We start from the raw sequence: 72089 nt of genomic DNA, 5'->3' as shown, positions 1-72089 counted from the left end.
TCAAAACGACCGGTCGGATCATTACACTGATCCCCCTTCCCCTGGTCCTTAACCTTATGCGTTCGCGAAAGGCTGTCCGCGTTCGCGAAGGGCAACCCCCCAAGGCTTCGCGTTCACGTACATGCCATCGCGTTCGCGATGAAGGAAAACTCCCCCAGGCTATATTACTCTTCGCGATCACGGGAGTACCTTCGCGATCGTGAAGAAGAAAACACCAGATGACAGCAAAAGCCAAAACCAAAATTTTCTTAAGTTCAACAATATCTGTAGCCTATCCGAAACTCACCCGAGCCCCTCGGGCCCAAAACCAAACATGCACACAAGTCTAAAAATATCATACGAACTCGCTCGCGTGATCAAAATACCGAAATAATACCTAGAACTACGAATCGGATACCAACACAATGAATTTTTCGAAGAAGCTTAAGAACTTTTATTTTAACACCCGGACGTCCGAATCACGTCAAATCAATTTTGTTTTGCACCAAAATTTGCATACAAGTCATAAATATAATAATGAACTTATACAAAATTTCGGAATCTGAATTCGGACCCGGTAGCAATAAAGTCAAACTTGGAATTTCTTTAAACCTTTAAACTTCTAGTTTTCAACAAATGGCGATAATTCGAGTTAGGGACTTTCGAATTCGATTTTGGGCATACGCCCAAGTTCCAAATCACGATACGGATCCACAGGGACCGTCAAAATATCGATCCGGGTCTGTTTGCTCAAAACGTTGACCGAAGTCAACTTAAATAAATTTTAAGGCACGATTTCATATTTTCATCAAATTTTCACATAAAAACCTTTCGAAAAAAGACACGGATTGTGCACGCAAATTGAGAAAGGTTAAACGGAGCTAGTCGAGGCTTCAGAACATAAAAATGAAGGTTAAAACTATAAATGACCTATCGGGTCATCACAATTCAACTATTAGAACAAATAATTAAGTACTTTCTCTTCATCAATTTTACGTGTAATATTTTAAAAATTACACTCAATAGTTACAAATAAATAAATAAATAAATAAATATGTAAAAATTTTAAAAATAAAAAATAAATTTTATATTAGACACAATTGAAGGAAAACAACCTAAGATATAATGTGAGATTATTCAATTACATGTTTGGTTGAATATTTTTCGGTATAAGAAATTGCAAGAATAGTTATACCACAATCTTATTTAGCTACTATTTTTATTCTACATTTATGTGGGATAATAATTTAAAAATTAGCTATCTCAGGATAAAATAATTAAATAACCAAAATATCCTTCTCCAAAGCGCTTATTCCAACATCCTTTAAGAAAACCAATATTAAAGTTAAAAATAAAATTTTATCCAAGTTTTATATATGGAAAAATCAAATGTAATTTTTATGTTATACTCCATATTTTTTATTTTTAATCCAATGGACCAAATATTTATAAATCGAAAGTATATCTAATAAATATTTGTTTCTTATTTAAGTTTCGTATTATAATTTTCGCATTATAATACAAGTTTTTTTTTTTTTTGTGAACCAAAAGAACCCGTAGGGTACATAAATTTATTTTTATAAGGGAGAGGATTGGCGCTAAAAATATGTAGACAATTAGAAAAAAATTAACTATATTATAATATTGAGAGTCAAATCGGTAAAATTACGAACTTGAAACAATAATAAGATATATAGGAGAGGACAATATTATGTATTCTAAATGAATGTATTAATTATTTTTCTATTTTTAAATTTATTTTAACAAACGACAACTTCGGATGTCTCTTTAATACATTTCTAAGTTATTTTTTGTAAAATATTAACTCAATATCAGTCCTTTTTTATATTTTACACTATAGTTACCAATTTTTCCTTGAGCTATAGGGACAACCTCTTCATTCTCAAATCTCTAAAGAGAAAAAAAGATTTAATTTTTAAATTGATTTTACTTGATAAATGTTTAAAGAATCTTGATAATAATATTTATGCGTTAATTTCTTGTTTTTAATATTAGGTCACGAAAATAACTATAAATATCATAAGATATTCCCGCATAAGTCTTTAGAAATAAGAATAAAATACTTAAGGATCTTTATAAAGAAGGATTTCTTTGTGATCAACATTCATCATATTCATCATTTTCAAGAATACTTTTTGTTTTATAACCCAAAGATATTTTTTAAATTTTCCTTTTGTGATTTTTTAAAATAATATATTCATTAATATGAGGTACACGCGTACCCTATGACTGGTAGTAGAAAAATAATATGAAGTCATTTTTTAAGAGCTGAGCGCTCCCATACTTTTAAAGCAGATTCAATTGGTCAGAAGCATAGCTGATCTATTTTGGGTAACGAAAAATGCAGGGATCACAATAACCAATTGATATTACGTCAGTTATGATGACTTAAACCGCAAAGAAAAATCTGTGTATGTCTGTTACGTACGCCCTAAATCGGATTGAATTCTACAGCGAAAAATGCGATCAACATGGATTTAAGAAATAGAATCAAGCAAGCTACCTTATATATTGTTGTTGCACATTATTAAGAAAAGTGAAATAATTAACAATAAGATAAGGCTCACACTACTAGGAAGCTTTGCAAAATAATTAATTTAGAGGTAGGTAAACTATAACATCTGAGCACTTCTAGGATTCGTTTTAGATGTTATCACTTCAAGAAAATTATAGCTTCATGCTTAGGTACCTTATGCACGGAGCCAATTGTTAATAAAAGGTTGAGGTACTTCCGACAGCCACTACAAGAAAAGGCTCATTTTGTGGGGGTATTTTTAAGTTTTGTGGCATTTTTTGACCCCTACAAAATGAATTGTGGTGGTTTCAAAAAACGCCACAGTTACCTTCGCCGCGAGCATTTCTATGGCAATTTTGTAAAATCTCCACGACGACCGTCACAATATAAATTTTTAATTTGTGACGGTTTTTAAAGGCAATTAGCGACGGTTTGTAACACCTAAAATATGATCTCAATATTTTTAAAAAAATAATGTGAGGGGGTTATAAATCCCCACAATTTGATCTCAGTCTTTTTAAAAAAATAATCAGTGGCAGCTTATAACTGCCACAATAGTGGAAAATTTTAATTCAAGGATTCAACAAATAAACTCAATAACTCATACAACATAAATCCATTCCATTAAGAATATCTATAGTAACAAACATCAACACATTCAAATTCATATCACACTAAAGTTATAAAAACATATTTGATAATTTAAACATTATACATTCTACAGATGTCCATAATAAATAAATATGCAGATGTGCTAAGTATTTGCTTGGTGATTTGTATTGTTGTCACCTGATCATATTCTCACATCCACCGAATGAAGCAGGCTCACTCTACATATCACATGTTGAAACAGAGAATTTTGATCAAAAACTTATAAAGGAATAAAATTTTGCCAATAAGCTAAAAGGAAGATCTTGGTATATAAATAAACGAAAGGTCTGATTCTTCTTACAAGTAAATCTGTTACTTGATCTAACAATAGCATTGAACTGAAATTGTTAGATACTCACATGAATAAGAGCTAAAGTACAAAGCTATTTCCTTGGATATCATCACAACACTTACATCCACAAACTATTTTACTTGATAGCATAAATTCTTGCCATATATTCACGAAAATCATAATGTAACTAATAAAATATAAATTAACCAATATAGGCTTTCTAACATTAGAATCAAACAAATAAATTATAAGTTGTAATCTATCCCAATGATTAACAAACTTGCATCGAAACTGAAGGCTAATAACACTATAAAATTGAAGTAGAAGAAATGAACTGAATAAAATAGGAGTGGTCTAATAGGAGTAGTTAGTTAAACAAATCAAGCATGTTAAAATCTGTTGGATCCAACTTCAAACAAAAGAAGAAACAAATTAAAACGCGCAAAACTTTTTTTAAGGCATGAATTCCACTAGTAGCTGTATTATCCGCGAAAACTACAAGAAAATATATAACAAATTACTCTTAGTTACTTAATGTGACCTGGGGAAAAGATGTGAAAAGATTTAGGAGATGAGTTAACAAGCATAACTTACCACTAAATACCATCATAACAGCATATCAATCTGTTAAACTAAAATATGCATAGATTAGCATTCAATCAAGTTGGCTTCATCAAAGTTTGTCCATAGAATTACTCCACAGTAAGAGATCCTCTTATGGGGAACACATACGAATACAAGATATAAAAAATAAGGTGAATCAAATGTGAATACCATTTCTGAACATACCTTTAAACCAAATATGAATGTCATCTCTAAACATACCTATAAACGAAATAAATAAGCACTACTTAAAGATGCAATATTGTTACCTTTAGATAAAATACCATAATAAATAAAATATTTATTCGGATTTGTATGTATTTGTTGCTAAATAAGTAGGAGTATTTGCCTCGACTACATCATCAATTAGATGGTCTGTAACTAGTTATATCCTAACTCTTAGTAAGGCTCATTTTCATAACCTTCATCTTTCACAACTTCTTATGTATCATACAAATCTCTTGGCTTTAGGTTTACATAAAGCACTCTATCCTTAATTGAAAACATCATCTACGTAGTACACCATATTTATGCTTGAGATACTTCGATGTAAGGCTCATGTCCTTCATCCTCAATCTCGAGTAATTATATAGAAAGTTGGAGTTTATTTTCTTTTTCCAAATAAATAAAATATCAGTAACATGCAAATAATTTACCTGCCTAATGATCTTTGTCTGCTAGAAATATTCAAATTTGAAGGCATATATAAAATAAGTTCAAAAACTTATGCGAGCCGTAGATAAGCTAGTTTTTACAATAAAATGAGTCAACTTACTTGATAGCGGGTTTGAAATTACACCATGTCCAGTACTCTTAGAAACGTGCACATCTGCAATAATGATATGATGCAAGACATATTACTAGAGGAAGTTTTCATCTGCAGTAATTTATTTTTTAAGGGAAGTGAAAAACTAAACTACTAAAGTATGAGCTAGAGAAGAATAAATTTGTCACCATAGCAAGTAAAAGAGATGCATTCATTGAAGACCATGTACTGTTTTGATATTCCTCAATGTAGAAGTGAGAAAAATATTAGCAAGTTCCCTGACTGAATAATCCGCAGAATAAAATGCATTTATGCTCTCCCAATTCCCATATTATATTAATTTATGGGTCAATCAATTTCAACATCACACAACAGAACTAAATTCTAATTGGAATCTGGAAAAAACTTTGCGTTAAATAAAGGAGCTTCTTACTACAACACTGAGTAATTTGTAGCCAGAAGCAAAATATCTAATGGTCTTCCCTCGAATGACAACACTCTTTAAAAAAGAGAATAAATTTCAAGCTAGATTGTTCATAAGGGTTTTATTACTGGTTCAAGCAATAACTACAACTGAAAAACCCAAATTCTACTACTATTGAGATAAAGAAAATAAATGAAATTAAGAGGAAAAGAAAAAAAGAAAAAAAATCACCTTTAGACGAGCAGCGACATTCTGAAGTTGATTCGCCCAAATGGATACTTCACTTCAGAAATTCCCAAGACACAATGCAATACCAATAAATCGTATTCCTAGCCTGAAAATACCTTAATAAAAAATTACTTAAATTGAAACAATGGAGCAACACAAAAGACATAATCCGTGATTTAAAAATTAGAGCAGGAGCCATAAATTGAGATGAAGAATAATACTTACAAAATGTAACTAATATGGATAGAAAATTGAGATAGAGAGCATATGAAGGGAAGCAATGCACTAGAGAAGAAGCACTTCAGCCGAGGTGTTGAAAAGGGAAAACCTAGGGCTAGAGGCATAATGGAATTAAAAGAGGGAAAGTGTAATGATCCGGCCGGTCGTTTCGAGAGTTGTAACCCTGTTTTCCCCTTTCCTACTTCTTTTGGTGTTATTCAATAATATTATATTATATCGGGTTAGATGGTTCGAGTCCGGAAGGAACTCGGAGTGAAATGAGACACTTAGTCTCATAATTGAAAATTTTAAGTTAGAAATGTGAACCTGATATGGACCTATATATAAACGGCCTCAGATTTGAATTTTGATGATTCCAATAGCTCCGTATGGTGATTTTAGACTTAGGAGCGTGTATGGAATATTATTTGGAAGTCCGTAGAGGAATTAGGCTTGAAATGCTGAAAGTTTAATTTTTGAGAAGTTTGACCACGGGGTTGACTTTTTGATATCGGGGTCGGAATCAGATTCTAGAAATTGAAATAGCTCCGTTATGTCATTTATGACTTGTGTGCCAAATTTGAAGTCATTCCGGATTCATTTAACATGTTTTGGCACAAGATTTGTAAATTGAAAAGTTTGGAAACTCAAAAGATCGAACCGAGGTGTGAATTATAATTTTAGCATCGTTTGACATGATATGAGACCCCGAGTAAGTCCATATAATATTTTAGGACTTGTTGGTATATTTGGTTGAGATCCCGAGGGTCTCGGGTGAATTTCGGGTGGTCAACGAAATTTAATTTTGGCATTTCAAGAACGTTCGACGTCGTTTCTTCGAGAATAAGTGATATCACATTAAGCAAATGAGTTCCAAATTAATATTTGATTGAAGAATTAGATCCGTATTGAAATTTCTGAGCCATACCAAAAAGAATCGTCGAATTCGGACATTGTATGAGAGAGTTATGCCCATTTTCGTATCGGAAAAGATTTTCCATCGCCGCGAGCGCCCAAGGTAGCGTGGGGCGCTAGCCCTGGCGCTGGGATATTTAAGGGTACTGGAAAGTGCGCCACAGGCAGCGCCCCACGCTACCTGTGACGCTCAAAAACATCAGAGGCTCTATAAACGGGTCTTTTGGCCATTTTTGACATAAAAATAGTTTGGGAGCTCGGTTTGGGCGATTTTCATAGGCAAACTTCACAAATTGGACTGGGGTAAGTGATCTTAACTTGATTTGGTCCGTTATTCATGAATCTAACATTATTTCTAGCACTTATTTCATGATTTGGGGGATTAGAATAGAAATGTTTCAAAAATTGATTTGAGGGTTTGAAGGCCGAATCGGAGTCGGAATTTAGAAAATTTTGTATGGTTGGACTCGTAGTTGAATGGCGTTAATATTTTGTAACTTTTGTTGGGTTTCGAGACATGGACCCCACTGTTGATTTTTGAGTGAATTTCGGATTTATTTGTGAAATTTGGCATTTTCATATGGAATTGATTCCTACACCTCGTGTTGATTGTATCGAATTATTTTGACTAAGATTCAAGGCGTTTGGAGGCCGAATCGTGAGGAAAAGGCTTATTGGAATAAAGAATTGCTCGGATTGAGGTAAGTAACGATTGTAAATCTAGTCCTGAGGGTATGAAACCCCGGATTTTGTATCATTCTACTATTTTTAGTGACGCACATGCTAGGTGACGGGCGTGTGGGCGTGCACTGTTGGGGATTTGTGACTTGGTCCGCCCCGTAGCAACTGTAAAGTTTCATACTTTGTTGAAACCATTGATACCTATATGATTTAGAAAGATTTATGTAAATTGGGCTGAATGTCATGTTTGGGCCTTGCGCCAATGCTGTTTGAACCCTTAGGGGCTGTTTCTTACCATCCTCTCATTATTTTCGATTGAAAATCTATACTCAGTCATGTTTATGCTTGTTTACCGCATAACTCAGTTTATGACTCTATTTTGATGCATATAAATATTTTGGGCCGAATGCCCTATTTTTACTGAAATGCCCGAGTGGCTTGAGATACTTATGACTGAGTGAGGTCGAGGGCCTGACTTGTGAGGATGAGTGTGGATCAGGGCTGCCCGCCTGCAGCATACCTGAGTGAGGCCGAGGGCCTGATTTGTGAGGATGAGTGTGGATCGGGGCTTCCCGCCTGCAGCATACTTTATTATTATCGCACGTGAGTTTTCCGTGCAGATTATAGCGCTTGGGATGAAGGATCCCCTCCGGAGTCTGTACACACCCCCAGTGAGCGCAGGTACCTACTGAGTGCGAGTGCCGAGTGCCGAGTGCTGAGTGACTGGGAGGCATGAGTGACTGTGAGGTATGCCCGAGTGGCAAGAGTGATTGTGAGGTATGCCCGAGTGGCAAGAGTGATTGTGAGGTATGCCCGAGTGGCAAGAGTGACTGTGAGGTTTGCCCGAGGGGCTGTTTATGATTTCATCATTTTTGCTCACCTTTGCATTGAGCCTTTGTTTGAAAAACTGTTGGAAAGATGTCTTTAAATGATTTTCTTTTTACTGGAACTGGGTTTAAACGAGATGTTTGATTCAAATCGTGATTTTTAAAAGCATGTGGTATTTTACTGAGATTTCCTGATATGAACGTTATATGTTTTATTGCTCGTCACTACTGCTCAGTCTTTATTTATTGTTGTTACTTACTGAGTTGGCGTACTCACGTTACTCCCTGCACCTTGTGTGCAGACTCAGGTGTGGCTGGACACGGTAGCGGTTATTGAGTGTTCTGGTTGCATATTTTCTTGAAGATTGCAAGGTAGTTGTTTGGCGATCGCAGCCCCTGCTCTTCTCCCTCTTGTCTTCCTCTAGTTGTATTTAGGTATTTTCCAGGCTGAGTTAGCCTTGACGCTGTTAGACATATCGTAGTAGATGCTCATGACTAGTGACACCCCGATGTCGGGCTTTTCTTTTCCGTACTTCTGTTTTTCTTTGATTTAAACTCTTTAATTTGGAGGTTTTATGTTAAATAACCTTGAAATTATCTTTAAAATGAAATTATCGTTTTACTTTGGAAATGAGTTGGCTTGCCTAGTTCCACGATAGGCGCCATCACGACAAGTTAGGTTTTTGGGTCGTGACAGAAAGATTCGCGAAATTTTTTGAAAAAGGAGGGAGAACTTACCGCGTTTACTTTTCGAGCAAAAAAAAAAAGGAAAATTAAGGCAACAAATAAGTTTTTGAGAAATTTAAGTATTTTTCCAACAATAAAAATAATATATTTGAACATAATAAAATTGCTAAAATCCCTAGATAAAATAAATGTAACAACTAGTTACGGATGTATTAATATCGTACTAATTATTTAAAATTTTAATTAATGAAATATGAATATCTTTTTAGATGTTAAATCTAAATATATTTTTATCTTTTAAATATAAAAAAATTGAAAAAACTATTTTTGGGTAATTTTGTTTATAACAACCAAATAAGATCTAAATTTTAAATGTTAATATAGGTGTATAACAACTAATCGTTATAATAGGGCAAAATATATGGACATATGAGGCTATTATAAAGAGGTTTAACATTCTACTATTTAGCTACTGGTGTCATATTCTTCATAATTGTGAAAAAAATTCATCCACAATAAAATCAATATCTTAATATTGATAAGTGACAAATAAAGAGAGGAAAAAAATGCCTTTGAGTTTTTAGAAGTTGAAAATTAAAATAAGATTAATTATTATTCCTAAATTGTCTATGATATTTGTTAGTTTATTTAATTTTGTCTAATTAGTATTCACGATCGGAATCATGTAGGAATAGATTTTCTAAATTCCAGTCAAATTTAGTTTGTAGTATTATAAATAGGGATGTAGCTACAGAATTTCTAAGGTGGAGAGGTATCATCGGTGTAGAGAGATTCAAAAATTTATAAATAAATAAAAAAAGCCTCCTACCATATTTTTTCTCTAGTTTGATAAATTTCTTCCATATAGCCGTTGTTGAATTTTTTACTTGTACTTAAACAAAGAATATGAACGGCTATTTGTGTAAAAAGGGGTGTAACTACATAATTTCTAAGGTGGAGATGTAGCTTCTGTAATGACCCAACCGGTCATTTTAACTTTTAGAACCCCGTTCTCTAAAATAAAACTCTGCGTATGTATTTTTATTGATTTATGACTTGCGGGGGAATTTGGAAGTATTCGGGTTGAAATCGGAACACTTGGTTCTTTAAGTTGGCCTTAAAAGGCCAAGTTTGATTTCGATCAACATTTTGAGCAAACGACCCCGGAATCAGGATTTGAGGGTTCCAATAGGTTCGTATGATGATTCTGGACTTGGGCGTATGTTCGGATCGGGTTTTGGATAATCCGGGAGCGTTTTGGCACGTAATAGTAAAAATCAATTATTTGAAGGTTTAAAGTTCTTTAAATTTGGGTTGGAGTAGGTTTTTGAGTAATTGAAGTCCGTTTGGAATTTCGAGTTTGGAAATAGTTCCGTATGGTGATTTAAGACTTGCACACAAAATTTGGTGTCATTCCAAGTTGTCTAAGTATGATTTGGCGCATTCGGAGAATTTGGAAAACTTGAAGTTCAAAATTTGATCCCATTTGATTTTGGGGTGTGATTCGTGGATTTGTTGTCGTTTTACTCATTTTGAGAGTTCTAGTAGGTTCGTATTATAATTACAGACTTTTTGGTGCCTTTGGACGGGGTCCCGAGTGGCTCGGGTGTGTTTCGGACCGCCCGGAGCTAAATTTGAGAAACCAAATTTTCCAGTTCTGGTTTCCTTCTTCGCGTTCGCGAGAGAGGTCTCGCGTTTGCGAAGGGAAAACTAAAGCAGGCAATATTTTTTCTCCGCGTTCGCGAATAATGGATTGCGTTCACGGGCCCCACAGACGATTTTTGAGTTAATTTCGGATTTCATTGAAAAATATAGTATTTTCTTATGAAATTGATTATTATATTTTTTAGTGATTGTATCGAATTTATTTTGCCTAGATTCGAGCCAGACATAGTTGGATGATCGTGGAAAGGGCCTTCTAGTGGATTAAATTGAAGCAAATTGAAGTAAGTCTCTTGTCTAATCTTGTGAGAGAGAAATTACCCCATAGGTGATTAAAAATAATAAATGTTGTTAATTTTGGAGGCTACGTACGCACGAGGTGACGAGAGTCCGTGTGTAGCTACTATAAATATTAAAGTCCGGGTAGTTTATGACTCAAAGCATGAATTACTTGGGTAAAGCACACACACACACACACACACACACACACACACACACACACACACACACACACACACACACACACACACACACACACACACACACACACACATATATATATATATATATATATATATATATATATATATATATATATATATATATATATGAATTGTTAGGGAAGATATTGAAAGATGAAAATCTCATATGTTTAATTTTCTGTTTAAAGTAATTAATTGTTAAACCTCTCGAATTGATCTTATAATAAATATACTTTCCTTTATATACTTTCCTTCCGGAGGCACATAAGAAAATATCCTCCTTTCTTGTGGAGCGCGCCGAATGCCTCGGCAGGATAGATGCATCTATGGATCGTGTCGCACGTCCCTCGGCAGTGTACACGACACTCTGGATCGGGATGTACGACCTCGGCAGAAATCGTGCTTAGTAATAATAATAAATACACGATTTTACGATGTTTTTAATTTGCAGCTTGTGGATTTATTAAATGGTTTGGAAGTTGTTGAAATTGGAAGAATTTAATTATTCCTGCTGATTTAGTAAAATTATTGTTAACTCTGTGAATCATGATGAATTAAATAAATTTTATTTTATTCTATTTATTATCGTTGACCCTTAGTGCGTGTCAAAGTTGACCATCTCGTCTCTGCCACTTCGAGATTAGACTTGATATTTATTAGGTACACGTTGTTTACGTACTCATACTACATTTGCTACACTTTTTGTTCAGGATCAGAGACATGTACTAGTGGAGGACCTATCATCGCACATCCTCGTTATCCATAGGCATAGTGGTGAGCTGCCTTTCTGAGCCGTCCTGCAGCTACTAGTGCATCTCCTTGTATTTTTTTGCATTCTGTCTATTTTTATTTCAGACAGTATTTGGAGTTTTGTATAATCTGCTAGATGTCATACACTTGTGACACCAGGTCTTGGCACACACATTGGTAGAATTTGGTGTCTTATTATTATTTTTGAATTTAAATTTATCGGTAACTTTTCATTTTCTTTAAGACTGCTAATAAAATAATAAAACTTCTTGGAAAAAATATTCTGAAAATAATCGATATATGTTTAATTTATTAGTTGGTTTGCCTAGCTGTAGTGTTGGGCGCCATCACGACCTATAGGTGGAATTGGGTCGTGACAGCTTCGATATAGAGATATTCAAAAATTTATAAGTGAATAAAAATCCTCGTTCTCTATCTAGTTTGATAAAAAAATTTCTATATAGCCTTTATTGATTTTTTTACTTGTGGCTAAATTATTTATCGGGGTATTTCAATCCTTCATTAGCTAAAGATGAATATACAAAATAAAAAAATGTCAGAAGACAATAAAGAAAAACTAATAACTAATATATGGAGATAATGGAAAACCTCCGTTTTTGTATCTACTTTTTGTAGGGGTAGAATGTTGGGGAAAAGACAAAAAATGGCAAGGGTTAAAAATTGGCATAAATTGCATCAACTTGTAGAAATTTAACTAAAATGTGCAATTTGATTATATTTTCAAAAGATGGTAGAAAAAATGACTAAATATTGCATGAGTTAGTGGCCTCCAATTTGTACCGAATGGCAAAGATTTTGCAGACAATTAAATTTGCATTTCTGGAGGTATCAGAAACTTCCACAATAAAACTGTCACAATACGAATAATTTTGTGAAAGTTAGAACAAACGCCATAAATTGAAAATATAGTGGAGGTCTTTTACACCCCCACAAATAAACTATCACAAAAAAATTTATTTTGTAGGGGTTGACGCAAACGCCACAAAACAAATGTATAGTGGGAGTTTTTATAACTCCCATAAATTAATCGCCACAATTTAGCAATTTTTTTGTAGTGAGCTCTCAACTTGTTTCAGGCAGAAAGTTTTCTCATTCAAAAACACTTTTTTTTTTTATCTGAGCATCTCAAGGAACTATCAGAAAGATTTATAACTTTGCACTGATTCAACCAGATATAATACCTAGCAAATTGATCACCAGCCATATTCAAATCCAAGGACCAATATGTGATCCTAGAAATTTTTTGAGAAACAAGGGTTCAGTAAAATTATCTTTCTTCTCTTTCTTTTTGGAAATTTGATTAGTCTGACATGATAAGTACAAATACTAAGATTCTATCAAGATATACAACCACTACAACAATAAGAAACTTGGTTCTAGATTTTTTTTCCCTTCAAATAATATAATTTCTTTAAATACAAGATTATCAACCTACTTTCCTTTTATCAAAGAGATCTTTACATATACTGCAAGCCATTTTGTACAGATTTGATCTCACATAGATTTGAGATATTTTTCTTTACAATTCCAAAAATCAAGGCCATATTATTTAATGCCTTTTTATAAAAGATTCTTTCCAGGTAAGTCATCAAGTCTTCATACGTAGATATATGCACGTGACTTCTATAAGGCATATTACAATTGCCTTTATATTCTTGGTACTTCCAACAGGTTGGATTTTTTTATTTCATTTATATTCATTCCTTTTTCATTGTAGTACCAATCTCCCTTTAGATTTGAATCTTTCCTTCTTTGGCGAAGTACCAATCAAGATTTATTCTTGTTGGATGCATCTTCATTGTTTGTCCAAACTCTCACATTTCCTGATCTATCATTGAACCTAGACATCATTTGCTCGATAGAGTTCCTCGAAAATAACTCCAAAATCTTCTTCTTATGACAGGTTTCTGGTTGTACAAACTTTAGCTTTTATTTAGATGACCAATAGAAGTTCAAGACCTCTTCCTTCTACTGGATCTTCATTTGTATTATTTAGAATCTGGTAACATGTATCTTTCTTGAACTTGGATCTTTTACTGGCTTGATTTGTGGATCCCTTTTTGGACTTGAGGTTTATGTGCTTGATACTCTACAAAATCATGGTCCTTCCTGTAGTAAAGAATCAACCTTGGATATCTTCAATATTATTCATGATTGTTGTATATAAAAATCTTTTTTGTATTGAATTTTCTTCATCCAGCATGTAAACTTCCTTCTTTGGTGTGATCAATATTACTTCAAGTCTTCTTGCAAAATATTCTGGCCAAGATTTTAGCAAGCTAGAAATCCTTAATAAAAGCACTTCCTTGTAGTCTCGTTCCAGATTCCTTTGTGATTTCTTCTTCCTTGATTTTCAACAGACTTGTCCTCTTTCCATCCTTGCTTATTTCTTTAATTGCAAGACTTCTATTCTTGTCCATAGATTTTCATGCAACTCCATGATTTCATTATTTCTTCTATAACCAAAGTCCGACCAAATCTTTTTCTACTGAATAAACCCGTGCAAAAATAAATTTACCACAAGTAAATGTTCTTTGATTAAAACTTAGTTGGTTTGTTATCATCAAAATCAATATGTGAAACCTTGGGGCTAACCATAAGTAACAATTCCTCTTCTATTGCCATTCTTTTAACTCTTTTATGATTTACAGTATGCATTTATTTCCTTACGGTGAATTTGTTACCTTCCCAAGCGTGTTGCTTCGAATACTGATTTGAAAAACCTTAAAGCTCGGGCTTTTTTTGGAGCGGAATTGGAAAATATATTCTGCTAAAGGCGTCGAGGAATGGAAGATATGCATACGTGCAGGTCTAGCACTAGCTTTAGTATACGCATCAGTTCTTCTATTTTTATTTTTTGGACAAGTAATTGTGAAGATTTTATTGATGTGCATGAGCTCTTCTATTAATGAGGGCGATGACTTTGCCATCGGTTTACCTCAATTCTCAGCTATTGGGCACATATGTGCCATAGCTGAATGAATTTGTTTCTTGCATTTCCTGCGTTACATTCTTGCTGCATTCAAGTTATAGGCAGTCATTACCTTTGTTTGGCAGCCTCAAAGATCTTACCATTTCTATATATGTTCTTTTTTAATTATCAGTTGAGCTTTTAGGAGGCTTGGCTATTCGTGCTTTTCTCTTGTCCAAAAAATTGGGTTTGCAGTTGAGGGGTTCGTCAGTGCTCAATTGTTTGTTTTAATTGTCATCTGGGTCTTTATGATATTTTTGAACTGAGACTTGTCCAAAGCTATATGACATTATAGTAGACACTCATTAAAGTAGGATAAATGCCTATCAGATCGTTAAGTTTTAGTTCAAAAGGAAAAAAGGCATTCAGCGTGTAAATGGAAAAATTACGCTGACACATCAAACATATATACTGTATACATGAAACAAGAGATTAATGAACTGAAACAAGAGCTCAATTGGTTAGAGCTTATGCTTAATTAGCGGAGATGAAACAAGAGATTAATGAACTGAAACAAGAGCTCAATTGGTTAGAGCTTATGCTTAATTAGCGGAGGCCTTGGTTGTATTTGTTGCACGAACGAATACGATCGATCCGGGTTGTATCCTTTGTATACACCCTTGTATTTCGCCTTGGTTACAGTTGATATATGATATATTCGTTGCGCGAATGAATACAATGTGTGCGAACGAATATAGTTGACACAGATTGTATTCGGTGCTCGTTTGAATACAAGTGATACAGGCTGATAACAATTGAACAGTAGCTACAAAAGATAACTAGGCAAACTATAGTTACTAGGCTCTAAAATATAGCGTATTAAGAAAATTCCTCTAATTTAAACTCAAGCTTAATAGTTTTGACTGCCGAAATCAACTTAGAACAATTAATGTGAGATAGAGGAATTATTTTGAAAACAGACTATATGAAGGATGAATAGTCTTTAAGGTCATGGTGCAGCAGTAGTAGAGACTCTGAAGGCAATTTGATATTGGCTTTTGCATATAACATGGGAAGGGGCAGTAGCAATTTGGCGGAGGCAAAGGCAGCATGGATGGGGTGAAGTGGTGTATTTCACGGGGTTTCCAAAACATCATCCTTGAATGTGACTCTATGGTAGTAATCAATATGATTAAAGGGAACGCAAGCTTAGCATGACAAATGCATAATATAATTTTGGATACTAAACAACTACTTCAACATGTGAATTTTGAGATCCAACATTGTTTCCGTGAAGCTAATCAAGTAGCAGATGCTCTTGCTAAATAGGGCATTGAGGAGAATGAATCCATTTTCCTCAATCCTAAAGATCTTCCCAGGTGTGCCGCTAGACCCTATTTGATGGACAAGGCTCAAATGGCTTCAATAAGACATAAGCAAAGGAGGAACATGTTGTCATAAGTTTTTGTTTTTGTTACTGGTTTGTCTTGGATAAATTGGATGTACAAGGGTACTAATCTTGTATAGGATCATAGGAGTGTTTATAACTTAGATTGTGGATCTTTGTACTTGTATACGACCCTGGTTGTCTTTTCTTTATTTTATTTTATTTTAGTTTTTTTGAACAGAGACTAGGTTGATGCCCTCCTCTGTTATGCTATAATTTTGGTTAGCAATACAAGGACCTAATGGCGTAAATTGTATTTTTAAAAAAAAGTCTACTTTTTTATTTACTTATTAATACTGACCATATAAGAATAATACGGAGAGAGCAGAAATGCATCAAACATGAGACCTATTTATAAAATGGAATACTTCTTGTTCGCCAGGACAATAAGAAAATGCGGATGTAAGATTTCAGTTCTATAGGTTCAATATCATTTAAGGTTATTATTTTTGGATTCATTATATTTTTAAATTTTGATTTCGTATTCACTATTTGTTTCAACTTTAGTAAAATTTCAACCATATAGTTATGCTTTGCTCGAAATTACTCGGTTTAAAAAAAAAAAAAAACTTAAGTTCAAATGAACCGGTACCATTGCATCTGACTCCGCCTCAGAACAATGATAGGGGAAAAAATGAAAGATAATTTAGTATGACAAAAACTATATGGGCTGTGTTGCCAAGATAAGCGGTCAGCCGCAGCCCCAGAAAAATCACGTGTTGCAACCTTTACTACTCTCATTTACCATGAACAGCATTCTTAGTGTTGAACATGTGTTGCTGTTGTTCCTTAATCCCCTTACCAACACTAATCTCCTTACGGTTAATGGTCCTTTTGCGAAGGATTAAACAGAGGAGAACATGGTTTGCTTTTGACTGATAAGAACTTGAGTAGAAAACATGTTAGCATGTAGCAAGCTTACGATGACTTCAGACACCGGCGACCTGAGAGACTTGAATGAATTGATATCACTAAAGATGATGGTATTTTTGAGATTGATATTTTGCACAAAGAAATGAGCATCAAATAGGCAGCTTACACTTGAACCATGGAAGGATGGAATTTCATACACTTTTTAGATATGATGATGTCCGAACCAGCTTGTGCGCACCTAGACTAGTCCACCACCCAGTTGAAAGCTTGCGACAAGCCAACAACCCACAAGTACAGTTTTCCGGATGGCTAAACTTACCCACCAAGGATGGAGCAAATGGGCTCACATAGAGTATTGTAGCTAGATGGATTTTCATTATATTTTCCTCACCAAGCCATAAATGTAGTTAACTTACTCAGGTACAAAGGAGTTGGATTCACGACAGAGATTTCTGATGTTGCTGAACCCAGTTGTCATAATCTTGAAGCAGTTGTTGCAAAAGCAACGGCACTAGCCTGTCCACTAAAGCCTGCATCATTCTGTGTGAAACATAGTTCGTTTGAGATGAAATACAAAAGTTACAGAAATAGGTATTTCAGAATTCTTAAAGATGACTAATGAGTATAAAAATAGTGAGGGTCATTTCTATTTTTTACGATAGAAATATCATTTCATTTTGAAACTATTTGATTGTCTGCAGAACTATGTTTTCACAATGATAAAGATTTTTCAATCCGTAGCGACAAGTCCCATAAAAAGAATCATCAAGACATTTAATATCAAATTTAAGTTATGCTGTATAAAGCACTTTTACAAGGAATCTATCTAATGGAAATGGCTGTTCCACGAGGTCGATACCATGAAAAGTTTATTGCGGGAATTTGTCACCCTTACAGCAAGTAACAGCTCTATGAAGACGTCTATGTTCATTTATATGCTGAAATGATCAAGAAAAAGTGTCACTGCTAACTAGTCATGATCACCTTAACTTCTGGAGTGAAGGAATTATCGATAGAACTTGGCAAATGGAAACATGCAGATGTATTTAGGTTCAAATGAGATGGACCAAGCTTGGTGCAAAAGGTTTCATGTCTAAATCAGAGCAAAGACCTTGTATGACACTCCGATTGTTTACTTTGATATGGTCCTTACTCTAAGAAAAATCCGGGTACAGTAAAACACACATGTCAATGAACAGAGTTTGGTTAATATCTAATTTACATTGCAATTTATGTTTCTAAAACTATTTGTGATCACAGAGAGTAAAGAAAATTTAGCAATAGACTCACAAGTTACCGGGACTCTCAACAGCAGAAGTAGGCAGCATGGTAAATGGCATGGTATATATCTGCAAATACAATCTAAGGTGACAAATTCCATTGAGAGGATCATAATATACAAGAAATTTTTCTTGTCAATATGATAATTGTACTGGAATGTTGTAGAGATTCAAAGGAAATATATCTCTGATTAACAATAAGTTTCACTAAAAGAATCTACTCATTCAAATACATTTAGACCTCAGTTCTGTGGAGTGGAACAACAGTCTGAAGATTATTGATAGATCATTCATGACCCATCAAATCTGGTTATATCCCGCATATCACATGCTGGTGTTACTATAACTAACTACAAGTCTACAATCAGATGGATCTGTGATATGAAAATTGTAAATTGGAAGTTTACAAGGAGCACGGTTAAAAAGTCCATGCCTACTCCAGTTTAGACTTAACAAGTCAAAAATGAGAACATATGTCAGAGGCGGAGCCATGATTTCAACCTTATGAGTTCTGAAATTTAGTACACGACTCCAAGTGTTAGTGACTGGGTTCTAAATTTAATATTTGTACATATTCGATGAATTTTAAACACTAAATACATTGTTTGAGAAAAAGCTACTGAGTTCAGCCGAACTACATGCCGAACCCGTAGTTCGGCTTGTCCCTCCACCCCTGTATAATGTGCTATCAATCTAACATTCTTGATAATAAGGCTTCAATTTTCTGACTGTTTTATGGATGACATGCTAAAAGTACTTTTTTCCAACTGTTCCAAAGGTGTAAATAAGCAATGAGAACTGAAAGGCAGCTATGATTCTAGTGTAGGAAAAGGTTTTATACCGTACGTCAGATATTAGGACAAGGAAGTGGCTCTCTTTATCCCTTGCTGCATGTATGTAAACATGCACGAGCATATTCATGCTGTCTACCTTCAACCTTGTACTCCTTTAACCCCTCATCTCTTCCCAATGGTGGATGTAGCACTCGAACACCGGGTTCATCTGAACCCAATACTTTCAACGCAGAGGATAAATTTATGTATAAAAATTCACTAAAATTGCAAAAAATAGTAGGTCTGAACCCATAATATTAAGGTTAAACCCATAGAACTTAAATCCTAAATTCGCCTCTGCCCGTTCCCCATATCAACTCCATGACTGTAATCATATTATTTGCAAGCGATGCTGTCAAAACTCGGAATGAAGAATAAAAAAAGGGCAGCCCGGTGCACTAAGCTCCCGCTATGCGTGAGGTCCGGGGAAGGGCCGGACCACAAGGGTCTATTGTACGCAGCCTTCAGAATGAAGAATAACACTTGCAAAATTCATATTGAGACTGTCCTGGAGAAATTCTAAGAAGAAAAATCAGTACTGCTAAAGTGATAATGTTAAATAGGGTAGCCTTTTCTTTCTGAGAAATTTTCCTACATGTCATAGGAAATTTGGCATGAGAATAAGCATAAAACATTCTAAGGAAAGAGAGGGAGAATAACCTCAAGAGAGATATTTAATTTCACATCAACATTTAGGAAAGGCTGAGATCCAACTGTTTCCCACGTTATACAGTTAACCATTGATGCTGCAAGTTAACAAAATTGCATGTGTAAACATGTAATTATAAATTCTAAGTATGTTTCAAAAGCAAGTTAACAATGTCATGCTCTGATCTTGTTTTGATATACCTGAAAAGTGGTCATTCTGCTGCTCTACCAAATCTGAACCCTCAAACTGCAATGAACATTAGGCACTTATATATCAACTTCTTGAACGATAACTAATTTAGGAAACATAGAATCTCAGCAGATGATGGTTGTACATATTAGCGATAAATCTTAAGCTATCAGGTTTATTTTTTTCCTTCAGTGAATTACGTGTATTCGAAAGGAAGGTCGATGAATATGCAAGACTCATTTACAAAGAAGAATTGTTAAGTTAAACGTGGGAGAAGCTAATGTCCAGAAGAAAACTGTTTTCTTGCTTGTACAAAGATTGGGAAATTATACCTTAACTACACTCTTTTATCTCCTCCTCTCTATATCACTCCAGATAAAATTCTTCTCCGATGGTACTAACTAGATTAAAAGCAGTAGCTGCAACTGCGAATATTTTACTCCTCATAGCAACTATATTAACTGGCGATCACACAGCATAATTTCATTTTCAGACAACTAAACATCTCCAGGCGTTTAGCTAGCTCATGAAACAATTCAACTAGATTGAAACTTTGGAAGATTCTTGGTCTAGAAGAAAGACGCATTGAACAGCAGTCACAGATACTGCTTCCTTAGGTTGGCGATGCTTCCAGAATCAGGGATACTATACTTGAAGCAGACAATCTATGCTTATTACCTTCGCAATCTTTAGGAGCCTTACCTTGCAAGACAACATCTTCACAGTGCAGTCTTCGCTGGTTGGGTTCACTTGTAAAATCAAAACAGGGGCAACTTCAAAATTCAGAAGTTGAACTTGTGGCAGAGTACACCTGCAAGTAACATAATCAGCAAAATCTTATAACTCTTATTTAGTGTGTATAGGCTGGCAAGTGTTTACCCGTAAAACGGTACAGTTGAATTTGTTACGTGGTCTATAGACAAGCGAACAAATTTGATCCAAAAATGGTAAATAAATAAGATTAAAAGTAAGACTTAGCGATTAAAGTTGAAGAAGATGACAAGTTTGGCTCCGAAAGCAGTGTTTCCGAAGACAGAAATGATAGCAATGTAAAAGAGTCAATAAAATTGATTAATGGAGCGTGAAAGTGAAATACAACATAAGTTTTGTCAAAGATTTCGTGTCGTACAATAGTTGCTGAGCCTGCTATTTATAGCTATACCTAGGGAAACAAGATCCTAGGATCAAGTCCCACTTAAAAATGACAATAAATGAGCCATTAATGAAGACGTAACGGCAGACCATGAATGCAAATATTCTGTGCAACGGTTGCCCATTTAATGTCAGAGAATATTCTTCATTGAATGCTATCCGATGATAAATATTCGATCTGCTCCCGTTGACCATGTTCCCTTCGGGGTCTATCCGATATCAATTGTAGCCGTTGTCCCCGATACTGTCTATTACTTGGTTCGCCTTTTGCCTGTCTTCAGTTCCATGTGCCACGCTTTTATTCGATCATTTATTATAAACTAATTTTACCCTATACAGTAAGCACAAGATGAACTATTTTCTCTGCCAAAGAGTATCTGGTATCAATACATGAACATTTCTGATTATCCGTCACAAACTGAAAAGGCGCCAAAGTAGTTGAAACTCTCAGTGGCTATAAACCATTTTTCATAATGCGATTATTTGATAGTTCTACTGTTCTATCCAAATCCCCTTATCTATGTTGAATTTCCCTCTTCCTTTTGCCTTGCCATATCTTTTATGGATACCTCAAGAAACACAGGAAATATGCTAAACGTTAACCTTATGTGAGGTACATGAAAGTTTCTCATGCAGGATAGTTCTCGAGGATTTCATATCTTCTCAATTACACACTTCTATTTCAGGTATAGGCTGATAATTACCTAGTGGAATTGAAATCCACTCCCCCAAATAGTTAGAGAACCTAATTAAGCATATCATCTCCTCCATTTAGTTAAATATGTTAAATAATGGGAAGTAATATCCGCAGACTAAAAGGAGAGAAGAGAATTATTAAATTTACCCCAAGTTGTTTGATATCTCCATTCGGGAAGGCAAGAAAGGGTTACTCAAGTGATAAAACCCTTCGCTTCCAACCAAGAGCTTGGGAGTTTGAGTCACAAGGGAAAAATAAGAAAAAACATGATCGGGCCTTGGGGAGGTGGGTTTAAAGGCTGGAGTTTACCAAATTTTTAAGAAGTATCTCTATTAAGAATACTAATCATCACATAACATCTATCTTATGTTGATAAACTCTAGTCATCTATCCAACAACAACACCAGGTCTCTATGTTCTGCTCACTATCTGAGGAAGAAGTTAGGCCACTTAGAATGTCCATTGTTGATTAGTCATTATTGGAATTGAATGGTCATCATCTAGGGTAGAATGCTCGTTTAGATGCAGTTATACTTTAGCCGTCTGAAGAATTCATCAGAAGATCTTGCTTGGTTGTCACTGGAGTTTTGGTTGCGTAAGCTGCTGGTTTTGCACATTTCACTGCCTGTTGCTCAATTCACATTCAGTTGGCTCTTGAAAACATCCGTTGCAACTTGGTTAGTGTTATTGGACGATCATAAGAATTGGCTTTCAATTCATTTAGCCGCAGTTTTTAGTTATATCATCTTTCCTAGTGGGATAACAGCCCAACTGGCAGTTCTTTCTTAAGTTACAAACAGTAAAGGTAAGTCTAGGTTTAAGGTGGTGGCATTGCGGTGAGGACCAGTTAGCTAATTATCTTTTAATTACCAAAAATGATTAGGTTATAAGCTTATTGTGATATCACAAGCACAGGGGGCTAAATTACTTTCTTCTTTTGATGGACCGCATGTTAACAGGGAGAGGGCAGATATACCAAACGATTATTTGTTTGCAAAACTAGCATAGACCAAAAGAATCTATAGCTAGCATATATGAAGATTTCCGAAACAGAAAAGCAAAATAAACCAAGTCTCACGCATTTGAACAAATGATAAGGACAATAGTATATGAAAGCAAGAATCAGGTTAAGTCAACAAATACCAGGTGGCTCTTAGGCAACACCTATTAACAACGCTTAGAAATCTTTAAGCCTTTCCTAGCTACTGTGGAATCTCAGAAGTTAACCAAAAACTACAAGTACTAATTGGTTAAACTGACAGTAATCATACAACTCATATTTCAGGACCTGTCCGTGCAAAAAGTGGATCCTTAAGTCATCTAGAATGCAGCATAGAGCCTAATGCCATCTCTTTTGCGGTTCATAGACCAATAGAAGTATACGAGTATTCATAAAACTGTATGAAATGGTTAACTTTTTCAGTACTCTAATACCTGCTTAGAGGCGTAATAGTTCGATCAAATTCGTCTCTTTGCACAGTGGCGTTTGTTCTGCAAAACTTCTTTTCTATGTAACGATGACATGTATGACCGAATGGTATTCAATCTTTTTGTCAATACATAAACAGATAACTCGAAAACTACTTGACATCTAGCCACAATATTAAAAGAATGTTCAAGGTGGTTAAAATGCAATAGTTTCACACAGCAAGAAGAAAAGATAGAAGAGCAAGATAGAATGTCCTTGGACCATGACACTTGACAAGACGAAACAAATCCTTACCTGTACATGTTAGAATCAATAGATTCAAAGCTTTGCAAAGCTCTTTTGTTCAACATTGCTTCAACACCAGATTTATGGCTCAGAAATTCACTTATATGAAATGATTTATTATCTCCACCAATACCGTCATGTTTGGGAAGCTTAATTCTTTCTTTCTTCCTGGCAGAAAGGTTTGCTCTCTTGGAATCTGAGTCTGACAAATTAGACTTGATCACTTCAACGACTCCAATTCTCTTCCTGAAACAAATACCAGCTTTATATTTGCCATAGCATGAAGAGAACAGAAAAAAAAAAATCAAACGCTTACTATTCCGTAACATGAATTTGAACATTAGGAGTGTGGTTGGAAGGAAACAGAGTTGAAGGGAAGTAGAAAGACACCAGTGATAGTTACATACTATTTTAATAGAAGAATTAACCTAAATAGCCGCTTAAACTAACAATAGCTGGTGGATGTATAATATATGTATAATTCATATATAACCATGTATAATCAATGTATAGGAAAAGTAAAGAGTGAATCAGCGGGCTATTTGTGTAAAGATATCTTTTTAATACTTAGTATTTTGTATTTGTTTAGATCCACAACCATTCCCTTGCTGTTTTTCCTTCCTTTACTTTTCTATTGTAAAACATTTATAAAGCATAATTAGGCTCACAACAAGTGATGAAATTAAATCAAACATTAGACATATATATTTCTGAAACCATGAAATTTCTAGTTAAATGGAAACAAGTTATCTTGATTCTACTATGACTGAATTAAAACCATATGAATAAACTTTCCAAGGTCAAGACATGAAACAAGAGTAATAATATCATAATTCTCAAAAAGATATAACAATTGGGGTAGAAGAAGAGTAAATTCACCTGGAAAAGGAGCATTGTTGGAGGAGAAATGAGTAATTAAACCCAGCAGTTTGAATGACCCTCATAACTAACAGCTAGCCTCTAAGCTTCAAAGTACAAGTTTAATGCCATGGTAAGTTTTATAGTTGCAGCCAAAGAGAAGAGGAATTATATTAAAGGAATTGTTGTGATGTCTTAGTTTTTACCCGGGAAAGTGGGTGCGTGCACTGTGCAGACTAGCTCTTCCTCTCTTGTTTGGCAGTTAGGCTCATCACCATATATATCCATTCATTCACGTGGACTACTTCAGCAATCAGAACGACCTGCCTTTTCCAAAAATACCCATTTCTGTCCACCAATTATTAATTTATTACCCCCTTCCAAAATAAGGGAAATCAATTGAATTTTAACTTAATATAGTCGCCCCTAAATCTATATCTATATTAATTTAAAATGCAACTATAATCTATATCTATCTATCTATCTATCTATCTATATCTATATCTATATCTATATCTATACTATATTAAAAGCACGAATGCCCTATCAAAATGGACCCAAAAAATCGACCAAAGTTGGTCGGTTATGGCTAATTACCGACCAAAACGCGACCATTACGGTGTGGACGGTGTTTTGATGGTCGGAATGGCTTACCGATACCGACCAACTTTGATCGGTAGCTTAAAACGACAATCTGACAAGTTTAATTACTTAACGACCAACTTTGGTCGGAAACATATTTTATTAATTTAATTTTACCGACCAAAGTTGGTCGGTTTAACTAAATTATATTTTTTTATTAATTATTAAAATTAAAAAAAACCGACCAACTTTGGTCGGTAATTGAAAATATATATTTTTTTAAAATAATTAAAATTAAACATTACCGACCAACTATGGTCGGTAATCTCAACAGTGCAGGCAAAATACCGACCAAAGTTGGTCGGTAATGTTGAATTCTGGGAATTCAATGTTCATTAACCGACCAACTTTGGTCGGTATTTTGGAATAATTTATTTTTTTATTAAAAACCGACCAACTTTGGTCGGTTTTTCTGGGTTTAATTTTGGCATAAAATGCCTGTTTTGGCACCTACACCACCTGCCAGCATACCAATACACCTAATAACAACAACAACGCAACAACAACAACAACAACAACAACAACAACAACAACAACACAATAACAACAACAACACAACAACAACAACACAACAACAACCAAAACATTCAATAAATACTTTAAAACTAACAAATTAAAGTTCAATTGAACATAAAAATTCAAAACCAAGTTAAAACTAATTACAACTAGTTCAAAACTGGTTCTATTTGTCTAGTTCAAAGTATATAAAAGTCAAGGGGTATTTTCTACAATATCATCATCACTGTCTGATGAACTTTCATTTACAAGACGATATAGAGAACGGTCTTGTGGAGGACGGGAAGCACGATCACGGGGAGGATGGGAGGAACGATCACGAGCAGGACGGGAGGAACGATCACATGGAGGTCGACCCTCTGGAGATGACTCACGAGATCGGGGCAACGGAAAAGCTCTACTAGATAGGAGAGTTCTGATGTGAGCTTGCATGACAAGGAATTGAGCATCTTTAAGCCTTTCTCTTTCCTTGGCCGCTTCTAGCTCTGATGTGAGCTTTGTCAGTGTCTCCCGCATAGCGGAGAGGCTCTCCCTATTAAGTTGCTCGCCTTGTGAGGAAGTCCCTATTCCTCGCATTCCACACTTATAGCGATGGAAGTTTTTAGTAGGAAGCCCGTATACCTTCCCCCATTTTGGACCACCAACAGACTCCAACCATATTCTTTCAGCATCCTCGTCCGAAGGTTGGGTTGGCTTACCTGATTCACCAGCTGGATGACTACGGATGAATTCCTCCACGTTACTTTGGTAGCGACCCTATATTATTTTAAATTAAATCAGTATTTTAAAATTTTTATAAAAGTAAATTATAATACTTAAAGAAAATTAAAAGCTTACATATGCAGTCGAGGCCCGGTCCTCGACCCACCTATCTTGATCCCTCTCTTTTTTCTTCTTCATAATATGTGTCTCCTTGAATAGCTCATCATGACTCATTGGACGCCCATACTTCTTTTTCCTGAAAACAAATTAATTTAGTTAATAAACAGAATAAATATACTTAGAAAAGTAAAATAATTTAAGTAATTACGTACCAATCTTCTTTTTATTATCCCTAGGCTGATCGCACCTTCAGTGTGCAAGGAGCCTCCCTTCTCGGATGTGCGAGCTTTCTTTCCTTTTTCGCTCCTCTCTAAGAACTCTGCGGTAAGCCATTGCCTTTGCAAATCATTCCACAAATTCTCAAGTAACCAGCCAGGACTCTTGTTCTTCTTTCTAGCATCCGAGAAAGCATCCGCCAATCTCTTGCGAGCTTTATGATGAAAATTTGTAGCCACTTTCGCGCTATAGCGGTCATCCCATACACACTTGCTCTGTATTTCAAAAGTTAAATATTAGATGGAAATATCATAAATATAAATTATTAAACTATTTAAAAGAACATTTATACCTTAAATTGATTGAAAATTTGCTCCTTTAGTGAGAATGGGCAATCAGTCCAAGTCGCATAAAGGCCATCATAAAGCTTTCTGATGGCATTGGTGATTATCCTCGTAGTCTTATTACCCATCCTGAACCTGCAATTTAACAATAAAAATACATTAATATCTTAGTAAAAATGTTACAAATCAATAGACGCAAAAATAATGAATAACACTTACCCATCACCCTCAAGGACTATGATGATCCTGCCATATCGATCATAATGTACTACCTCGTCATCACCATCCGAAGCATGTGTATCAGAGGCATGTGAAGACGTTGTAGGAAGGTCAGAGCTACTGCCTCGCAGGCGAAGGCCTGCAATAGATGGAGTCGATGCTGAAGATGGTTGCGATCCCTGTGACTGCAACATAGCTGGATGCGACCCAAGTGGATGTGATACCGATGGCTGTGACCCAAGTGGCTGTGACCCGAGTGGCTGTGAGATGGATGGATGCGATCCATGTGGCTGTGATATGTAGGGATGTGATCCATGTGGATGTGATGCAGATGGCTGTGAGGCAGCTGGACTGTATGTCGGACGTATAGTCCTATGGCCCTGTGATGGAAGACTTGGTGTCTGAATGAAGGTGTACGGCTCGTGATGCTGTGGCAGCTCAGTATAGCCGTGTGGTGGAGGATAAGACATAGGCATCTCTGAAAAGGGTGGACAAGAGGGAGTATTATTTTCTACCCTCCTCTTTCCCTTCCTACCCTTTTCTCGACCCCGAGAACTAGTAGGGTCATTGTTACCTTGACCCTTTCCTGCCATCTGCATAATATAATACACATTTAGATTGAAACATATAAGAAACTAGCTATAAAATGAGAGTGCTTTAAAAAACCAAATTTTTAATCCTCATCGACGTATTGTTCCTCGTCCGAGAATTCTTCGTCCTCACTTGTTTGAGCTTCATCAGTTGATTCTTCGTCCTCATTTTCTATAATTGTTACTTCATTTATATCAACTTCTTCCAATATGCATTCAGGATGTTCCAAATCATTTTCTAACTGATCGTCCACTATTTGGTGAACATTGGAGATATCGTTTTGATATGCAACATCTAACACATTCTCGACTTCCACCCTACCTACAGGCTTAGTTTTTATTACAACCCACCAATCGGACTTATTCCGCCGCAATGGATAAGGAGCATAATACACTTGCCTAACGTTATGTGCAATTATGAAAGGATCATAGCGATCATACTCCCTCGTATGATTAACCTCAATTATGTTGTATTGGTTGTGTACTCTTGTACCTCTTGTTGGATTTGGGTCAAACCACTTGCATCTAAAGAGTATCAATTTCTTATATGGCCAACCTGTATATTCTAGTTGTAATATTTCTTTGACCACACCATAATAATCAATATCTCCAACTTGGTTGCCATCACCACCTTGAACCCACACCCCGCTGTTGTTGCTATTTTTATTTTTAGAGCAATCCTCTGTATGAAACTTATAACCATTCACTACGTACTTAGACATTGTTGTGACCTGAAGCCCAGGTCCCCAAGATATATCTTTCAAAAATTGATTTACACCATTATTTGGATTATTTACCTACATAGAGTTAAAAAAATTCATAAGTTAGCACAACTTATGAATCAATTTTTATACATTCACTACATATATATATATATATATATATACACTTACAAACTGTTTGAACCACGTATCAAATCTTGTATATACAACATCATGGCCAAATTGACCCACAAAGTGACTGTGACATATCAAATATTTTTAGTAGTTGCATCAATATCTAGTCACAGTAAATTTTACATTTTGATAACTAATAAATCAATACTTACTTGAGAAATGGTACAACTTCGGGACAATTTAGTAACACATGAAGTGTAGCTGACTTGTACTCCATATCACTTAAACTTCTCTTTCTAACATCCTTAGAACATCGGCCTGGTTGATTGAATATGGACATTGGTGGATATAATGGATCATTCACACATTCGACCATGTGCCTATTGGGTCCTAGAACATGGCACGTTACTCTCAAAATAATAAGAACAAAAATGTGCAGTTTCCTTTGCAAGATAGGCTTCGCATATAGATCCTTCAATCTTATTCCTCTGCTTAACAAATTATTTGTATTTGCCAATTGTCCTACATAATCTCATGTTAGCCAAGAACATTCAAATAAAATAGAATATTACATCAAACTTATAATATTACCTCTCAAAAGGATACATCCATCTGCATTGAACAGGCCCTCCAAGTCGTGCCTCGTGTACAAGGTGTATTGGAAGGTGTTCCATCACATCAAAGAAACCACATGGGAATATTTTTTCCATCTTACTAGAAATTACACGGATGTTCTGGTCCATCCGAAGTAGGTTTTCTTCCCTTAATGTGGTAGAACACAAGTCTTTGAAAAATAAACTAATCTCTGTGATGGATTTCCAAATTCTTTTAGGCAAACCACAAAATGCAATAGGCACTAAGGTCTCCATGAAAACATGGCAGTCATGACTTTTCAAATGGCTCAACTTCCCTACCTCCATATCTACTTTTTTTTCCAAGATTCGACGCATAACCCTCAGGCATCTTCAATTTCATAACCCAATCACAAATTTGTCGTCTTTTCTCCAAAGTGAATGTGTAACTTGCTTTGGGCTTGAACACCTTACCATTGTTTGCTGTCTGCAAGTATAATTCAGGCCACCTACAATATTCTTATAAGTCCATTCTAGCCTTCGGGTTATCTTTTGTCTTACCTTTAACATCCATCACTATGTTGAACAAATTATCAAAATAATTCTTCTCGATATGCATGACATCAAGGTTGTGTCGGAGAAGATTATCCTTCCAATAAGGCAACTCCCAAAATATACTCTGTTTCATCCAATTATGATTAACACCATATCCGGGGAATCTATAAGGTGGAGCCTTAGTAACTTTACTGAAGTTCTGGACCCTCTCCCAAATTTCCTCACCTGAAAGTATCGGAGGTGGAGAATCATATTCCACTTTATTCTTTTTGAATGCATTTTTCATCCTTCTAAACTCATGATCATCAAGTAAGAATTGACGGTGACAATCAAACCATGATTGCTTTCGGCCATGTTTCAAAGTGAACGCTTTACTATTTTCCATGCTGTAAGGACAAGCTAGCTTCCCAGCAGTCATCCACCCAGACAACATTCCATACGCAGGAAAATCATTAATAGTCCACATTAAATTAGCATGCAAATTGAAATTCTGCTTGGTTGATATGTCATATATTTCAACACCATCATACCACAATTGTTTTAGCTCATCAATCAAAGGTTGCAAATATACATCAATCAAACTTTTCGGATTACGTGGACCGGGGATAATACAATTTAAGAATATATATGGACTAGTCATACACAACTCAGGTGGTAGATTATAAGGTGTAAGAAAGACAGGCCAACATGAATATGGTGTCGCAGATATAGAAAAAGGCGTGAAGCCATCCGCACACAGACCTAACCGAATGTTCCTTGGTTCACTAGCAAAATCTGGATATGTCCTATCAAAGTGCTTCCAAGCTTCTCCATCTGAAGGATGACACATAACACCAGGTGGTCTTCTATTTTCAAAGTGCCATCTCATATGAGGAGTAGAACTCATCGACGCATATAACCTCTTTAACCTAGGTAAAAGAGGTAAATAATGCATCGCCTTGACAGCGACCATATTCCCGCTAGAAAGCCTCTTGAAACGAGGCTTTTCGCAAAATTTACAACTGTCTAAAGTTGCATCATCTTTATAATATAACATGCAACCATCTTCACAACAATCAATTCTCATTGACGAAAGTCCTAACTTAGAAACCAATCTCTTTACCTTATAGAAATCACCAGGTAAGTTGATATTAGGGTCAACTAGTTCACTCATAAGGTCAATGAAAGAGTCCATGGCTACTTGAGAAATATTCCAATTAGATTTGATACTTAGTAATCTAACTGCAACAGACAGCTCAGAGTGCAGACTTCCTTCACGTAATGGACGACTAGCTTCCTCTAACTGTTCATAAAAATGTTTTGCGTCATCATTAGGAGTTTGTTCAACATTTTCATTGGGCTCACCCCCGAAGTGCATCCCAAAAGCATCCGCAACCATATCCTGAATTCTAGAATCAAGATTTGTATTCTCCACCGACCTACTACTTTCACCAACAACCATGTTATGAAATATCCCACGGCTACCATCGATCTCTCCATGATTAGTCCACATAAAGTAATTCTCTATAAACCCCTTCCTATAAAGATGAAGCTTAACTTCCTCCGATTTTTTAAACTTCATACAATCGCACCTGACACAAGGGCACCTAATTACTCCTTCACTTTGGTATGGTGGAAGTGACATTGCATGTCCAATAAAGTCATCAACCCCTTCTACAAAATCCTCCCGCAATCCCCGCCGATTAGGATAATTCCTATTGTACATCCAAGTACGATGTTCCATCTATACAAATAAAACAAGAATAAATTAATTTATTCTACAATTATAAATTAATTATATCTTTTTTAGTTAATTCAAGATAATAATTGGCTCCTAATTATACCAATTTATATCCTAAAAGTTTAATTCATATCCAAAAGGTCCAATTCATATCTTAAAAGTTCAATTCATATCCTAAAAGTTCAATTCACAAGAACAAATCCTAAAAACTAAAATTTTAATTCATATCCTACGAGTTTAAACATAAACTAACTAAACTAAAGAAATTCAACCCATACCCTAAAAGTTCGATTCACAAGAACAAATTAATTTATTCTATAATTATAAATTAATTATATCTTTTTTAGTTAATTCAAGATAATTATTTTTTCCTAATTACACCAATTTATATCCTAAAAGTTTAATTCATATCCAAAAGGTCAAATTCATATCTTAAAAGTTCAATTCATATCCTAAAAGTTCAATTCACAAGAACAAATCCTAAAAACTAAAATTTCAATTCATATCCTACGAGTTTAAACATAAACTAACTAAACTAAAGAAATTCAACCCATACCCTAAAAGTTCGATTCACAAGAATAAATTAATTTATTCTACAATTATAAATTAATTATATCTTTTTTAGTTAATTCAAGATAATTATTTTTTCCTAATTACACCAATTTATATCCTAAAAGTTCAATTCATATCCAAAAGGTCCAATTCATATCTTAAAAGTTCAATTCATATCGTAAAAGTTCAATTCACAAGAACAAATCCTAAAAACTAAAATTTCAATTCATATCCTACGAGTTTAAACATAAACTAACTAAACTAAAGAAATTCAACCCATACCCTAGAAGTTCAATTCACAAGAACAAATTAATTTATTCTACAATTATAAATTAATTATATCTTTTTTAGTTAATTCAAGATAATTATTTTTTCCTAATTACACCAATTTATATCCTAAAAGTTCAATTCATATCCAAAAGGTCCAATTCATATCTTAAAAGTTCAATTCATACCTAAAAGTTTAATTCACAAGAACAAATCCTAAAAACTAAAATTTCAATTCATATCCTACGAGTTTAAACATAAACTAACTAAACTAAAGAAATTCAACCCATACCCTAAAAGTTCGATTCACAAGAACAAATTAATTTATTCTACAATTATAAATTAATTATATTTTTTTTATTTAATTCAAGATAATTATTTTTTCCTAATTACACCAATTTATATCATAAAAGTTCAATTCATATCCAAAAGGTCCAATTCATATCTTAAAAGTTCAATTCATATCCTAAAAGTTCAATTCACAAGAACAAATCCTAAAAACTAAAATTTCAATTCATATCCTACGAGTTTAAACATAAACTAACTAAACTAAAGAAATTCAACCCATACCCTAAAAGTTCGATTCACAAGAATAAATTAATTTATTCTACAATTATAAATTAATTATATCTTTTTTAGTTAATTCAAGATAATTATTTTTTTCTAATTACACCAATTTATATCCTAAAAGTTCAATTCATATCCAAAAGGTCCAATTCATATCTTAAAAGTTCAATTCATATCCTAAAAGTTCAATTCACAAGAACAAATCCTAAAAACTAAAATTTCAATTCATATCCTACGAGTTTAAACATAAACTAACTAAACTAAAGAAATTCAACCCATACCCTAAAAGTTTAATTCACAAGAACAAATCGTAAACCCTAGATTCTAACTAAACTATTCATGACAATACAAAGTTAATAATTTAATTCTAACTAAACTATTCAAGACAATACAAACTCAAAATTGAAACACTCATCAATTAAAACTAATTCATAACTAATTGACTAATTAACAAAACTAATTAGTTAAAAAAACTAATTAACAAAACTAATTAAAACAAGACCTAAACCCTAATCCTCAATAAAATGCAATGTTCAAATAATTGAAATACTAATCAATTGAAACTAATTCATAACTAATTAACAAAACCTAGAAATAATAAATAAATGAGTTGTAATTCAAACCTAGAATTTTTAGGAGATGGAGAAGGAGAGGGGCGGTAGTGGCAGTGGCAGCGGCGACGGCGAGGGATGGGCGGTGGCGACGCAGGGTGGGGAATGGGATTTATGTGAGGGAAATAGAGAAGGAGAGGGGAAGGTTTTGAGTGAGGGAAATAGAGAAGAGAGGGGAAAATAAGAGAGAAATGGGGGTTTTCCCCATTTTTCAATTCTCTGATTTCAGAATTACCGACCAAAGTTGGTCGGTAATTTTGGTCGGTACATTAAGTGTTGACCTTTTGAAAAAAAACCGACCAACTCTGGTCGATTTGTTTTTAAAAAAATTAAATTCTTTTTTTTGTGTGTTTTTTTCTTAAAATATTGTAAACTATAAAAAAATATTATAAACTACAAGCATTTATTTTATTTAACTATGCAATTATTATAAATAATTATAAACTATAAGAATAATCTTTATAAATAAATTTATTAACTATTTAATTTTAATAAATTATAATAGCATCTATCTAAGTAAATTTTCTAAGTTATAATTAAGTATGTGAGTAATTTCTCACACACACACATACACTATATTGTAATTGATGCTAATAACTTCTTTTTTCATTCGTTCATCACTAATAATGCATGACATAGATTAATCGATATATAGGTCGAGACGTTTTGATGAATCATCGATTAATATTCATCGATACATCTAAGTAAGTTATAAGTCGATGAATCAATTTACAAATAGATATATTTGAGGATAAAGTATATATACTAATTAGTATCTTCCCAAGTCTATCCCTAAAAAAACCCGACCCTGTGGTCCTAGCACTTCGTGTTGTTCTTATATATATATACACACACACAAACACACTTCACTGTAATACTTTAACTATATATATAGCTTGTTATAGTATATGTTAGTGTGTATATATATAGCTTGTTAAAGTTTGACCATGTTTGACCTATTAATTTAACTCGTTTACTTAATACTAATAGCTTCTTTCGTTTATTTAATTTGTGATCCATATATATATATATATATATATATGTCAAAGATAATACTAATATATATATATATATATATGTCAAAGATGTTTAGTATTAATTCTTTTATTTTTCATTCATTCATCACTAATAATGCATGGCATAGCTAGATTAATCGATATAGGTCGAGACGTTTTGTTTTTACTATTAGTCGATATAGGTCAAACATTTTGTTTTTAATATTCATCGATGCATCTAAGTAAGTTATAAGTCGATGAATCAATTTACAAATAGCATGTTATATATAGTATATGTTAGTGTATTCATTATTTGTATTACAAAAGTACTAACGAATTACATTTATATTATTTAGATAGTAAATATAAAAGTAATTCGAAAGTTTGACCAATGTTGACGTAATAACCGACCAACTTTGGTCGGTTATTTTGCAGAAAATAACAATTACCGACCAAAGTTGGTCGGTAAATGCTTCCCCTACATTAACCGACCAACGTTGGTCGGTAATTTTAAATATAAATTCTTAAATATTATAAAATATTTTAAATAATAAAATAATTATTAAAATTTAAAAAATTGGATCCAGATTACCGACCAACGTTGGTCGGTAATCCAAAATTTTCTTGTTTGACCAGCTGGGTCAATTCGTTGACTAATTTACCGACCAACGTTGGTCGGTATTTAGTTTTAAAAAAATGTAAATTTTTTTTTTCTCAGTTTACGTCCAACCTGGACGGTTTTTGGTCGCTTTTTTTGACCGACCAACGTTGGTCGGAAATATTTGGTCGGTTTTTAGCAGATTTTTAGTAGTGCTATCTATCTATATATATATTATTATATAAAAGCATGAATAGAATATCGGTTTACAAAAATAACCTTATAATATTAAGCATAATAATTCATAATAAAAGGTCATAACCGGAATTCTAGATATTAGTCTTATAATCCTATTAGTTTTAGGACATAATACTATACGTTAGTGTCACGACCCAAATGTCACCTATAGGTCGTGATGGCGCCCAACACTATAGCTAGGCAAGACAACTAATAAGTCAATCGTACATTGGTCAAACTTTTATTCAAAGAAAATAATAAAAATACCAACTTCTACCAATGTGTGTGCCAAGACCCGGTGTCACAAGTGCATGAGCATCTAGTTGATTATACAAAACTCCAATTACTGTCTGAAATGAAATAGACAGAATATAAATATAAGAAGAGACACTGGTAGCTGCAGAACGGCTCAGAAAGGCAGCTCACCACTATGCCTCGGGATGACGTGGGTATGTGATGATAGGTCCTCGACTAGTACTTGTCTCAGATGCTGCACAAAAAGTACAGCAAGTGTAGTATGAGTACGTAAACAACGTGTACCCAGTAAGTATCAAGCCTAATCTCGAAGTGGTAGAGACGAGATGGCCGACTTTGACACTCACTATGGGTCAATAATAATTAAAATAAAATTAGGATATTCAAATCAGCATGATTTACAGAATTTACAAATAATTTATTTAATCAGCGGAAATAATCAAATTCCTTCAAATGTAACAATTCTCAATATATTAATTAAATTCCTTCAATTCAAATAAATTCCAATTTATCAATAAAATCTCATTTACAGGAGTAACAATTAATTCCAAAACAAGCAAGAATAATAATTAATTAAATTCCAAGGATTTTCCAATTTATTACTTAGCTTCACAAGCTGAAATAAATTATTAAAGTATCGTATAATTATTATTATTAAGCACGATTTCTGCCGAGGACGTACGACCCGATCCAGAGTGTCGTGTACACTGCCGAGGGACGTGCGACACGATCCATAGATGTATCTATCCTGCCGAGGCATTTGGCCCGCTCCACAAGAAAGGAGGACATTTTCTTATGTGCCTCCGGAAGGAGAGTATATTCATTATAAGATGAATTTGGGAGGAGAACAATTTCTTTTAACAATTAATTGATTTAAACAGACAATCAAGCCTATGAGATTTCCATCCTTTAATATCTTTATCTAACAATTCACAATATATTCATATAGATATCAATTAATATAAATAAATCAAAGAATATAATTTACACAAGTAAGGCATGCTTTGAGTCCTAAACTACCCGGACTTTAGCATTAATAGTAGCTACGCACGGACTCTTGTCACCACGTGCATACGTAGCCCCCCACAATTAGCAACAATTATTTAATTTTAATCACCTATGAGGTAATTTCTCCCTCACAAGATTAGACAAGAGACTTACCTCGTCTTGCTCCAATTTAATCCACTATAAGGCCTTTTCCACGATTATCCAACTCTGTCTGGCTCGAATCTAGCCAAAATAATTCGATACAATCACTAAAAATTATAGGAAATAAATTCTATAAGGAAATACTACATTTTTAATAAAAATCCCGAAATTAATTAAAAATTCGCCCGCGGGGCCCACATCTCGGAATCCGGCGAAAGTTATGAAATCCGACAACCCATTCAATTACGAGTCCAACCATACCAGTTTCACTCAATTCCGACTCCGAATCGATACTGAAATCTCAAAATTTCGTTTCTATGAGATTTTTAAACTTTTCCAAATCTCAAATCTCAAAACACTAATTAAATTGTGAAAAACAATGATACACTTGTATATGTAGACCAAATCCGAGTTAGAATCACTTACCCCAATATTTTTCCCTTGAAAATCTGCCAAAAGTCGTCTCTGCTCAAGCTCAAGTTCGTCAAAAATGGCAAATGGGACGAATGCCCTCTTTTTATAAAACTGCCCAGCAGCCTTCGGAACTGGTCCTCGAACTGGGCCTCGATCGTGGCATCGAACATGTGCCTTCGATCAGGGCATCGAGGTTGTGCCTTCGATCAGGGCATTGAGGTTGGGCCTTCGATCAGGACATCGAGCTTGGGTCTCGATCCTAGCCCTCGAGCCATACCTTCGATCATGCCCTCGAGCCTTGCCTTCGATCGCGACTTCGATCACAGGCTCGAGCCTGGACCTCGGTCATGGCCTCGATCAGGGTATTGAGGTTGGGCCTTCGATCATAGCCTCAATCATGGCATCGAGCTTGAGCCTTCGATTGTGACCCTCGATCTTGGGTCTCGATCCTGGCCCTCGAGCCTTGCCTTCGATCATGGCCCTCGAGCTGGACCTTCGATCATGGCCCTCGAGTTGGACCTTCGATCATGGCTTCGATACACTAGCTCGAGCCTGTACCTCATCAACCCTGGGCTCGATACCTGGGCTCGATATTTGGCTCGATATCTGGGCTCGATCACAGCCCAGAATGTCCAACAGAAGAGAAAAAATTGCAGCAGCTTTTTAACTCAAATTTTTGATCCGTTAACCATCCGAAACTCACCCAAGGCCCTCGGGACCTCAACCAAATATACCAACAAGTCCTAAAATATCATACGAACTTAGTCGAACCTCTAAATCATATCAAACAACGCTAAAACCATGAATCATACCCCAATTCAAGCTTAATGAAACTAAGAGTTTTCAACTTCTACATTCAATGCCAGAACCTATCAAATCAACTCCGATTGACCTCAAATTTTACACACAAGTCATAAATTACATAACGGAGCTATGAAAATTTTCGGAACTGGATTCCAACTCCGGTATCAAAAACTCAACTCATCGGTCAAACTTCCAAACTTAAGTTCTTGTTTTTAGCCATTTCATGCCTAATTTAACTACGGACTTCCAAATAAAATTTCGAACACGCTCCTAAGTCCAAAATCACCATACAGAACTGTTGGAATCATCAAAATTCTATTCCGGGGTCGTTTTCACAAAAAGTTGACCGAAGTCAAACTTAGCACTTTAAGGCCAACTTAAGGAACCAAGTGTTCCGGTTTCATCTCAAACATTTCTAAATCCCAAACCAAACCATCCCCGCAAGTCATAAATCATTACAAGCACCTACGAGAAGTTTTATTTTAGGGAACGGGGTTCTAAAAGTTAAAAATGACCGGTTGGATCATTACATTCTCCACCTATTAAACAAACGTTCGTCCTCGGTCATCTCAAGCAATAGGAGATCTGCTCTAGTTTCATAACCACAGAATGTAATAATACAGGACCGGTAGATCCGGTTCACAACAACAGAATCGCCCACAGGAGTGGACACATAAACAGGAGTACTCAAGGACTCATGAGAAACACCCAGGAATGGAGCAAATAGAGATGACACATATGAATACGTAGATCCTGGATCAAATAATACTGAGGCATCTTTGCCACAAACAGAAATAATACCTGTAATCACGGCATCTGAGGCCTCTGCATCTGGTCTAGCCGGAAAAGCATAGAACCGAGTTGGAGCGCCAACTGGCTGCCCTCCGCCTGGCTGACCTCCACCCCTAGGATGGCCCCTACCCACCAGTCCTCCACCTCTGGGTGGTCGGACTACTGGTGGAGCAACTGGTCCGGTAAGCATAGGCTGCTAACCCTGCTGTACTGGTCTACCCCGAAGCCTGGGGCAAAACCTCCGCATGTGACTGGGATCCCGGCACTCGTAACAACTCTTCGGTGCGATGGGCTGCTGACTAAGTGTGTGGCCCTGGGGACCTGAATACCCACTGGGAGGACCCTGAATAGCTGGTGGGTGGTAAGAACTCTCTGGGATAGCACTGAGATAAGTTCGCACTGGAGCACCTCGAGGAGGTGGTGGTGCTGGATATGGGGGTCTGCTGGACTGTCCCCTCACGAACTAACCTCTGCCCCCGGACGGAGCACCTCTGAACTCTCCAGAGTACCTGAACCGCTTATCTCTCATAATCTTCTGTTGGCTCCGCTGATGTACACCCTCAATCCTCCGGGCTATCTCCATAACTCACTCATAAGAAGTACCCATCTCAACCTCTCGAGCCATAGTAGCCTGAATACCAGTATGTAAATCGGCTACAAACCTTCGCACTCTCTCCGCCTCAGTAGGGAGTATCATTAGTGCATGGCGAGATAATTCAGAAAACCTCGCCTCATAATCAGTCACTGATATCTGACCCTGCTGGAGCTGCTCAAACTGAAACCGCAACTCTTCCCTCTAGGAGGGTGGAATATACCTGTCCAAGAAGATACGGGTGAACCTGTCCCAAGTCATGGGAGGAGAATCTGCTGGTCTGCCAAGAGCATAAGACTGCCACCATCTACGGGCTCTACCCTCTAGCTGAAAAGTAGCGAAATCAACCCCATGGGATTCCAATATCCTCATGTTGTACAGTCTATCCTTGCAACAATCAATGAAATCCTGTGGATCCTCATGTCGCTCACCCCCAAAGACAGGAGGATGTAGTATAGTCCATCTGTCCAATAGTTTCTGAGGATCGGCGGCTACAGCTGGCCTGGGCTCAGGTGTAGCTGCTGCCACTGGCTGAACTCCACCCACGGGTAGTGCACCCTGGGTCTGATATACAGCAGCTGCCTGTCCATGAGCCTGCGCAGTAGGGGTCTGTGCTCCCCCGCCCGCCTGAGATGTGGCTGGGTCTGCCGGAAATAAACCGGCCTGAGTCATATTGTCCATGAATCGCAGCATACGACCCATGACATCCTGAAATCCCGGTGCACATGTGAAGTCCACCGGAGCTGGCTCTGCCACAGATACCTCACCCTGCTCCTCAATAATGGGATTCTCTGCTGGATCCACTGGCGGCATAACTGGAACGGTCCTTGGACGTCCTCGCCCTCTACCACGGCCTGGAGCCCTCCCTCGGCCTCTAGCAACTAGGGGAGTAGCTCTTCCCTGGTCTGGAATCTCATTAGAGCGTGTTCTCACCATCTGTGAGAGAATAAGAGAAAGATATTTAGTACTACATTGATTGCACGATGGAATATGAAGAAAGGTAGTTTCCTAACACCATATAGCCTCTCGAAGATAAGTACATACATCTCCGTACCGATCCGCAAGACTCTATTAGGTCTGCTCATAACTTGTGAGACCTATGTCAACCTAGTGCTCTGATACCATGTTGTCACGACCCAAATTTTACCTATAGGTCGTGATGGCGCCCAACACTACAGCTAGGCAAGCCAACTAATAAGTCAATCGTACATTGGTTAAACTTTTATTCCAAGAAAATAATAAAAATACCAACTTCTACCAATGTGTGTGCCAAGACCCGGTGTCACAAGTGCATGAGCATCTAGTAGATTATACAAAACTCCAAATACTGTCTGAAATGAAATAGACAGAATATAAATATAAGAAGAGACACTGGTAGCTGCAGAACGGCTCAGAAAGGCAGCTCACCACTATGCCTCGGGATGACGTGGGTATGTGATGATAGGTCCTCCACTAGTACCTGTCTCAGATCCTGCACAAAAAGTGCAGCAAGTGTAGTATGAGTACGTAAACAACGTGTACCCAGTAAGTATCAAGCCTAATCTCGAAGTGGTAGAGACGAGATGGCCGACTTTGACACTCACTATGGGTCAATAATAATTGAAATAAAATTAGGATATTCAAATCAGCATGATTTACAGAATTTACAAATAATTTATTTAATCAGCGGAAATAATCAAATTCCTTCAAATGTAACAATTCTCAATATATTAATTAAATTCCTTCAATTCAAATAAATTCCAATTTATCAATAAAATCTCATTTACAGGAGTAACAATTAATTCCAAAACAAGCAAGAATAATAATTCATTAAATTTCAAGGATTTTCCAATTTATTACTTAGCTTCACAAGCTGAAATAAATCATTAAAGTATCGTATAATTATTATTATTAAGCACGATTTCTGCCGAGGACGTACGACCCGATCCAGAGTGTCGTGTACACTGCCGAGGGACGTGTGGCGCGATCCATAGATGCATCTATCCTGCCGAGGCATTCGGCCCGCTCCACAAGAAAGGAGGACATTTTCTTATGTGCCTCCGGAAGGAGAGTAAATTGATTATAAGATGAATTTGGGAGGAGAACAATTTCTTTTAACAATTAATTAATTTAAACAGACAATCAAGCCTATGAGATTTCCATCCTTTAATATCTTTATCTAACAATTCACAATATATTCATATAGATATCAATTAATATAAATAAATCAAAGAATACAATTTACACAAGTAAGGCATGCTTTGAGTCCTAAACTACCCGGACTTTAGCATTAATAGTAGCTACGCACGGACTCTCGTCACCACGTGCATACGTAGCCCCCCACAATTAGCAACAATTATTTAATTTTAATCACCTATGAGGTAATTTCCCCCTCACAAGATTAGACAAGAGACTTACCTCGTCTTGCTCCAATTTAATCCACAATTTTGCCTTTTCCACGATTATCCAACTCTGTTTGGCTCGAATTTAGCCGAAATAATTCGATACAATCACTAAAATTTATAAGAAATAAATTCTATAAGGAAATACTACATTTTAAATAAAAATCCCGAAATTAATTAAAAATTCGCTCGCGGGGCCCATATCTCGAAATTCATCGAAAGTTATGAAATCCGACAACCCATTCAATTACGAGTCCAACCATACCAGTTTCACTCAATTCCGACTCCGAATCGATACCGAAATCTCAAAATTTCATTTCTATGACATTTCTAAACTTTTCCAAATCTCAAATCTCAAAACACTAATTAAATTGTGAAAAATAATGATACACTTGTATATGTAGATCAAATCCGAGTTAAAATCACTTACCCCAATGTTTTTCCCTTGAAAATCTGCCAAAAGTCGTCTCTGCTCAAGCTCAAGTTCGTCAAAAATGGCAAATGGGACGAATGCCCTCTTTTTATAAAACTGCCCAGCAGCCTTCGGAACTGGTCCTCGAACTGGGCCTCGATCGCGGCATCAAACATGTGCCTTCGATCAGGGCATCGAGGTTGTGCCTTCGATCAGGGCGTCGAGGTTGGGCCTTCGATCAGGGCATCGAGCTTGGTTCTCGATCCTAGCCCTCGAGCCATACCTTCGATCATGCCCTCGAGCCTTGCCTTCGATCGCGACTTCGATCACAGGCTCGAGCCTGGACCTCGGTCATGGCCTCGATCAGGGTATCGAGGTTGGGCCTTCGATCATAGCCTCAATCATGGCATCGAGCTTGAGCCTTCGATTGTGACCCTCGATCTTGAGTCTCGATCCTGGCCCTCGAACCTTGCCTTCGATCATGGCCCTCGAGCTGGACCTTCGATCATGGCCCTCGAGTTGGACCTTCGATCATGGCTTCGATACACTAGCTCTATCCTGTACCTCATCAACCCTGGGCTCGATACCTGGGCTCGATATCTGGCTCAATATCTGGGCTCGATCACAGCCCAGAATGTTCAACAGAAGAGGAAAAATTGCAGCAGCTTTTTAACTCAAATTTTTGATCTGTTAACCATCCGAAACTCACCCAAGGCCCTCGGGACCTCAACCAAATATACCAACAAGTCCTAAAACATCATACGAACTTAGTCGAACCTCTAAATCATATCAAACAATGCTAAAATCATGAATCATACCCCAATTCAAGCTTAATGAAACTAAGAGTTTTCAACTTCTACATTCAATGCCGGAACCTATCAAATCAACTCCGATTGACCTCAAATTTTATACACAAGTCATAAATTACATAACGGAGCTATGAAAATTTTCGGAACTGGATTCTGACTTTGGTATCAAAAAGTCAACTCATCGGTCAAACTTCAAAACTTAAGTTCTTGTTTTTAGCCATTTCATGCCTATACTTCCAAATAAACTTCCGAACATGCTCCTAAGTCCAAAATCACCATACGGAGCTGTTGGAATCATCAAAAATGTATTCCGGGGTCATTTTCACAAAAAGTTGACCGAAGTCAAACTTAGCACTTTAAGGCCAACTTAAGGAACCAAGTGTTCCGGTTTCACCTCAAACATTTCCAAATCCCGAACCAACCATCCCCGCAAGTCATAAATTATTACAAGCACCTACGAGAAATTTTATTTTAGGGAACGGGGTTCTAAAAGTTAAAAATGACCGGTTGGGTCATTACAGTTAGGAATCCTATACAATTACCTTTAGGAATCCTATTAGTATAATTACTTTCGGGCTGTCTAATTCATATAAAATTGAACAAGTAAATATCTTTAGTCTTGTAATCCTATTACTTTTAGGATATACTTCTTAAATTTCTATTATTAATTTAATCTGAAAACGTATTATAATGTTCTATTACTAATTTAACTTGAGAATGTATTATATTGTCCAAATTCATTTAGAAAAATGAGAACTTATATTATTATAAAAGCATAAATACAATATTAATATACTAAAATAGCCCTAAATTATCAAACGGAAGAACTCATAGGAAGAGGACATAACTGCAATAACCTATTTTTTGGACGACAATACTTTCTATGCTAATTTTTAATATTTAAGATTTTAAATTAATAAAATTTTGTCTATTAAATTATTATTACAAATATGTAGTAAGGTTTAATAAAATCAATTTTATAAGAATTCTCCGTATTGGCAATACATTACCACTCCATAATGTTCAATACTAAAAAAAAAATAAAAGTAATATTAAATGAACTGCATAAAGAGTTGAAATTAGATAAACAATACCCCCATGATAATATTTTTTTTATATTATATTTGAACTATTTTTTTACTCTAGTAATATTATTTTAATCAATTTTTCGTGTAATATTGAAAAATACCCAATTATTAAACAACAACTAAGAAAATATTTAAGAATATAAATGTGTGAGAAAGAGAAAAAAATGTTGGTAAGAGTCAATAGCACTAATGATTCTACAAATATAAAGATCTTAAAGTGAAATGTCATATCAATCCTTTACTCTTTGAAAATAAAATTTATGTTAGACAAAATTATAATTAAGATTAAATATTCAAAACAAGATGAACTAATATTAAGATGTTAATAAACATAGAATAAATTATTTTTTATGTTAAAACCAAATAATTAAATCTTTTAATTAATTATTTAGCAAGAGAATCCAATTCAATTATTTTTTAAATTCATCATATGAGTAAAATTCTTATTCAAGTTAAAAAAAAAATCTTAGGGTACATAAATTTATTCCATAAAAAGAGCGTTAGAACACAAAGTAATAATACATATATTATTAAGAATCATAATGTTATACAAGTGTCTGAGGAATTACAATCAAAATCAAAACCTAAACAAGAACTAGCTTTCAAGACTATATTATAAAGAGTCGACTCTACTATAACGAGATTATTTTTTGTAGTTGTCTCCGGCAGAATCGAAATAACATTTTCATGTCATGCATTACTTGCAAATATCATATCAAGAGGCATGACATTGTTAGCAATAATAGCAAGTGGTGTACCAACAATGATTTTATTGTGAGGCAACTCACTTTAGATTTGATATACCTCTTCAAATAATTTAAATAACCATCACAAATATATCAAAGTAGAGTAATGGTGCTATATTAATAAGGAAAAAAAAATTGATAATATGGAATGAAGCACTCATGGCTAAGTGTCAAATGATCGAAATAATTGTCTGGAGTTCTAGAGATATATTGGACATTAATGAACCGTTTGGTGAAACATTTACAGTTTGGGATATGATTTATGTCAAGTACTACCAGTAGTTCCAAAATCGACAAAAGTAGTGTAAAGTTAGCTTTCCAAAGTTATACTTCTGGCCTCAAATGAAAAAGTTTCAACTGACAAGAAATATAAAGTAAGAAAGAACAGATCCAGTATTCAGTGTCTTCTTGCTTCGTGTCAGAAACGAAGAAGAGCATCCAATAAAAGATGATTTGGTTCTTCCTGAACACTTGATTATCAATCCCAATGGTAATGGTAGTGCATTTAATAAGAGAAATATTTCTATTATTAGATTAAAATGCAAATTGTGCAAATCACATGATAGAATTAAAAAGATATCTTAGCTAGCAAGAATGAATATGTTGATCAATTAAATAAAAAGTTGATTGCAAAATTTTATAGTAAAAACAAAATATTTTTCTATTTTTGACTCAGCGGAAAATGATATCAATAGTTATTACCAAGAAGAATACTTAAATACTTTAATACCAAATGACCTTCTACCATACATGTTTGTTGCCAAGTTTATTATTTCTTACGTATGTTAATGTCACCGTTTATATAATAAACTAAGGAAAAATTGATCTTCAATTGTATATAGGTTGATTTTGAAGAAAATATGCCCGTCATGCTACTGAAAAAGTTAGATACGCCGAATAGCTTATGTAATAGCACACATATGGTATATAGAAGTTTTGACAATAACTCCATACATGCAAAAATTATGATACTGATATGTGCTTCTAAGTATATTCTTATCCCTGAATTCAACTTTCGTCTTCCGAAACTAAGCAATATCCTTTTAAATTTGTGTGAAAATAATTTTTAGTATGTTTATGTTTTGAAAATATAATAATAAAGCACAAGGACAAACATCCTAAATATTGGACTATATTTACCGCAATATATTTTCTTGCACGAACAACTCTATGTTTCACTTTCAAGAGAAATATCAGGATCGACAACAAGAGTTCTGGTTAAGGTAGAACAACCAAAGCATTAGGAGGAAACATACAAAAAAAAATTGTCCAAAAAGAAGTGTTCGTTAAGATACCATCACATTAAATACTTTAAAACTATAATACACAATTATCCAACTAACACGACAAAATTGATTATTTGTGTAAGTTTTTATGATGTCCTTTTATTTTAAATTCATGTACTATGCTAATGTAGTAATACTTTTCGGCATTTAGACGATTGGCGTATTATTATACATAAAATTTCTCCTATTAATTAAATTTTATTGTTCTTTCATATAAATAAATATTTAAATCATCACATGTCATTATTAACGTGCAACGCACGTTCATAGATACTAGTTATTATAAAAGCATGAATACAATGTCGGTTTACAAAAATAATCTTATAATATTAAGCATAATAACTCATAATAAAAGGACATAACCGGAATTCTAGATATTAGTCATATAATCCTATTAGTTTTAGGACATAATACTGCACGTTAGGAATCCTACATGATTACCTTTAGGATTAGTATAATTACTTTCCGGCTATCTAATTCATATAAAATTAAACAAGTAAATATATTTAGTCATGTAATCCTATTACTTTTAGGATATACTTCTTAAAAATTCTTATTACTAATTTAATTTGAAAACGTATTGTAATGTCTTATTACTAATTTAATTTGAGAATGTATTATATTGTCCAAATCCATTTAGAAAAAGGAGAGCCTATATTATTATCAAAGCATAAATACAATATTAATATACCAAAATAGCCCAAAAATATTAAATGGAAGAACTCATAGGGAAAGGGCATCACTTCAATAACTTATATTTTGGACTACAATACCTTCTATGCTAATTTTTAATATTTAATATTTAAAATTAATAAAATATGTCTATTAAATTCTTATTAAAAATATGTAGGAAGGTTTAATAAAATCAATATCAGAATCCTCTGGATCGGCAATATGTTACCACTCTATAATATCCAATAAAAAAAAAATTAATATTAAATGTACTGCATAAAGAGTTGACATTGAGAAAACAAATACCCCCCCCCCCCCAAATACATTTTTATATTATATTTGAACTATTTTTCTACTCAAATAATATTTTTTTAATCAATTTTTCATGTAATATTGAAAAATACCCAATTATTAAACTACAACTAAGAAAATATTTAAGAATATAAATGTGTGAGAAAGACAAAAAAAATAGTTGGTAAGAGTCAATACAACTAATAATTCTACATACATAAAGATTTAAAAGTGAAATGTCATATCAATCTTTTACTCTTTGAAAATAAAATTTATGGTGGATAAAATTATAATTAAGATTAAATATTCAAAACAAGAGATGAACTGATAATAAGATCTAAATCAACATAGAATAAATTATTTTTATGTTAAAATCAAATAATTAAATCTTTTAATTAATTATATAGAAAGAGAATCCAATTCAATTATTTTTTAAATTCATCACATGAGTAAATTTCTTATTCAAGTTAAAAAAAATCTTAGGGTACATAAATTTATTCCACAAAAAGAGCGTTAGAACACAAAGTAAAAAGGTAAATATATTATTAAGAATCAAAATGTTATACAAGTGTCTGAGAAAGCACAATCAAAGCTAAATATTAAACAAGAACAAACTTTCAAGACTATATTATAAAGAGTCGACTCTGCTATAACGGGATTATTCTTTGTAAATGCCTCCGACGGAATCGAAATAATATTTCTATGTCATGCATTACTTGCAAATATCATATTAAGAGGCATGACAGTGTTAGCAATAATAGTAAGTGGTGTACCAACAACGATTTTATTGTGAGGCCACCCACTTTAGATTTGATATACCTCTTCAAACAACTTAAATAACCATCACAAATATATCAACGCAGAGCAATGATGCTAAATTTATAAGAAAAACAAAATTGATAATATGAGATGAAGTACTTATGGCTAAGTGTCAAACAGAGGTCTAGAGATATATTGGATATTAATGAACCGTTTGGTGAAAAATTAATGGTTTGAGAGGTAATTTATGTCAAGTACTACCAGTAGTTCCAAAATCGACAAAAGCAGAGATTGTAAAAGGTAGCTTGCCAAAGTTATACTTCTGGCCTCAAATGAAAAAGATTCAACTGACAAGAAATATAAAGTAAGAACAGATCCAGTATTCAGTGTCTTCTTGCTTTGTGTCGGAAACGAATAAGAGCATCCAATAAAAGATGATTTGGTTCTTCCTGAACACTTGGTTATCAATCTCAATGGTATAGTAGTGCATTTAATAAGAAAATTATTTCTGTCATTAGATTAAAACGCAATTTGTGCAAATCGCATGATAGAATTAAAAAGACATCTTACCTAACATAAATGAATATGTTGATCAATTAAATAAAAGGTTGATTGCAAAAATTTATATCAAGAACAAAATATTTTTCTGTTTTTGACTCAGCAGAAAATAATACCAATAATTACTACCAAGAAGAATATTTAAATACTTTAATACCAAACGGCCTTATACCATACATGTTTGTTGTCAAGTTTATTATTTCTTACGTATGTTAGTGTCACCGTATATATAATAGATGTCACGACCCAATCTTACCTATAGGTCGTGATGACGCCCAACATCACCGCTAGACAAGCCAACTAGTTAATTTAACATATATTTTCTATTTTAATAAATTTTCGAGTAATGAAACATTTCTTAATTTCAAGATTTAACAAAATAAAAGGGTTACATAAATAAAACCAAATTAATAATTTAAACCGTAATTCTACTAGTGTGTGTGCCAGGACCTAGTGTCACAAGTGTATGAGCATCTAGTAGATTATACAAACTTATAAATATTGTCTAAACATAAAATAGACAGAATACAAATACCAAGAGAGACACTAGGTGCTACGGAACGGCTCAGGAAAGGCAGCTCACCACTAGGCCTCGGGATAACGGGGGTGCGCACCGGTAGGACCGCCTGATGCACCTATCTTAGATCCTGCACAAAAAAGTGCAACAAGTGTAGCATGAGTACGTAAATAACGTGTACCCCGTAAGTATCAAGTCTAATCTCGAAGAAGTAGTGACGAGAGGTCGACTTCGACACTCACTATGGGTCAATAATATTAAGATAGAAATATTTAACTAACACTGTTTATGTGAATAATAACAAGTTCCTTAGCAAGCAAAAATAAATAATTCTTTCACAATTTAATAAGTCATTTATCTTCACAAACTGCATTAAAAATGTCAAAGCACCGTGTAATTATTATTATTATTATGTACGATTTATGCCGAGGTCGTACGACCCGATCCAGAATAATGTGTACACTGCCGAGGGTCGAGCGGAATGAACCATAGATGCATCTATCTACTGCCGAGGCGTTCGGCCCGCTCCACAAGAAGAGGAGGATACTTTATAAGCGTTTGACTAAAATATTAATGACATCTTATACAAAAATAATACTAATTTCATTAGCAGTCACAATTTCTCCAATAAATACTAATAAAATTTAGGCATTTTTAAATTAACAAGTATGCGCAAAATTCCAAATAATTCATAATTGGGTCATAAAACTACCCGGGCAATAGCATAATAGTAGCTACGCACGGACTCTCATCACCTCGTACGTACGTAGCCCCCCCCCCACAATTAGAAACATTTATCCATTTAAAACACATATGGGGTACATTCCCTCTTACAAGGTTAGACAAGAGACTTACCTCGTCTCAAAGTTCACCTCCTGGTCACGATTTCGTGTTTAAAGCCTCGATTTGGTGCCGAAAAATCCGAAACTAGCCAATTGTTATATAATTTAATCAATGAATACTCGAAATTTCATAATTTATCTATTAGAGTAATTACCCAATCCAAATTGGTAAAATTCCTAAAATTTATCCCGGCCCACATGCTCGGATTCCAAAAATTTTCGGAGAAAATCGTTACCCATAATCTCAACAACTCAAATATATAATTTTCATCCCATTTCATAACCATTTCGTGGTTAAAATCTCATTTTTATCAAAACCTAGAGTTTTCATCTAAACCCTTTGTTTCCATAATTTACATGGTATAATCTACCCATAATCTATGTATTTAACTCACAAAAGGTAGAATTAACTTACCTCCAAGTTGCTAGGTGGACACCTCTCTCAAGAAGCTCCAAAATCGCCCAAGAATGGAGAAAATAGGCTCAAAAATGATTGAGCCCCGTTTTTAAGACATTCTGCCCAGCTCTGCTGACCCCTTCTTCGCGAACGCGGTAAGTTCCTCGCGTTTGCGAAGGCAAAATTCCACCAGCCCTAAAATACTCTTCGCGAACGTGACAGAGGTCTCACGAACGCGAAGGCTGGCCTGGACTACCCTTAGCGAATGCGTGGACTCCTTCGCGAACACGAATGGTGAAATACGCTCGTCCCCGTCCTTCTACGCGAACGCGAGAAGGCCTTCGCGAACGCGCAGGTCTAGGATCCCAAGCTTCACTAATGCGACGCCCTTCACGCGAACGCGAAGAGCAATTCCCCAGCTCCCAAATTCCTTCATCGCGAATGTGAGCGTCCTTCCGCACTCACGAAGAAGGAAACCAGAACTGGAATTTTTAGTTTTTCCAATTAGCTTTGGGTGGTTCAAAACTCACCCGAGCCTCTCGGGACCCCGTCTAAATACACCAACAAGTCTGTAAACATAATACGGACTTGCTTGAACTCTCAAAATGCATAAATCAACAACGAAACCAAGAGTCGTACCCCAAAACCGAATTGAATCAAAATATGAACTTTAAGTATCCAAATTGCTCCGAACGCGCAGAATCATATTTAAAATACTCGGAATGACACCAAATTTTGCGTGCAGGTCGTAAATCACCATACAGAACTATTCCCAGGCTCAGAATTCCAAACGGACCTCGATTACTCCAAAACATACTCCAAACCAAATTTAAACAACCTTTAAAACTTTCAAATAGTCAACTTTCACTGTTAAGCGACGAAATGCTCCCGGATTGTCCAAAACCCGATCCGAATATACTCCCAAGTCCAAAATCATCATACGAACCTATTGGAACCGTCAAATCCCGATTCCGAGGTCGTTTACTCAAAACATTGACCGAAGTCAAAATTGGCCTTTTAAAGCCAAACTAAGGAACCAAGTGTTCTGATTTCAACTCGAACCCTTTCAAATTCCCGAACTAACCATCCCCGCAAGTCATAAAATAGTAAAAGCACATACGGGGAGTTTTATTTAGGGAATTGAGGTTCTAGAAGGCAAAACGACCGGTTGGGTTGTTACATTCTCCACCTCTTAAACAAACATTAGTCCTCGAACAGGTCTAGAATCATACCCTGAGTTCCGAATAAGTGTGGGTATCTGCTCCGCATGTCCTCCTCGGCCTCCCAAATCGCTTCCTCGACTGGTTGGCCCCTCCATTGAACTTTTACTGCAGAAATCTTCTTGGACCTCAACTGGCGAACCAGCCTATCAACAATGGCAACTGGTTCATCTTCATAACCCAAGCTCTCATCTAGCTGAACTGTGTTGAAGTCTAACACATGTGACAGGTCGGCATGATACCTCTGGAGCATAGATATATGGAAAACCGGATGAACTCCCGATAGGCTGGGAGGCAAAGCAAGCTTGTAAGAAACCTCCCCAACTCGACTCAACACCTCAAATGGGCTTATAAACCTTGGACTCAACTTGCCTTTCTTCCCGAATCTTATGATTCCCTTCATCAGCCAAACCTTCAAGAGAACTTTCTCACCCACCATAAATCATAAATCACGCACTTTCTGATCCGCGTAACTCTTCTGTCTGGACTGTGTTGTACGAAGTCGATCCTGAATCAACTTTACTTTGTCCAAGGCATTCTTCACAAAATCAGTACCATATAACTTAGCCTCGCCGGGCTCAAACCATCCAATGGGCGAACGACATCGCCAACCATATAAAGCCTCAAATGGAGCCATCTGGATGTTGGATTGGTAACTGTTGTTATAAGCAAACTCGTCCAAAGGCAAGAAATGTTTCCATTGACCTCCGAAGTCAATCGCGCATGCCCTGAGCATATACTCCAAGATCTAAAATGTCCGCTCCGACTGCCCGTCGGTCTGTGGATGAAAGGCTGTGCTGAGATCTACATGGGTCCCTAATTCACTCTGTACTGCTCTCCAGGAATGTGAAGTAAACTGAGGGCCTCTATCCGATATGATGGAAATTGGCACACCATGCAATCGAACTATGTCCTGAACATAAATCTGGGCCAATCTTTCTGAAGTATACGTGGTCACAACCGGAATGAAGTGTGCTGACTTGGTCAACCTGTCGACAATGATCCAAACTGCATCGAACTTCCGCAAGGTCCGTGGCAACCCAACTACGAAGTCCATAGTAATGCGTTCCCATTTCCATTCCGGTATAGTCAACTACTGAAGTAGACCACCTGGCCTCTAGTGCTCATACTTAACTTGCTGGCAATTTAGTCACCTAGCTACATACTCAACTATGTCCTTCTTCATCTGCCGCCACCAATTATGCTGCCTCAGATCGCTATACATCTTCATAGCACCCAGATGAATAGAATACCGAGAACTGTGTGCCTCCTCTAGGATCTTTTCCCTCAAGCCATCAACATTAAGAACACATAGGTGACCCTGGAGTCGCAGAACGCCATCATCCTCGATAGTGACCTCCTTGGCACCATCTCATAGTACCGTATCCCAAAGAACCAACAAGTGTGGGTCATCAAATTGGCGGGCCTTGATCCGCTCAAATAGTGAAGACTGGGCAACAATACGTGCAAGAACTCAATTGGGCTCTGAAATATCCAGCCTCACAAGTCTGTTAGCCAAGGACTGAATGTCCAAAGCTAATGGCCTCTCTTCTGCTGAAATAAAAGCCAAACTACCCATACTCCCCGCCTTTCTACTCAAGGCATCTGCAACTACATTCGCTTTGTCTTGATGGTAAAGGATTGTAATATCATAATCTTTCAGTAACTCAAGCTATCTGCGCTGCCTCAAATTTAGGTCCCTCTGCTTAAACAAGTGCTGCAAACTGCGATGATCAGTGTAAACCTCACAAGACACTCCATAAAGATAATGCCTCCAAATCTTAAGAGCGTGAATAATCGCAGCCAACTCTAAATCATGTACTGGGTAATTCTTCTCGTGGGGCTTTAGCTGACATGAAACTCGCCCCTCCTGCATCAATACACAACACAGGTCAACGCGTGAAGGGTCGCAATACACTGTATACATCCCTGAACCGGAAGGCAACACTAACATCGGTGCTGAAGTCAATGATGTCTTGAGCTTCTGAAAGCTCACCGCACTATCATCGGACCATTAGAACGGAGCACCCTTCTAGGTCAATTTGATCAAAAGTGCTTCAATAGATGAAAAGTCCTCCACGAACCGATGATAATAACCTGCTAACCCCAGAAAACTCCTGATCTCGATCGCCGAGGTGGGACGGTGCCAATTCTGAACTGCCTTAATCGTTTTGGGATTAACTTTAATACCCTCGCCTGACATGATATGCCCCGAGAATTCTACAGAGTTTATCCAAAACTCACACTTGGAAAACTTAGCATATAGCTTTTGTTCCCGCAACGTCTGAAGTACCACTATCAAATGCTGCTCGTGCTTCTCCATACTACGCGAGTAGATCAATATGTCATTAATGAAGACAATAACAAACGAGTCAATATATGGCCTGAACACCCTGTTCATCAAATTCATAAATGCTGCCGAGGCGTTAGTCAAACCGAAAGACATTACTAGAAACACATAATGGCCGTATCTAGTCCGGAAAGAAGTCTTCGGAACATTCGAATCCCAAATCTTCAACTGATGGTACCCCGATCTCAATTTGATCTTAGAGAACACCCTAGCACCCTGTAACTGGTCAAACAGATTATCAATACGCGGCAGTGGGTACTTGTTCTTAATGTTAACTTTGTTCAATTGGCGATAATCAATACACATCCGTATAGTCCCATCCTTCTTCTTCACAAATAATACTGGTGCGCCCCAAGGAGACACACTCGGCCTGACGAACCCCTTTGCTAACAACTCCTCAAGATGTTCCTTCAACTCTTTGGGAGACATACGGTAAGGTGATATAGATATAGGCTGGGTATCTGGAGCCAGGTCAATACAAAAATCAATATCACGATTTGGTGGCATACCTGGGAGATCTGAAGGAAATACATCGGAGAACTCCCAGACTATAGGCACTGAATCAATCGCCGGAGTCTCTGCAGTAGTGTCCCGAACATAGGATAGATAAGACAAACACCCCTTATCGACCATGTGTCGAGCCTTTAGAAAAGAAATAACCTGATTAGATGCACCAACAGGCGAACCCTCTCACTCCAGTCTAGGCAACTCTGGCATTGCCAAGGTAACAGTCTTGGCATGACAATCAAGAATGGCATGATATGGAGATAGCCAGTCCATGCCCAGAATGATCTCAAAGTCAATCATATCAAGCAATAGAAGATCTGCTCTAGTCTCGTAACCATAAAAAGTAAGAACGCATGACTGGGAGATCCGATCCACAACAACAGAATCGCCCACCAGAGTGGACACATAAACGGGGGGTATCCAAGCGAGAAACATCCAAGAAATGAGCAAACAGAGATGACACATAGGAATATGTAGACCCTGGATCAAATAATACTGAGACATCTTTGCCGTAGACAGAAATAATACCTGTGATCACGGCATCTGAGGCCACTGCATCTGGTCTGGCAGAAAAAGCATAGAATCTAGCTGGAGCGCCACCTGGTTGGCCTCCACCTCTAGGACGGCCCCTACCCACCTGCCCTCTGCCTTTGGGCGGTCGGACGGCTGGTGGAGAAACTGGTGCGGTAATCATAGGCTGCTGACCCTGCTGCACTGGCCTACCCTGAAGCCTGGGGCAGAACCTCCGCACATGACTGAGATCTCTACACTCAAAACAACCTCTCGGTACAGTGAGATGCTGACTTGAAGTCTAGCCCTGATGACCTTAATACCCATTAGAGGAACCCTGAATAGCTGGTGGGTGATAAGAACTCTCTGGCATAGCGCTGAAATAAGTTCGCACCAGAGCACCCCGAGGAGGTGGCAGTGCTGGATAAGGGGGCCTGCTCGGCTGAACCCTCACGAACTGACCTCTGCCCCTAGCCGGGCACCACTGAACTCTCCCAAATATCGAAACCGCTTATCCGTCGCTGCCTACTCTCGACTCCACTGAAGGACACCCTCAATCCTCCGAGCTATCTCTACAACTAGCCCGTAAGAAGTCCCCATCTCCACCTCCCGACCCATGTTGGCCTGAATACCAGAGTGCAATCTGGCGACAAACCTCCGCACTCTCTCTGCATCGGTTGGTATTATCATAAGTGCATGGCGAGACAACTCAGAGAACCTCGCCTCATAGTCGGTCACTGACATCTGACCCTGCTAGAGCTGCTCGAACTGGAACCACAACTCTTCCTCTGAGAGGGTGGTATGTATCTGATATACTACAGTTGCATGCCCATGAGCCTGTGCGGTAGGGGTCTGTGCTCCCCCTCCCGCTTGAGATGTGGCTGGGTCTGCTGGAAATAAACCGGCCTGAGTCATAGTATCCATGAATCGCAGCATACGGCCCATGACCTCCTGAAACCCCGGAGCGGACGTGAAATCCACCGGAGCTGGCTCTACCGCAGGCACCTCACCCTGCTCCTCAATGATAGGATCCTCTGCGGGACCCACTAGTGGCATAGTTGAAGTAACCCTGGGATGTCCTCGTCCCTTACCATAGGCTGGAGCCCTCCCTCGGCCTCTAATAACAGGGGGAGCAGCTCTTCCCTGGTCTGGAACCTCCGTAGAGCGCGTTCTCACCATCTCTGAGAGTATAAAAGAAAGATACTTAGTACTACACATCAACTGCACGATGGTAGATGAAGAAAGGTAGTTTCCTAACACCCTATAGCCTCTCGAAGATAAGTACAGACGTCTCCATACCGATACACAAAACTCTATTAGGCCTGCTCATAACTTGTGAGATCTACGTGAACCTAGTGCTCTGATACCATATTATCACGACCCAATCTCACCTATAGGCCGTGATGGCGCTCAACATCACCGCTAGGCAAGCCAACTAGTTAATTTAACATATATTTCCTCTTTTAATAAATTTCTGAGTAATGAAACATTTCTTAATTTCAAGATTTAAGAAAATAAAAGGGTTACATAAATAAAACCAAAATAATAATTTAAACTGTAATTCTACTAGTGTGTGTGCCAGGACCTGGTGTCACAAGTGTATGAGCATCTAGTAGATTATACAACCTTATAAATATTGCCTGAACATAAAATAGACAGAATATAAATACAAAGAGAGAGACTAGGTGCTGCGGAATGGCTTAGGAAAGGCAGCTCACCACTAGGCCTAGGGATAACGGGGGTGCGCACCGGTAGGACCGCCTGATGCACCTGTCTCAGATCCTGCAGAAAAAGTACAACAAGTGTAGCATGAGTACGTAAACAACATGTACCCAGTAGGTATCAAGTCTAATCTCGAAGAAGTAGTGACGAAAGGGTCGACTTCGACACTCAGTATGGGTTAATAATATTAAGATAGAAATATTTAACTAAACACCGTTTATGTGAATAATAACAAGTTCCTTAGCAAGCAAAAATAAATAATTCTTTCACAATTTAATAAGTCATTTATCTTCACAAATTGCATTAAGAATGTCAAAGCACCGTATAATTATTATTATTAAGCACGATTTATGCCGAGGTCGTACGGCCCAATCCAGAATAATGTGTACACTGCCGAGGGACGAGCGACACGAACCATAGATGCACATTTATCTACTGCCGAGGCGTTCGGCCCGCTCCACAAGAAGAGGAGGATACTTTATAAGCGTTTGGCTGAAATATTAATGCCCTCTTATAATTTATAATTGGGTCCTAAAATTACCCGGACAATAGCATAATAGTAGCTACGCATGGACTCTCGTCACCTCATATGTACGTAGCCCCCCCACAATTAGAAACATTTATTCATTTAAAACACCTATGGGGTACATTCCCTCTTACAAGGTTAGACAAGGGACTTACTTCGTCTCAAAGTTCACCTCCCGATCACGATTTCGTGTTAAAGCCTCGATTTGGTGCCCAAAAATCTGAAACTAGCCAAATGTTATATAATTTAATCAATGAATACTCAAAATTTCATAATTTATCTATTAGAGTAATTACCCAACACAAATTGGTAAAATTTCTAAAATTTATCCCGGCCCACATTCCCGAATTCTGAATATTTTCGGAGAAATCGTTACCCAAAATCTCAAGAACTCAAATATAAAATTTTCATCCCATTCCATAACCATTTTCGTGGTTAAAATCTCATTTTTATCAAAACCTAGATTTTTCATCTAAGCCCTTGATTTTCACAATTTACATATTATAATCTACCCATAATCTATGTATTTAACTCACAATAGATAGAATTAGCTTACCTCCAAGTTGCTAGGTGAACACCTCTGTCAAGAAGCTCCAAAATCACCCAAGAATGGAGAAATATGGGCTCAAAAATGGTTGAGCCCCGCTTTTAAGACATTTTGCCCAGCTCTGTTGACCCCTTCTTCGCGAACACGGTAAGTTCCTCGCGTTCGCGAAGGCAAAATTCTGCCAGCCCTAAAATACTCTTCGCGAATGCGATAGAGGTCTCGCGAACGCGAAGGCTGGCCTGGCCTACCCTTCGCGAATGCGTGGACTCCTTCGCGAACGCGAAGGGTGAAATACGCTCGTCCCTGTCTTTCTACTCGAACGTGAGAAGGCCTTTGCGAACGCGTAGGCCTAGGATCCCAAGCTTCGCAAATGCTACGCCCATCACGCGAACGCGAAGGGAAATTGCCCAGCTCCCAAATTCCTTCATCGTGAACACGAGCGTCCTTCCGCGTTCGCGAAGAAGGAAACTAGAACTGAAATTTCTGGTTTTTCCAACTTAGCTCCGGGTGGTTCAAAACTCACCCGAGCCACTCGGGGCCCTATCTAAATATACCAACAAGTCTGTAATTATAATACGAACCTGCTTGAACTCTCGAAATGCGTAAATCAACAATAAAACCAAGAATCGCATCCCAAAACTGAATTGAATCAAAATATGAACTTCAAGTTTTCAAATTGCTCTGAACGCGCCGAATCATACTTAAATTACTCGGAATGACACCAAATTTTGTGAGCAAGTCATAAATAACCATACGAAACTATTTTCAGGCTCAGAATTCCAAACGGACCTCGATAACTCCAAAACATACTCCAAACCAAATTTAAATAACCTTAAAACCTTCAAATAGTCAACCTTCACTGTTAAGCACCGAAACGTTCACGGTTTGTCCAAACCCCGATCCGAACATATGTCAAAGTCCAAAATTATCATACGAACCTATTGGAAATGTCAAATCCCGATTCTGAGGTCGTTTACTCAAAATGTTGACCGAAGTCAAACTTGGCCTTTTAAAGCTAAACTAAGGAACCAAGTGTTTTGATTTCAATCCGAACCCTTTCAAATTCCTGAACTAACCATCCCCGCAAGTTATTAAACAGTAAAAGCACATATGAGGTATTTTATTTAGGGGAATGGGGTTCTAGAAGGCAAAATAACTGGTTGGCTCGTTACAATAGAGTAAGTTGATCTTCCACTATATATAGGTTGATTTTAAAGAAAAAATATGCCTGTCATGCTACTGAAAAACTTAAATATGCCGAATATATTTTGTAATAACACACAGATGGTATATAAAAGTTTTGACAATAACGTCATACATGCAAAAATTATGATACTGGTCAATGTGCTTCTAACTACATTCTTATCCCTGAATTCAACTTTTATCTTTCGAAACTAAGGGATATCCTTTTAAATTTGTGTGAAAATATTTTATAGTATGTTTATATTTTGTAAATATAATAAATAAAGTACAAGGACAAACATCCTAAATATTGGACTATATTTACCGCAATATGTTTTCTTGTACGAACGATTGTGTGTTGCACTTTCAAGAGGGATATCAAGATCGACAACAAGAGTTCTGGTTAAGGAAGAGCAACCAAAGCATTAGGAGGAAACATACACAAAAAAATATTGTCCACAAAGAAGTGTTCGTTAAGATACCATCACATTAAATATTTTAAAACTATAATACATAATTATCTAACTAACATGACAAAATTGATCATTTGTGTAAGTTTTGATGATGTCCTTTCATTTTAAATTCATGTATTATGCTAATGTAATAATACTTTTCGGCATTTAGATGATTGTTATATAAGTATACATAAAATTTCTCTTATTAACGTGCCATTATTAACGTGCAATGCATGTTTATACATACTAGTATAATATATAAATGTATTAAAGCTATAAATAATAGGTCCAAAAGATGTATAAGTTTATGAAGTCAAGAAGATATTAAGGAATCATTATAGGAATTGTAATTTTTTATAAAGATAAAAGGGTAAATGGTCAAATATACCACTCTATTTTCAGATATTGTCTATTTTTATCCTCCGTTATACTATCCGGCTAAATTTACCCCTACCATTATACTATCCGGACAAATTTACCCCTACCATCAGCAAACTTTTAAAAATTATCCCTCAGACCGTCAGGTGACCTAGAATCTCCCAAATCATTTATTTAAGTCACTTATTCTTCTTCTTGATACACTATTTTCGAAATAATTGGCATTTACCTGCTTTCTTAATTGAAAAAAATAAATAAGAGAAAGAAATATTAAAATAATATAATTATTAGTAAATAAAGTATAGTAAATTAAAGAATCTAAATTAGGTAGTTTGTCTAAATTCCAAAAGTATTTACAATATCCCAACTTTAATGAATTCATTGCACAAAATGTATGAAGACTTTGCAAGTATTAGTGATAGAAGTTGAAGTTTCTTGGAGACTTTACATTGTAGAATTCAATTTTGCTTTAATCAAATGCCTACGCATTGTGTACGCTTAAGTTAGTCGATTGAATTATATACTAACCAAACAATAACAAAATATATTCGGATATACATGTACGTACATGATGATTAGCTGCATATAATATACAATAAATAGACACACTGAATTTATATAGTTGAAAAATAAATAAAATTTTAAACCAATTCCAAACCCATTATCACAAGAAGAGAAGTGGGTGCATTGGTAATTAAAAATATCCATGAATAATTTGTATAGTCTAGTACCTTTAGCATTCACATCAATAGTAATTTCTGAAAATAGTGGAGCAAGAAGAACAACAGTTGATTTAAATAAAAGAAAATTGGGAGATTTTGGATTACTTAACAGATCAGGGGATAATTTTTAAAAGTTTGCTGATGGTAGGGGTAAATTTAGCCGGATAGTATAATGAAGGTTAAATGTAGACAATATCCAAAAGTAGATGGGTATATTTGACCCTTTTTCCAAGATAAAATAATAAAATAATTGGTTAATAAATATAATTTTATTTGTAGATGCTTTTTCTGAGTCGATAGTCAATTGAAAACAATCTCTCTATCTTTACTAGGTAGGGATAAGATTTGCATACACACTTGACACTACCCTCCCCAAACCCACTTGTAAAAATATACTGAATTTATTGTTGTTGTAATTTTTATTTGTAGATGTTTGATTCACACTAAAAATATAATATAAGAGGTATAATGTAAAACAAATAAAACTTACCCGTAAATTAAATAAGAGTATAAGTTATGAGTTTAGCATAAACTGGACCACACAGAATTTTGACTTATCCTATAGTCTAGCACATTTGGAATTAGTTAATCTTCCTTGCCAACACCAACCAAGGCATTTCTTATATTGTCCATTTTCTTAGCCAACTTATGCACACCTTTGGGTGCTTGAAGACTGATCCAAGCTTGGGCATCTTCATGTCTAGCTGTCTAAAGTTTTAGCAATTATTGGAACAACAGTTCCTTTTACCAGATTGTTACCGGCTCTCATCTACTAGAAGTAATCTTTATCTTTTATGTTTATCCTTTTAATTACATAAGTAGATCTAAAGCTATCCTTTCATTTAGAGTATCTTTCAGTTAGTTTATTTCGATAGTCTTTACGTTGAATAAGTCTCCTAATACAAGGAGTAGTCTTAGGTAAACTTGCATATATACTCAGCTTGATATTCAATACAGAACACGGGTTTTTCATCATTTCTCAAGTCTTTATATGGTATCTGAGCCTATACAGCTCTAACGAGTACGATCCAATATTTTTTCTTTACATCAAATTCCTTTCTCAATGGCCAACAATGGAAATAATCTTAGAGTTGTCAATGCAGACAACAACTCTGACACCAATACCATAATTCAATTCAATCCCGCCTCCCAACTACCTATCAAACTTAGTGGCAGCCACAATTTTGCCACTTGGAAAGCTCAGTTTCCATGCTTATGCACGACCATAACCTTTATGGTCACTTTGATGGATCTAGCCCGACTCCTAACCATACTATCACCTTTGGCACAAACATATCCCCCAACCCAGCCTATGCACCTTGGTTCCATCAAGACCAACTCATTCAAAATGCCCTTATGGCTTCTGTTGACACTACCATTGCCTCCACGGTCACTGCGACAGACTCATCTCAGACGGCTTGGGACGCCTTGCACAATGCTTATGCCAACAGGTCCCAAACCCGAATCTTTAGCCTGTGTGATCAACTTGCCCGGATTAGTAAAGGCTCTCATTCCATTACCGAATATCTTCAAGCTATTCAGTCTCTTTCAGATGAACTAGCCATTGCTAGTGTCCCTCTGTCAAAGTCTGAGCTCATTGTTAAAATCCTTAGAGGTCTTGGTCCTGAGATTCGTGAGATCTCTGCTGCTATTCGCACGTGATACCACTGTCACCTATGAAGAACTGTATGAAAAGTTGCTTGAGCATGAACTCTTCGTTCGCCATGAGGAGTCTAAGAAAAATCCCAGTACAATCAATGTTGTAGTTGCCACTCGCAATAAATATAACAACAATAACAACAATTGCCGCCAGAACAACAATAATCAACAATGGCGGCAAAATATGTGCTCCAATGCTCCACCTCAATAGCAGCCCCCGAATAATACTAACACCAATGTTATTCGCTGTCAGTTACATAACAAGATTGGTCATGTCACGAGCGTCTGCTGATCCAAGTCTCACAATCATTTTGAGGCCAAAGCCAACTACATATCTGTATTTACCACTACAGCTAATCCGTGGATTGTAGATTCCGGTGCCACTCACCACATTACCACCACACTGCATAATTTCCAAGAATATCATGGCAATGAGGACATCTCTATGGGTGACAGTAACAAAATTCCCATAACTCATACTGGTTCCACTCAGTTAAAGGCATCAAATAATGTTTTTAAGCTTACTCACACTTTATGTGCCCCAACTATTAAACGTAATCTCATCTTTGTTTCTAAATTTTGTCAGGACAATCTAACCTCTATTGAATTCTTTCCTTTTCCCTATAACACCGGTGTGCGACCGGAATAAAAATGGACTGGATGAATGGTCCAATCCAACTTCACAAGTTCACATGTCCTCTATTACAGATTCCATGACAACTTGGCATCAAAGACTGGGTCATCCACATTCTAGAGTTCTAAAGTATATTTTGAATAATTTTTCGCTTCCCTTCTTTGAGCGAGACAAATTATTTTTTGTAATTCATGTTCGTCTAATAAATCCCATCGCCATATGTTTCACAATTTGACTCTAAATAGCTCTAAACCTCTTCACTTTATTTTTAGTGATTTATAGGGACCCTCCCCAGTTTTATCTCTTGACAAAAAATTGTATTACTGCTTGTTTGTTGATCAATTCACGAGATATATCTAGTTTTCACCCTAAAAAAAAGTGAAGTCAAAGAGCTTTTTCAGAAATTTTACCCTTTGGTAGAAAAATACTTCGATACCAAGATTTTATCACTTTACACTGATGGTGGAGGAGAATATAAAAGTCTTGATCCGTATCTCTCTCTTCATGGTATCGAACATCTCTCTACCCCCACCATATACGCCTCAAAGAGTTGCTCTTGTAGAGCACGACACTGACATATCATCGAAACTGCAAGAACACTACTTCACGAGGCTTCATTTCTACCAATCCTTTGTTCATTTGCATGCCATCATGTTGTTTATATGATTAATCGCCTTCCAACATCACTTTTAAATAATATGCCTCCATTTCAAAAGTTATTTGGTGAAATACCCAACTATGAATCACTTAAAATTTTTGGGTGATTATGTTATCCGTGGCTAAAATCATTTTTGAACAATAAACTTGAACCAAAGTCTGCACCATGTGTCTGTAATGACCCGACCGATTGTTTTGAGAATTAGCATCCCGTTCAGCGGTGTAAGGTCTCGAGCAACTTCATATTTTGTGTTATGACTTGCGTGTGTGGCCGAGTTTAGTTTTCGGATGATTCAGGATCAATTTGGAAGAAGGATTCTTATTTTAGAAGCTTAAGCAGTAAGAGTTGACCGAAATTTGACTTTGGTGTAGACGACTTTGAAATGGCGTTTTAATGATTCTAATAGCTTTGTAAGGTGATTTCGGATTTAGGCGTACGTCCAGATTTAGATTTGGAGGTCCGCATGATAATTTGAAGCATTTTAGCGAAAATTGGAGAGTTAAAATTTTTGAAGGTTAAGAGGTTTGACCGGGAGTTGACTTCATTGATATCGGGCTCAGATTCTGATTCTGAGAGTTGTATTAGCTCTGTTATGTCATCTGAGACTTCCGGGCAAAATTTGACGTCATTCTGGGTTGATTTGATATGTTTTGGCACGAATTTTGGAAGTTGGAAGATTTAAAAATTCATAAGTTAGATTCGTGGTGCGATTCATAGTTTCAACATTATTTGAGGCCTTAAGTAGGTCCACGTTATGTTATAAGACTTGTTAGTATATTCGTATGGGGTCCCGAGTGGCTCGGATGAGTTTCAGATCGTTTTGGAAATTTTTGGTTAAGGCTCTTGGGCAGTGTTCAGGTGTGTCTGCATCTGCGAAGGTTTGATCGCAGATGCGGATCCGCTTTTGCGAGGTTTTGTCACTTCTGTGATGTTGAGACCTGGGAGGAAGCTTCGCTTTTGTAGAGTTCTGAACGCAGGTGCGATGGCCGCTTTTGCGGCTGTCACGACCCAAAATTTCACTAGTCGTGATGGCACCTAACCCGACCCGTTAGGTAAGCCAATTTTCAACTATCCAATTCCAATGAAATTAATTAAAAGAAAATATCTAAAACCGATACATCTTCCCAAGAACTGGTAGTACAAATCATGAGCTTCTAAGAATAGAGTATACAAAGCAGAAATAAAATAAATACATAGTCTGTTTGAATAATACATAAACAGAGCTTTTATAAATCTAAGGCTACCCTGAACAAGAGGCAGCTACAACAGGAACGCATGTACATCTTCAAGTCCCGCAACCAGCGAGCACAGCAACAACAACAGCCAACATCTGCACGCAATGTGTAAAAGTGTAGTATCAGTACAACCGACCCCATGTACTGAGTAAGTAACAAACCTAGCCGTAGGTTGAAAGTAGTGACGAGCTTCTACCAAGGTCGGGTCCACAACCAATAGTACACAATAATCGATAACAACATAAAGCAAATAATTCCAGAAATAACTCAGGGATAACATACTCAGCCAGATAATGATTTCAAAAATAGTAGTTCTTTCTTTCAAATACATCAGTAAAAACCCAAATTGTTTGCTGGAGTTGCCAAAAATATGAATAGTTTGAAAACAATAAATTTCTCCCAAAATCATGTCAATAATAAATAAGATGTTTCATTTTCCTTTCGGATAATCCGTGTAAAATAAATGCATCACTATGCCCATCTGTCAAAAATGTGTGAGAAATCATGAATGATGTGATGTTGTACAGCATGAGAAAAAAAAATACATCTCTATGCTTGTATGTCATGTGTGCATGCCAATGCGATGCAATTCATTGATAAAATCATAAACAGCCCCTCGGGCAGAACATCACTCATATACAGCCCCTCGGGCAAACCTCACAGTCACTCGTGCCACTCGGGCATACCTCACAATCACTCTTGCCACTCGGGCATACCTCACAATCACTCTTGCCACTCAGGCATACCTCACAATCACGCATGCCTCCCAGTCACTCAACACTCGGCACTCGGCATTCGGCACTCACACTCAGTAGGTACCTGCGCTCACTGGGGGTGTGTACAGACTCCGGAGGGGATCCTTCATCCCAAGCGCTATAATCTGCACGGACAACTTACGTGCGATAATAATAAAGTATGCTGCAGGCGGGCAGCCCGATCCACACTCATCCTCACAATTCAGGCCCTCGGCCTCACTCAGGTATGCTGCAGGCGGGCAGCCCCGATCCACACTCATCCTCACAAATCAGGCCTTCGGCCTCACTCAGTCATAAACCTCTCAAGCCACTTGGGCATTTCAGTAAAACGGGGCATTCGGCCCAAAACATTTTTATGCATCAAAATAGAGTCATAAAACTGAGTTATGATATGCAATGAAATGAATATGACTGAGTATGACTTTTCAATTTAACACAATAATTCACAGCAATATGATCTCTGTGGGTCCCAATAATACTGGCACATAGCCTCAACATGATTTGTAATATGCTTTTCAGCTCAATTTCTTTAACACATAAAACCGCATGGAAAATACCAAGGTTATTTAACTATAACATTCCACATAAACAATTATGTCACAATTTCTATAGTGCACGCCCACACGCCCGTCACCTAGCATGGGCTTCACCTCCCAACAATTCACAAAATACATATATTCAGGGTTCATACCCTCAAATCCAAGATTAGAAGAGTTACTTACCTCAATCCAAGCAAATTCTTTAATCCAATAAACCTTTTCCTCGTGATTCGGCCTCCGAGCACCTCGAATCTTAGTCAAAATAATTCGATACAATCAACACGAGGTATAGGAATCAATTCCATATGAAAATGCTAATTTTTCATAAAAATCCAAAATTTAGTTCAAAAATTGCTCGCGGGACCCACATCTCGGAACCCGACAAAAGTTATAAAATCCGAACACCCGTTCCGATACGATTCCAACCATACAAAAATTATCAAATTCCGACATCGGATTGACCTTCAAATCTTCATTTTACATTATTGGAAGATTTTATAAAAATCTGATTTTTCTTCCATAAATTCATAGATTCATGATGTAAATGAGTATGGAATCATGAAATATAATCAATATAGGATAAGGAACACTTACCCCAATATTTTTCCGTGAAAATCGCCCAAATATCGCCTAAACTGAGCTCCATAAACTCAAAAATGAGTAAAAATGGCAAGAACCCCGTTTTTATAGACCCTCAGCTATTTCGGGCGTCACAGGTAGCGTGGGGCGCTGCCTGTGGCGCAGTTTCCAGTATCCCAAAATTCCCAGCGCCAGGGCTAGCGACTCACGCTACCCTGGGCGCTCGCGGCGACAGAAAAATCGTTCCAGACACGAAAATAGGCATAACTCTCTCATACGATGTCCGAATTCAATGATTCTTTTTTGCTATGGCTCCGTAATTTCAATACGGATCTAATACTTCAATGAAAACTGAATTTGGAGCTTATTTGCTTGATGTGATACCACATATTCTTGAAGAATTGACATCGAACATTCTAGGTTCAATGCCGAAATATAGCAAATCAATCCGGAATGAACTCAAATTTTGCGTGCAAGTCATAAATTGAATAACAAAGCTGTTCCAATTTCAAAAATATGATTCCGACCTCGATATCAAAAAGTGAAACCCGGTCAACCTTCCAAAAAATTCAACTTTCGGCATTTCAAGCCTAATTCCATTACGGACCTCCAAATAATTTTCCAGACACGCTCCTAAGTCCAAAATCACCATACGGAACTATTGAAATCAACAAAATTCGAATCCGAGGTCGTTTACACATAAGTCAACATCCGGCCATTATTTTTAACTTAAGCTTTAAATCTTGGAACTAGATGTTCCAATTCATTCCAAAATCTCACTGGACCCGAACCAATTGCCCCGACAAGTCACACAATAACTGTAAAGCCCAATTTTAGCAGTAATGGGGGAAGAAAGGTTGTAATACTCAAAACGACCGGTCGGGTCGTTACATTCTCCCCCACTTAAACATACGTTCGTCCTCAAACGTGCCAAGAGTTGTTTTCAAGCCATCAAATCACCGTTCCATCTTACCACACACGTACCCGGTGGTGAACTCACGTCACCCTATTCCATATAGGCTTGACAACACAATCCAACTGAATTCATTAATTTAACTCTAGCCCATAAACCTTGGAATTTTATTTCCAACCTTTAGAATTTCTTTCAAGACACAAGTCTTAAACTTACACACCGTATAAATCCGAACAAGTTGCATCGAGCTATAACTATCACCACGGATATAATCAACCAACATATTACATAACTCGCTTGCTCGTAGCACTATTCCCGATCATAGTAATTACTCCAAACCAACCAAGTACTAGTATAAAACCTCATATCATGCCAAACCTCATCCCAAAATCTTCGTACACTGTTGATAATAAAAGAAACACGCGAAATAAACAAGTCACAGAGCTATCTCGCCCCAACCAGAACCATAATTACTTTTTGAGCCGACTTTCAATATTATCCTCCCTAACATACCGTAATCAAATATGATAGTACCCATTCGAGGTCCAATGACCTTATATTACTAAACACAATTATTTTCACAGACATGCCGCACCAATATAACTCAGAGTCACAACCCGTGCCATCTGTGCACCAATACGCAACAATTCAAATGTACTCAGTCATGAAACAATGACTCAAATGAGAGAACTGCCATGCAATATTAATAACTACCGCCACAACAAAATGCTGAAAATTCATCATACACCGTAGAACCATCACCCGATTCTAACACAAGGTTCATACCTTAACATAGCTCTGCTTTAATGTGTGTCCCCATACAAATGTTGGTCCATATAATATACCCCGAGCCACCCTGCTCAAAATCAATAACCACGGATAGGCAAATGACAAAAATGCCACACAAAACCTGAAAGAACATAACCATTACGCAATCGATCATGCAATACCCAAATACTCATCACGCTCAAATTCCACTATAAACTCAAATAGGACCGCACTATCTGTGCACATAACCAATGAATCACAATTCCTCGTAGCATAAAGGAGAACTCACAGATCATCTCAGAACACGAATAAGCTCAACATCAATCGAATGACACATCCCTCAATAATAGCAGTATGGAGCCAACCATTCCGGCTTGGTGTAGAATACACATCTTAATTGGGCCTACCAATGGACCGCCAAATCAACTCGGGTTACCCACAATTAGATAAAAATTCTTCTCAAACTCCATAATGACTGAATCATAACACATTCTATCATCTGGCCAGCTCCGGCCACAACTTCACAGTCCATAACCATGAAACAATCCGCTCTTGAGAACTCCCAATCTCCAAATCCATAGAACACGCGAATCACCATATTTGATTCCATCTCCATCGCCCGAATGTCTAACACCTCTCTAATACAAGATCATCCCACGATAAATACTTTAAAAAAATTCTTCCGTGCCACTTGTCAAAATTTGAATATCAGCATTCTATCAACAGTGTGAGTATCGCATTACCAATTTATACATCCGTAAGTAAAAATACAGTGCGCCTTCTAAAGTCCGCCCCCTTCTCATACAACACCAAGTAGTAATAGTATTAATCTAGACATCGAAAACTATTCATGCCTCTAAGAATTTATGACCTCCCTTTCAAGGCTAAACCGTGACCTTGCACATGCCAATCTTAATCACACACAACTCACCGCATCTATTATGCCATCATGTGACAAGCACAAGAATCCCATTATCAACTTTGAGTCACCAATAATTTACATACCATTTTAGTTAGAAACCTTTCTCTTGCTTCTTTTCAGGAGGAAATCATAATACATAACACGTTCTCCACACCGGTAGAAACCATCAAGAATTCTTTGGAATCCATTTGCACAACCAAGCCACCAGGACCGAATCTCTCCAACTCATCCAAGCCACATAGGTCGCCAAGTCTAGCTGTATTGCCACAAAGCACCTGTAGAAAACCCCCATATCATAAGCACTCAAAGAACCGAACATATCCATTACCATACTGATCCAACCTACTGCCTAGTTGTCTTATTTTCTCCGAGTCCCTTCCGAATTTGTCTTCAGATTGATACTTCTTCTTGCTAAAATACCATGATCTTTAACCACAACTCACCCTACAAACCTTAGAAAAGAACCACAATGCCCTACGGCCCATAAGCAACTGTATTCTTCTTAAGCACCTTCAAAAATACAACAACTATAACACTCACTTTGAGAATACCTTATGTGAATTTGAAATTGTTCTTCTTACATTCCTTATACAAAAATGTAGAATCCTTAGTCATATAGAATTTTCGCAAGTTTAGGCACCATCAAACGCAAATCTCGGATTTTATCCATACACAAGTTCGAAAATATTTTCAATTGCTACATATAATTCTCAAACTTACTGGAATTTTCTCGGGAGTCACCCACTTTGCTCAAATCTAATTGCACCGCCCAAATGGGCCAAAAGACACGTGCCCCATTAGCACCACAACACCCAAAGAAGTAACTATACTTTAACACCATATATCAAATTCATACTCTATGCGCACTACATCATTCACCAATAACAACTTACTCATCTCGCGAATTTCATTTACTCATACGTGCAATATAATCCTTAAACAGAAATTTCTTTATTTGAGTCATCCTCGATCTCAACTTCTGCAAATCATAGCTAACCCACAAGTATGCCTCAGACAAAAATTAAAATTTAACACCTAACCATTAAATCAAATTGTCAATAGCAAACTCCCCCACTTGGCTCAAAGCCATATATTAAAACATTCCATAACTCACAATACCAATACTCTCTTACTGCCATAATGCCACAGTCAGTCCAACGAAACTTCTTCCCAAGTTCATACAATGCTAACCATAAAAATACCTCAATCATCCGCTAAGCTCGTATTCATCCTCTTAACACACAAGTCAACTTTCTCAACCATATTCAGATTCAAATCTCCACTCATACACCCCGTCATTAGAAAAGAAACTCTCTACTCACATCATAAGGAATACTCCTACGTAGATTACTCTGCAGGGGATAATCCACCTGCTTAGCCTCAATCTGGTATCTTGTTATACCCTTTCGCATTCACAATTACTATGCAATCACTTAGTCTATCTGAGTCCAAACTCATTAACCAGACGTGAGAATTTAGTTTTACCCCAAAGTTTAACAATGTGAAATATCCATCAAAACATTCATACTACAGATTGTACGCCACATCAATTCGAAAATCAAGCACCCAATGGCCTTTCCTTTACATTTCAAGGAAACACTTCTCGTCATATTCAAATCGTCTTAACACATCCCGCATTTATATCATACTCATCACAAAGTCATTCCACCGCTCATCGAGCCACAACTTCCACTCATAGGGATATTACCGGACATATGAGTCCAAATGTACAGGTTATAACTGAAGCTACCGAGCCTAAGCTGTGGTCTAAACTTGGCCTCAAGTCCTCCAGACTGGCCCATCACCAAAACACAAAATACACACCTCGAACCTCATTCATAGAATCACAAGCCGGCGATGCACAACTGATACCGAGCACTCATGTACGCATACGAATACGTGGAAGGAATTCAAAGAGTTATATTTCAAGCTGAATCGATTCCGCACGATAAGGAAAGAAAGATGGAAAATTATCCTAAATGCCTTGTAGCCTCTCGAAGATAAGTATGGACGTCATCATACTGATCCGCAAGACTCTACTAGATACTTGCTCATGACTTGTAGAACCTATGAACCTAGAGCTCTGATACCAACTTGTCACGACCCAAAATTCCACTAGTCATGATGGTACCTAACCCAACCCGTTAGGTAAGCCAATTTCCAACTATCCAATTCTAATGAAATTAATTAAAAGAAAATATCTAAAACCGATACATCTTCCCAAGAACTGGTAGTACAAATCATGAGCTTCTAAGAATAGAGTATACAAATCAGAAATGAAATAAATACATAGTCTGTTTGAATAATACATAAACAGAGCTTTTATAAATCTAAGGCTACCCTGAACAAGAGGTAGCTACAACAGGAACGCATGTACATCTTCAAGTCCCGCAACCAGCGAGCACAGCAACAACAACAGCCAACATCTGCACACAATGTGCAGAAGTGTAGTATCAGTACAACCGACCCCATGTACTGAGTAAGTAACAAACCTAGCCGTAGGTTGAAAGTAGTGACGAGCTTCTACCAAGGTCGGGTTCACAACCAATAGTACACAATAATCCATAACAACATAAAGCAAATAATACCAAAAATAACTCATGGATAAAATACTCAGCCAAATAATGATTTCAAAAATTGTAGTTCTTTCTTTCAAATACATCAGTAAAAACCCAAATTGTTTGCTGGAGTTGCCAAAAATATGAATAGTTTGAAAACAATAAATTTCTCCCAAAATCTTGTCAATAATAAATAAGATGTTTCATTTTCCTTCCGGATAACCCGTGTAAAACAAATGCATCACTATGCCCATCTATCAAAAATGTGTGAGAAATCATGAATGATGTGATGTTGTACAACATGAGGAAAAAAAATACATCTTTATGCTTGTATGTCATGTGTGCATGCCAATGCGATGCAATTCATTGATAAAATCATAAACAGCCCCTCGGGCAGAACATCACTCATATACAGACCCTCGGGCAAACCTCACAGTCACTCGTGCCACTCGGGCATACCTCGCAATCACTCTTGCCACTCGGGCATACCTCACAATCACTCATGCCACTCGGGCATACCTCACAATCACTCATGCCTCCCAGTCACTCAACACTCGGCACTCGCACTCAGTAGGTACCTGCGCTCACTGGGGGTGTGTACAGACTCCGGAGGGGATCCTTCATCCCAAGCGCTATAATCTGCACGGACAACTCACGTGCGATAATAATAAAGTATGCTGCAGGCGGGCAGCCCCGATCCACACTCATCCTCACAAATCAGGCCCTCGGCCTCACTCAGGCATGCTGCAGGCGGGCAGCCCCGATCCACACTCATCCTCACAAATCAGGCCTTCGGCCTCA

The 72089-nt window shown here is 36.6% G+C and overlaps 1 protein-coding gene across 3 annotated transcripts; it reads right to left on the bottom strand.

The window, feature by feature from the left end:
- Positions 1-17028: 17028 nt before the first annotated feature.
- On the bottom strand, positions 17029-24664 carry LOC107808615 (uncharacterized). 3 transcript variants are annotated; one of them, XM_016633135.2, is made up of 8 exons: positions 24533-24664; positions 24348-24433; positions 23478-23714; positions 20608-20716; positions 19917-19962; positions 19728-19813; positions 18245-18303; positions 17029-17494 (listed from the first exon to the last, which is right to left on the bottom strand). In XM_016633135.2, the coding sequence occupies exons 2-8, from the start codon at positions 24410-24412 to the stop codon at positions 17392-17394; spliced, it is 705 nt and encodes a 234-aa protein (XP_016488621.1). In that variant the 5' UTR covers positions 24413-24433; positions 24533-24664; the 3' UTR covers positions 17029-17391. The 3 variants fall into 3 exon arrangements, with proteins under 3 accessions (XP_016488621.1, XP_016488622.1, XP_016488624.1); XM_016633136.2 differs by having other exon boundaries at positions 24348-24428; positions 24533-24648; XM_016633138.2 differs by lacking the exon at positions 18245-18303 and having other exon boundaries at positions 24348-24582.
- Positions 24665-72089: the final 47425 nt, after the last annotated feature.

This window comes from Nicotiana tabacum, chromosome 23 (genome assembly GCF_000715075.1).
Source record: "Nicotiana tabacum cultivar K326 chromosome 23, ASM71507v2, whole genome shotgun sequence".
NCBI lineage: Eukaryota > Viridiplantae > Streptophyta > Magnoliopsida > Solanales > Solanaceae > Nicotiana > Nicotiana tabacum.
The sequence above is the reverse complement of the archived record's forward strand: the minus strand, read 5'-3'. Positions and strand labels throughout refer to the sequence as shown.

What these genes read in the sequence shown, in the direction of transcription:
- LOC107808615 (XM_016633135.2), bottom strand. Translation starts at nt 24,412, where the DNA reads ATGAGGGTCATTCAAACTGCTGGGTTTAATTACTCATTTCTCCTCCAA. An exon ending in CAACAATGCTCCTTTTCCAG is followed by an intron (nt 23,715 to 24,347) that starts GTGAATTTACTC and finishes TATTTGTTTCAG; the next exon opens with GAAGAGAATTGGAGTCGTTG. An exon ending in ATTGATTCTAACATGTACAG is followed by an intron (nt 20,717 to 23,477) that starts GTAAGGATTTGT and finishes TGTTACTTGCAG; the next exon opens with GTGTACTCTGCCACAAGTTC.